The sequence below is a fragment of the Thunnus thynnus genome, chromosome 16 (assembly GCF_963924715.1).
Source record: "Thunnus thynnus chromosome 16, fThuThy2.1, whole genome shotgun sequence".
Lineage (NCBI taxonomy): Eukaryota > Metazoa > Chordata > Actinopteri > Scombriformes > Scombridae > Thunnus > Thunnus thynnus.
In genome coordinates this window covers 1,113,876-1,185,108 of record NC_089532.1, presented here as the reverse complement: position 1 = coordinate 1,185,108, position 71,233 = coordinate 1,113,876, and the positions used below count along the sequence as shown (strand labels likewise).

At 39.1% G+C, this 71,233-nt stretch overlaps 6 protein-coding genes and 1 long non-coding RNA gene across 10 annotated transcripts in view; 4 read left to right on the top strand and 3 right to left on the bottom strand.

Moving 5' to 3' along the window:
- heatr5a (HEAT repeat containing 5a) overlaps positions 1–4,215 on the bottom strand; it is a 39,527-nt gene extending 35,312 nt beyond the window's left edge. For all 4 annotated transcript variants that reach the window (XM_067615196.1, XM_067615198.1, XM_067615197.1 and 1 more), the window contains exons 1-3: positions 4,058–4,215; positions 1,079–1,306; positions 775–986 (exon numbers count right to left, since the gene is read on the bottom strand). In XM_067615196.1, the coding sequence (XP_067471297.1) occupies positions 775–986; positions 1,079–1,204 (338 nt within the window). In that variant the 5' untranslated portion in view covers positions 1,205–1,306; positions 4,058–4,215. The remainder of the gene's footprint in view (positions 1–774; positions 987–1,078; positions 1,307–4,057) is intronic.
- A 3,604-nt stretch (positions 4,216–7,819) lies between these two features.
- hikeshi (heat shock protein nuclear import factor hikeshi) lies at positions 7,820–9,533 on the top strand. Its single transcript, XM_067613983.1, has one exon. It carries the CDS (start codon positions 8,074–8,076, stop codon positions 8,671–8,673), a length of 600 nt encoding a protein of 199 aa, XP_067470084.1. The 5' UTR covers positions 7,820–8,073; the 3' UTR covers positions 8,674–9,533.
- A 2,455-nt stretch (positions 9,534–11,988) lies between these two features.
- LOC137199618 (dehydrogenase/reductase SDR family member 13-like) lies at positions 11,989–21,959 on the top strand. The gene is made up of 5 exons (XM_067614025.1): positions 11,989–12,289; positions 15,129–15,247; positions 18,228–18,351; positions 19,334–19,660; positions 21,077–21,959. The coding sequence occupies exons 1-5, from the start codon at positions 12,166–12,168 to the stop codon at positions 21,337–21,339; spliced, it is 957 nt and encodes a 318-aa protein (XP_067470126.1). The 5' UTR covers positions 11,989–12,165; the 3' UTR covers positions 21,340–21,959.
- Positions 21,960–24,021: 2,062 nt separating this feature from the next.
- Positions 24,022–31,631, top strand: LOC137199619 (dehydrogenase/reductase SDR family member 13-like). The gene is made up of 6 exons (XM_067614026.1): positions 24,022–24,409; positions 26,602–26,720; positions 27,572–27,695; positions 28,786–28,958; positions 30,516–30,669; positions 31,251–31,631. The coding sequence occupies exons 1-6, from the start codon at positions 24,283–24,285 to the stop codon at positions 31,508–31,510; spliced, it is 957 nt and encodes a 318-aa protein (XP_067470127.1). The 5' UTR covers positions 24,022–24,282; the 3' UTR covers positions 31,511–31,631.
- A 43-nt stretch (positions 31,632–31,674) lies between these two features.
- LOC137199617 (E3 ubiquitin/ISG15 ligase TRIM25-like) lies at positions 31,675–41,996 on the bottom strand. Its single transcript, XM_067614024.1, has 6 exons — positions 40,157–41,996; positions 37,225–37,332; positions 35,948–36,277; positions 35,527–35,862; positions 33,999–34,193; positions 31,675–33,741 (listed from the first exon to the last, which is right to left on the bottom strand). Exons 1-6 carry the CDS (start codon positions 41,991–41,993, stop codon positions 33,644–33,646), a joined length of 2,904 nt encoding a protein of 967 aa, XP_067470125.1. The 5' UTR covers positions 41,994–41,996; the 3' UTR covers positions 31,675–33,643.
- A 14,657-nt stretch (positions 41,997–56,653) lies between these two features.
- On the top strand, positions 56,654–60,062 carry LOC137199693 (uncharacterized). The gene is made up of 2 exons (XR_010931831.1): positions 56,654–57,993; positions 59,561–60,062. It is a non-coding gene; the product is annotated as an uncharacterized lncRNA (long non-coding RNA).
- Positions 60,063–68,386: 8,324 nt separating this feature from the next.
- mdga2a (MAM domain containing glycosylphosphatidylinositol anchor 2a) overlaps positions 68,387–71,233 on the bottom strand; it is a 132,439-nt gene continuing 129,592 nt past the window's right edge. The window contains exons 14-17 of the mRNA XM_067614269.1: positions 70,973–71,146; positions 70,748–70,878; positions 69,709–69,808; positions 68,387–68,541 (exon numbers count right to left, since the gene is read on the bottom strand). Of these exons, the coding sequence (XP_067470370.1) occupies positions 68,453–68,541; positions 69,709–69,808; positions 70,748–70,878; positions 70,973–71,146 (494 nt within the window). The 3' untranslated portion in view covers positions 68,387–68,452. The remainder of the gene's footprint in view (positions 68,542–69,708; positions 69,809–70,747; positions 70,879–70,972; positions 71,147–71,233) is intronic.

Genomic DNA, 71,233 nt, shown 5'->3' with positions numbered 1-71,233 from the left:
TACATTTTCTTTTAATGGTTTTCGGCCTGTTTTTCGCGTGGATGTATAAAGAGAACTGGATACAGCGTCGGAGGCGGGGCCCTGTTCATTCCTATGAAAGTTGCTCAGTGGCGCATGAAGCAAAAAAAAAAAAAATCGACTTCCCGGTATGAAAGTATCCGGATCTTCCACACTGTGCGGTCCATAGAGCGAGCGCACCAGTGACTTTCGCTGGCCGAGTCAGCTACTTCCTGTTTAGCCCTCCGGCTAACTTGAACGGGGATAAAACAATTCAATCATGCGGCTCTTTGAGGCTTTTGAAATGTGATCGGACCGAACGGATTTAATCTGATAGTGAGACGAGTCATTTCACGGGGGTTGTGACGCTCAGAAAAATGTATCCACTGATTTACACACGTCTCTTTCACAGTGTAAGTCTATAGGAAAAAGTCTTTTTGGGTCAGTGTGCATCACGTGACGTTGTAGTTACACGGTTTGGCCGCTACGTCAAATTTGCAAAGTCCGGTGCTCTTCCTGTATCCAGTTCTCTTTATACAGCCATTTTTCACTAGCGAAAATTAGCATTAGCATTATTGCAGTCAACCATAGATATTAATGCACTGTGCTAACCAAGCTACTAGCTAGCGTTAGGGTTAGCTCCACCCTCTCGTCCACAAACCAGTGGGTGACATCACAGTGATGACGTCCATTATTTTTTATGGTAAAATATCACAGTAAAAAACATAATGAGGGTAATGAGAACGGTCAGGGTACCCTGAACGCAGCCTGACTTACAGTCGGGTCGGGAGACCTGACGGCGAGTCGTCTTTGCTTCGGATGATGTCATTACACCTATCCACCAATAGGCTGGAAGGGACGGGGTCTCCCAGGCGGTACAGCAGGGCCAAACAGTCGGCCAGCAGCCAGCGGGTCGGCGGGCCGGGGGAGCCAATCAGAACGCCTGACAGCTGTTCGACCAGACGCCGCTGGTTCTGTTTGATATCAGCCTGAAGAGAAGAGAAATACTGTCATTTGTTTGTTTTCTTCTCTAACTAATACAAGTAAAAGCATCTTTTTGATTGGTCAACGCAGCTCTCACCCTGTCGGAGGTGGCGAGGAGCTTCTTCAGGTGGGTCAGCCATTCGAAGATGAACTCGGCCTTCTGATGCTCGCCCAGCTGACTGCACGCCTCCTCGTTCAGCAGGAGACTACGAGCACGCTCCATCTCTCCTCCTCCTCCTCTTCCTCCTCCTCTTCCTCCTCTTCCTCCTCTTCTTCTGTCAGTGAGGGAGAAATCTTCTGCCTGGCTCTGCCATCCTCCCAAATCCTGTTAAACACAAGAGCAGCGAAGAATTAACGAGGCCGTCCAGAGACGTTTGGAAATCACAAAAAACAAATCAAAGTAGCAGAAACACTGGATCCTACATTTCCCATAATGCAACTCAACGGCATATTTTCATTAGACCAGTGACTCACAAACTTTATTATGTCAGCACCCACCATAACCACACACACACACACACACACACACACACACACACACACACACACACACACACACACACACACACACACACCCTTTCCAGTAAAGATGACAACGTGGACGTCTGTTATGATGTGATGTAAATATCTGACATATATAACTAACATTAATGTTTTATGACAACAGAAACACTCTTTGCTTTGAATAGTAATTTGTATCTGAAATGTTTTTCATTCATCAGCAACTGTTTTTAAAGCTAAAATGTTGAAGATTTGCAGCTTTTCTGTGTCATAAATGAATAAATGTGAACTGACAGTAAACCAGGAGCTCTGTGAAAAACTGCTGTTTTCACTATTTCCTGATATTTTATAGACACAACCATTGGTCAGTTAATCGATTAGTTGCCAACTATTAAATATTTTGATAATCGACTAATTGTTGTGAATCATTTTTTAAGAAAAAAAAAACTAAAAATCTCTGATTCCAGCTTCTTAAATGACAGTAAACTGAAGATCTTTGAATGTGGACAAAACAAAACATTTGAAGACATTTTATCAACCAAACAGCTGATCGATCAATCAAGAAAATAATCAACACATTAATCCATACTGATATTCATCGTTAGCTCTGGTATATGACAATAATTCCTGATGATATGAATTAAATTAAAGTGACATGGACCCAGATATATAGATGGAAGGATTAACTGATGAAAAATGATCAGTTACTGTAGCAGATCAGCTGCTTACAGCATGTTACTGTCTACAGCAGGAAAGAGACCATATTCAATATATAAAATACCTTTTTAAGACTTTTTAAGGAAACTGCATTCAGTGTTTTTAAGTCTTTTTAAGCCCTGCAGACACTCTGATCCTTCACTGTTGCTCTGTGGGAAAATCCCGACCTGGAAGACGAACCGATGGACACATTAAACCCGTCAGAGCTGCTGCTAAAGGAGCGTTTTGTGTTTTTTGGGGGGACAGAACTGTTCGGTCTTTGTTCCTCCTCTGAGAGCTAACGGAGCAGGAGGAGAAAGAAGAGACGCTGGCAGCTGAGCCGCCGGACGCTGGAGGAATATCTGAGAGACTCACAGAGAGAAGATCATGAATTATTCAACAGATTCTCGACTCACAGAGACGCAGGGAGACTAAAAATAACCTTCTGTCCCACAGAAAACTCACTCTGCTTCAAAGAGACACTTTACTGCAGAGTAGTTTAAGATGTCATGAAGGAGAAAACATCCTCAAACATCCCATAATAACCTGCTCATTATAACATGGAGACATTATCCTGCTTCCTGCTGGAGGAAACAGACGATGGAAACAGATCATTTCAGGCTTAGAGCTTGTAAAATCATTTAAATAAATAATAAACATCGTTGGTGATTAATTTTCTGCAGTTGAACTAATTGATAAAAGCAACTGTTGTGATTAATAATAAAAGAATATATCAGTACCATCAGTATCATTTTAGCTCATAATATTCTGCCAGCTGTTTAACTTCTTCTCTTTCTTATATATTTCACCATCGTTACTAATCTACAATCTTTATTTTCTATTCATAACTACACAGCCTGCATGGCCAAATGTATGTGGACAACAGAATTAAAGCTGCAACAGTCCGTCCGTTAAGCAATTAGTCAATTGTTTTAATAATTGATTGATCATTTTGAGTCATTTTGAGAAAAAAATATTGAAATTCTCTGATTGCAGCTTCTTAACTGTGAATATTTTCGGGTTTCTTTAGTCTCTGTGACAGTAAACTGAAGATCTTTGAGGACGTCATGTTGGACTTTGACACTTTTATGACATTTTATAGACCAAACAACTAATAACTTAATAAGGAAAATAATCAACAGATGAATTGATGGTGTGACAGCTGAATGTTTGATTGTTCATTAATCTGATGCTTTAAAAGCCTCCGCTCCACAATCACTAACCATTATTTTCAATCAATATCAATATCAATTAATCTGATGATTATGTTCTTGCTTAGTTGATTAGTCATTTGATCTTTAAAATGTCAGAAAATGGTGAGAAATGTGGATCAGTAACAAATGAATAAATATAAAATAAATGTAGTGGAGTAGAAAGTACAATATTTCCCTCTGAATGAGTATAAAATAAAGTACAAGTACCTCAAAATTGTACTTAAGTAAATGTTCTTAGGTACTTTCCAACACTGTGAATTACATATAAAATCCTTCCCTTTGTGTTTACTGAGCTTCAGTATCTCCTGATAACGTGGATTATGAAGCTTCAGCTCATGTTCACAGATACAAAATAAACCTCAAAGTCACCTTTAATTAACCACAATAACATAAACAGTCTCCTTAACACACAGAAAAAGACCCATAAAAGCGTCACTAATTAACACAACATTCACCAAAGTGCCAACAGCAGCTGATATAAACACACCAACATCTCTGTCGCCCCCCCAAAAAGCGATAAACCGTAAAAATGCGACTTTATTTCTGCTTAAAGGACCAAACTGCAGGCTAACACAGGCTCCGCTGCTAGCATTGGGTGGCTAACCTGTTTAGCTAACGAGCAAAAGTTTACACACACAAACCGGGAAAATAATGGGACTGTTTACCTGTTGGTGTCGGTTAAAAGTCGTTAATCCGTACAGGAAGGTGACGGTCCACAAACATACGAGCAGAAAGTTTATTTCAGTTTGTTTTGATGCTCTAAATGACTCCGTACAAACAGCTGAGCTGCCCGCGGCTCAACTGACTGAACTCCGCGAGCGTCAAGTCACCGGAAACGGAGGGAGACCACATCCGGTTACTGCCTTCAAAATAAAACACCACAGTGTCAGAGTTTACATATACTGTTTACACTGTTTATACTGAACATTTGCACATTCTCGGTCAATATCTTCCTTTACAGCTCTTTTCACTCAGAATATATTTTTACTGATTAATTTATTGTAAAATTTAATTTATATTATTTTTGATTAGGGCTGCAACTAACAATTATTTTCTTTATCAATTATTTGATTAGTTGTTTGGTCCATAAAATGTCAGAAAATGGTGAAAAATGTGGGTCAGTGTTTTCCAAAGATGACGTCCTGAAATGTTTTGTTTCGTCCACAACTCAAAGATCTTCAGTTTACTGTCATAAAGACTAAAGAAACCAGAAAATATTCACACTTAAGAAGCTGCAATCAGAGAATTTGGACTTCAAAAAAAAAAAAAAGTTACCCAAAACAATTAATCGAATATCAAAATAGTTGCTGATTAATTTATTTGTTGGCAAATAAATGCCTGATCGTTGCAGCTCACCTGACTTTTGTGGTAGTTGTATTTTCACTTACCTCCTATTTTCTGATTGTTATGCACCACAACACAAAGGCAGATTCCTTGTATGTGCAAACCTACTTGGCAATAAACATGTTTGTGATTTTGAATACAGACAGAAAACAAGTCAAGGTGGCCGATTAAACTGATGTTAATAATTCCAGTTGTAACCGTGCTGAAGGAACTTTACATCACACCTAACATAACATGATTTTAACAGTTATTACAGAATACAAGATATCCTAACAAACAAACAAACAGCTGCTGTTCAGTGCATGTTTTATTCATTTAAATATATCATAAAAAATAATCTGCAGACATAATTCAGCAGATAAATAAAAGATGAATTATTGTACATACAAACATACTTTCAAACGGAATAATACCAATAATCAACTATTTTGTTAGAATATTTACAGTATATTTACAATTAATAAATAAGTGGTTCTGGGGATTCAGCAAACAATTCTTCATGATACAGTAACTTTTGTTATTGTTTTCTGTTAAAATGAAAACAGAAATCATAAAAAAACACTTATAAATATTTCTATTTATTCATTAGAATTATAAGAATTATAAGTGCAAAAAGTTAGCAACACAATGCAGGATGTTATTGTTGTTAAAACCTTTCAGGATGCTGCTTTTAGCCACTATGGAACTCTGCCTTTAAATATTAGACTGACTGACTCAGTGGACAACCTACCTTATTAATACAGCCTATAACTAACAGCTGTCTGTTTTAATCTGTTATGATTTTCTCTCATTTCTTTTTAGTGACTGTGTAACTGCATTTCTTCCTTGTGTGTGTGTGTGTCTGCTTTTAAACTTGTGTTTCTGGTGTTTTTGCTGTTGAATCGTAAGTTGAGATGCATCCTGGTCATGAAAAGTGCTATATAAATAAAGCATGAATATTATAGCCATGCAAAACTTAGTTTTAGGGCTAATTATAAAGTAAATTAAGAACTTAATGACTTAAAATTAGCATTTGTAGTTTTTTTTTTAAGCCTATTTAGTTTCAGGTTTCCTGCACAAAAAACCACTGGATTTCTTTTTTTACTTAAAATACAAATTGTAATGTCTTATGCCAATCTTTTTTTTTTTTTTTAATCTAATTATGATTTCCACTTTTTTTTGTTTAAAGTGAAATTTTATTCCGAGTCTGAAGTTGTTTCAAGAATGTTTTGCTTTATTTTATTTTTTTAAAGCAAAGACGTCTCACTTCCGGTCATATTGACGCTTAATCCCGTTACTTTAACGGCTTTGTTGACTCTAACGAGCCGATTCACGAATCATCGAACTTCTCCACGACTACCTGTAATTTCTCTACCCTGAGTTTTGTCTCTCAGGCAGAGCATATATTTCTGTTCAAAGCTTCTTTCTACCATCTCAAAGACATCTGTAAACTCCTCGTCTCTCTCTCTAACGCTGTCAGATGTAGAGAAACTTCTCCTTCATCCCCTTCAGACTGGTCTACTGCACTGTGTTCTTCACTTGGATCCTAGCAGGAGCCTCCAGAAGCTCCAGTACATCCAGAACAGCGCTGCCACGATCCTGATGAGAGTGAAAACACCAACATATAACATCAATTCTGTTGTCATTGCACTGGCTCCCCCCTGAGTTCATCATATCAAGTGGATATCTGACACATTTACAGTCTTTTTTAGCATCAAATTCCCTCTTTGTGTTTCCTCGGACAGTGTTTCCCTGTTGAGCTGCAGGTGGAAGTATAGTAACAAAAAGAGGAACTTTGGCACTAAAAAGACTGTAACGTTGAAAGATATCTACTTGATTTGACTCATTTGGACGCTGAAGCTTCATATTAGCTTCAGATAAACTTTTAAAGACATATTTTGCACAGAAGGAGGACTGTGGATTTTGTCCTCCATCACTTCCATTGTAAGGTCATTATGAAGGGATCTTCTAATGGTCAGTATGAACAGGAGGAATGATTACAGCAAGAAAAACAGCTTTAATGTTCATTTGGGCTCCTGACTGTTGTTTTAAGACACACTAGAAACACTGTGAATTGTCCTTTAAGACTGGGGTTTAGACGTGTGTCAGTCCTCTGGAAAGGTCAACGACAACGAACCAAGTTTGCCTGTCAGACCAAACTGAGGGCATTAATATCCCCATTATTATCAATCCGTCAGGTGGATGGTCGAGCAGCAGATGGAGACTCCAGTCAGATGCATCTCGTTGGGATGACAGCAGTGACAAGAACAGACTTTAGATTTGAAGGTATCAGCAGTGTGACCTGCATCCCGCTCAGACCGGAAGCAGAGATGAAGGCGGTGGTCTGCAGGTGTGTGTGTGAGGCAAGAAGAATGACCAGATTCAGACAAGAGGTGAAGGAGGATAGTAATTCTGCGTGTTTGAGTTTTGAAGGGGGATTTGCTGGATAGACCTTGATTATATGAAATATGAAAGAGCTCCTCAGATGTTTCTGCTGTCAGGAATATAAACATGTTGCTGCAGTAAGAAGAGGAGTCAGAGGATGTGGAGATGTGTAAAGTAGAGAAGGAGAGAGCAGAGTGCCTGCACTGCCTGGGAAATCATCATACGGGGTCAGCACAGTGTCCAGAAAGACTGAAGGAGGGGAAAGTGAAGAAGAGGAGAGCAGAGGAGTACGCTGATGCTGCTGAGAGATGACGGCAGTGCAGAAAGAACCAGAGCAGGAAAGGAACTGATCACAATATCTGCAGGGACAAGAAAAGACTTTTGGCATCATTGCCGTGATCATAAATCAAGCTGCTGAAATACAAGTGAAGTCAGAAAGAATAAAGATGGCGCTGGACGCTGCCAGGAGATATTTATCTGGAGAAGATCAGATGTGACACTGAGGGAAGGATTTGCATCAACTCAAGCAGTTGGGTCTGAATTATAGAAAGGAAAATGTCGTGAACCGGATCACTTTGGTTGGACACTGTAAATAATTTGCACTGTGACGCTGTTACAGTCCAGCAGGTGGCGGTAATCTGACACTTATGGACGCCAACCGGCCGCCGTAGCACAAAACAAAACACAAGAAGAAGAAGATACAGAGGAGGGGGGGGGGTGTTGGGGGGCGATCTGACAGACTGAACTAGAACCTTCTACCAGCCCGCACAGCTGCGTTTATGTTCGCTGTCAGCGGCAGCGAGGTTCATTTTACCGGCTAAAGACGTCCCGCTGAGGGCTGCAGGGACCCGGCTGTCAGCGGAGAGGAGCCGCTAGCTCACAGGCTAAAAACAAAGCTAAAGCTAAAGCAGTTGTTTACAGTACAGGAGGCTAACTGACGGCTAACGGAGGCTAACGGCGGCTGTCAGCGGGGATGTTCGGCTGTTTGGTTGCTGGCAGGTTGGTGCAGACGGACGCGGTGCAGGTCTCCTCGGATAAGTTCGTGTTCAACCTGCCGGACTATGAGACGGTGAACCACGTGGTGGTGTTCATGCTGGGCACGGTGCCGTTCCCCGCGGACATGGGCGGCGCCGTCTACTTCTCCTTCCCGGACCCGGCAAGCGGCGGCCCGGTGTGGCAGCTGCTCGGCTTCATCACCAACGACAAGCCCAGCGCCATCTTCAAGATCTCCGGGCTGAAGGCCGGGGAGGGCGGCGCGCACCCCTTCGGCTCGATGGCCTCCTCCTCCTCCTCTTCCTCCATGGCTCAGGTCGGTGTGTCGGTGGAGCCGCTGCAGCAGCTGGTGCAGCAGATCCCGGTGTCCGGTGCCGCCGTGTCCACCGTGGACTCCTTCATGCAGTTCACGCAGAAGATGCTGGACAGTCTGTTCAACTTCGCCGCGTCGTTCGCCGTGTCGCAGCGGCAGATGACGCCGAACCCCGCGGAGACCTTCATCCCGTCCAGCTGCATCCTCAAGTGGTATGAAAACTTCCAGAGACGGATGTCCCAGAACCCGAACTTCTGGAAAAACTAAAGACTAAAGCAGAGGAAGTACCAAAGACTCGCTGAGGACAGTCTGCACAGTGCCTATAAGTTTAATAAGAGTTCATCAGATTTTATCAGACTGGCCCCGATCTGTTAAAAGTGTCTTTAAGAGTCATTTGGTCTCTTTTTTTCATTCAAATAACAACATAGTGACTCTGGAATCAGCAGCTCAACAAAAAAACCAACAAAAGTCCACAATGTTTGTTGTTTCTGAAGATTCAACCACATCCGGTGGTTATAAAATAAATAAAAAAGGTGAATTCCACTTTATTCTCAGTGAGGTTTTCCTTGATTGAGGAATTTTGTAGAAATGTCAAGTGTTCCTGAAGATTCTTTAACTGTTATTTATATTGGATTAAACACTCAGAGAGCACTTTATTAGGAACACCTGTGCAATCTAATGCAACCCAATACAACTTTATGTTTCTTATTGTGTTGTGTTCTTAATAGCATTATGTTGAAAAGTGTTTCTAGTATTTTGTCTAAAATATTAGGAACCACCAGCACCCACTACAACATCACTAATGAACAGAAAGTAGAATTATCAGCTTTCTGACAACGTCAACAAAAACTGAAAATGTAAAAACTTCATAAAAGTAGAATATAAGTGACAGGTGTTCCTAATAAAGTGCTCGCTGAGTTCATTAAATGATGTTAAAATGAAACTGTGAAGTTTCAGGATTCAACAAAGTACAAGCACCTTTGAATTCTTGTGCTGTTCACTCCTTAAAAAAACTAATTAACAATAAATTAAAAAAAAAAAAAAAGACTATCAAGGTCTGAGATGATGTTTTTTGCTCCTCTATTGAAGCAGTTTCAGTGATACTGGAAGAAGAGATTTCACATGAAGAAAACATAAAAACTGCAGCAGAGTGTAGCTTCATGTAATAAACAGATACAGTGGATTCACTCTTTGCACACTGTGTGTTATATATTTAATAATAAATAATAAAAAAAAATGCAATTTTTGCCCGTCAGTCAACACTCAACAGCTCATAATGACGTGAAAGTGAAAACATGTTTTTTTTCGTTTTTGTTTTTTGCGAATTTATTAAAAATCAAAAAGTGAAATCAGAAGTATTCATATTTATTATTTGTTGTGGTTCTCCTGCATCCTGTTTGCTTTTATTATCTTTGATATCATATGTCTACAACAGTCAGGACTGACCATTAGAAGATCCCCTCATAATGCTCTTATGGATCAGCCTTTAGTTATGCTGCTATAAGCATAGACTGCCGGGAGACTTCCCATGATGCACTGGGCTCCTCTCCATCTGTATGTATTCATTTACCATTAATGCAACTTGGCTTCTTCCTGGAGTTCTTTGTGCTTTCTCATCTCACAGGAAACCCCAGGGACCGGACTCTGGCCCTTGTGGGGATCCTTCTCCTGCCCCGTTGCCCCCCCCCCCCTTTCTTATCTCTTAACCCAACCGGTCAAAGCAGATGGCCGCCCACCAAGAGTCCGGTTCTGTTTGAGGTTTCTTCCTGTTAAAGGGGGGAATTGTTGTGTCTCTGTAAATTAAAGAGTTCAGTCTAGACCTGCTCTATGTGAAAAGTGCCCTGAGATGACTTCTGTTGTGATTTGGCGCCATATAAATAAAATTGAATTGAACTTATTATTACTATTGATGCCCTCAGTTTGGTCTGACAGGCAAACTTGTTCTGTTGTTGTTGACCTTTCCAGAGGACTGACACACGTCTAAACCCCAGTCTTAAAGGACAATTCACAGTGTTTCTAGTGTGTCTTAAAACAACAGTCAGAAGCCCAAATGAACATTAAAGCTGTTTTTCTTGCTGTAATCATTCCTCCTGTTCATACTGACCATTAGAAGATCCCTTCATAATGACCTTATAATGGAAGTGATGGAGGACAAAATCCACAGTCCTCCTTCTGTGCAAAAATATATTTCAAAGTTTATCTGAAGCTAATATGAAGCTTCAATTCATGTATAAAATGTAACACAAAGTGCTTCACATAAAAACAAAGAATCAAAACATTTACAATAAAACAGAAAAGGATATAATTATTTTGAGTTAAATAGAGTATTTCTACTTTTATTCAACAAGCTCAGAACTTCTTCCACCACTAAAGTTTGGCAGCAATCAGCCAGCAGGTGTCGCTGCAGCTGTGCATCAAAGCTCTGGATCTGTGAAAGAGTGTAAAACATCCTGCTGTCATTTACCTGAGAATGACTGACACGGTTCAAGTATTGATCAAGATCACTTTTATTGTCTTTCTAGAGGGAAATTCGAGGGAATTGCTGCTGCAACAACATCACAATAAAAATAAAAATAAAAACAATAAATAAGAAAACACATGCAGACACTGGCCTGAGATAAAAATACCAGTAAATTAGTATAAAAACCATTTACTTTATTAAAAAACTGCAGTTCTAATGCAAAGTACACACACGCATTAGTATATAAATTACAAACAGACACATCCATCCATACGTATCAGTAATCGATACCTTGAAGGTATCGACCGAAATAACTCAGTAACAAGTTTTATCGAAACTTCTCCAGTCAAATGATACCTGCATTTCATCCTCTTTATACCCAGATCTACAAAAAAAGACTATTTGTATGGTTTCGCTTGCAGCCAATCACGGCAAGCGTTCTTTGATTTAACGCGACGTGTGATTGGCTCGCTGCCGCAGCAGCTGCAACCCGAGCAGACTGTGGCGATAATACTTCATTGTACAGTTTTCAACACTTATTTAATAAATATGTCAATAATCTCAACACTTTGAAATTGTATTTGTGTAAAAAATCATTTGGATGAGGAGGAGTGGTTCCAGTCACGTGACTTTAAGGATACTGGTATTGGTACTGGTGTCATAAATTTGCCTTAGACACATCTCACTTTACATGCTTATAGACAAGACAAGTTTATTTGTGTAGCACATTTCAACAACAAGGTGATTCAAAGTGTTTTAATTGAGCATAAAAGGCATTAAAACAGAATATAAAAGCAACACAAGTAAAAAGACACATACAAACAATTAAAAAGTGTTAAATTTGGAAATAAAAAAGAAGCTAAAAAGGGAATAAAACAGATAAAACAAGAGAATAAAAGTAACAGTGCAGTGTAAAATATTAACCCTTAATGTGGTTTAATAAAAGGCGGCAAACAGAAAAGTCTTCAGCTGTGATTTAAAGAACTGAGAGTCGCAGCAGACCTGCAGGTTTCTGGGAATTTGTTCAGATATGTGGAGCATAAAAACTGAACGCTGCTTCTCCAGGTTTAGTTTTGACTCTGGGGACAGAAAGCAGACCTGATACAGACCTGATCCAGACCTGATCCAGATGAACTGGAACTTTGGCTTTGAGGGGGGAAAAGGCGTGGAGCTGCTCTTACAGCTGATAAACTCTAACAGCAAAGTCCACACATACGTTCACAGCTACTCACACGTGAAAAGCTGCATATTTCCTTCATTAAGTCTCTCTGCAGTTTGGTTTCTGGTTTCTGTGCAGGATGCTGCTGCTGCTGTTTGGAGCTCTGTTAGTCGGAGGTTATTTTCTTCTCCATATGACTTATCTCAAGCTGCCCAGATGTAAAAGCGCCGTGAAGTTACATGGAAAAACCGTCATCGTGACCGGTGAGTTCACAAACCTGCTAACTGAGCTAATTACACTTTGAAATCATCAGTAAGGAACTGTTGCATGCTGAAAACACCTGCTGAGTCTGACACAGAAAACACATTTCACATGTGGAAGGTCACGTATTCATTTGGATCATATTTTAGTGGCAAACATGGAGCCGGGAGTTTCATATACTTGGATTTAGGCCTTTTTGAGAACTATTCAAAGCCAAAAAAGATCTCATGACTGAATAAACCAGATTAAAATGGATTATCAACCAGACAAAGCAAGCACCTGTCCATTAGTTTGACTTGATTAACTGCAAGTTTGTCAAGGAATTTCAACCACTAGTAGAAGATAAATGCAGGAGGAGTCCTGCAGTTTTAGGCCAAACACCATTATTTCATTTTATACTGTGGTTACATGCTGCTGTGCTCGTACAGGGAATATTATTTCATCATAGGATTACAGCTGGTTTCTGGGCAGATAATGAAACTGCCGTGTGTAGATCTGGACTAGATCACTAGATCACTAAGTCAGTGTTCATTACAGCCACAATGTGAAAATATCTGACACAACAAACAACATCCTGATAATTCATTTATACTCAGAGTCTTACCGTCGGTGGAGCTAAAATGTAAAGTTTGTCCTGAAGGTGGCGCTAGAGGAAAGGCGCTAAAATCTAAAAAGAGTTGAACCTCTAGAGAGCAGGAATGTGATCAGGACATTTCATGAAATTCTGTTGAGTCTGTTTGGAGATATTTTAATAAGAATTTAAGAGTTGAACACATCAGTTTAAGGTTAATGTTTAACACTGCAGGGGGCAAAACATCAAATATACTTTAGGAATATTAGAGGGACTTTCCTCCCAGGAGAGAGGTCAGAATGAGTCATTTCATTAAGTGTCTTAAAACAATAGAGGTTTTACAATGTTTTTTTAACTGAATTAAGGATCTTTTAGGGTTTTCAGGGAGTTTTCATTACATCATTTCAGACAGAAATGTTCCAACAACTACAGTTCCCCCAAAGCTTTGAGAACCAAAACATTGTTGTTTTTGCTTGACAACATAACCTCAACTGAAAGGTTTTTCTCAGGTCATATTTTCATATATGACTATTTGTTATCATGTGTCTGAAGTTCAACACTCAGGTTACCTCATGAAACCTGAAAATCAGGAAAAGTTAATAAGTGTTTTTTTGTCACACATACAGAAGATGACCTCCATGCTGAAAAATGTTCAAATGACATTTTCCTTTAATTAATGTGACCTAAAATATGGACATGAGAGCCTCAGTATAATGTTACATTACATTCAAAAGAATAATTAGATTATATTAGATTCAACTTTATTGTCACTGAACAAGCACAAATACTTAATAATGAGATGCAGCTGACATCAAACCAGAAGTGTAATTTAGGCATAAAGTGCAGATGTACAGGATATAAATGACTTTACATGTAGATATACACGTGTGCAGTGATGCAGGATGTTATATAAAGTGATGGAGTGAGTCAATAGTTCAGTTTATTACAGTTCAGTCATAATAAATGATAATGAACACACTGGTCATTGAAACCTTCGGAGGCTGCATCAAAAGCTCGCTACCCAGCTAGATAAACACATTTAAGAGTGCACTGATGAACCATCTAAACCAGCTCACAACCAACTGCAACCATGTCACACGTGTTTTTTTACCTCAATGACAGCATGATTGTCTGATTGTGTATTTTAGAAAGTTCCATAAATTGTTGGGTGCGGTCCCTCATCCCCGAATAACAGCAATGGAAAAGAGGTTTCAAACTCTTGTTGTTAAAATAGAAAATGCACTTGTGCTCATCAGTGCGCCCATCAGTGCGTGTCAGTCTTAAAGTGAGGTGTGGTCAGGCGCATTGGTGGCACATCGCTATCTGGAGGCAGCAGAGAGCGATTGACCAACAAAATCCTGTCTAAAGTCAACAGCGCGATGTTTCTGTTATTTTAAGGAGAATTATCAAGAAACGCCCACACAACGCCCATCCACTCTGCCTGTTACACACACAAACATGCAAAAGGTAACAAATAAAAGGATTATAATGTGAAAGATTACTATTGTGTATATTAATATATTTTAAAAAATACATGTCATAATGTTTAGTCATAATATTGATCAGAATTAACTAATCGCAGTAATGACGGATTAAAGTGTTTAATTATTTGACCAAATCAACTTTCCTGCTGCATTAATACATGATGACATGAGGAAATAAATGAGGTGAAAACAATGATTCAACTAACGAAGGAAATAAATCTGCACAGTTTCCAGCTGCAGCAGGATCAGAAGAGAGCTGATCAAGTCCTGATAACTGTGTTAATGATTCTTTACATGATTAAAATGAATGATTTAATTATTGAACAATATTTAACAAATATTCTTTAACATTTTTGAGATTACAGTGATCAGGTTTCCAGACTTTCAGCAATTAAAACCCTGCTGATTTGACCTGTTACTCCATGACTGAACAAAACGATTTTAAAGAAACCAAAGCTGTGATTAAAAAAATAAACCTTTTCAAAAACCAAACAAAGATAAATTGGCAACAAATTAATGAACAGGACCTTAAACTGGTGGTCTGGGGCCACGGGAGGGTCCAGGAGCAGCAGTGTGCTCGTTATGGATCGCGCGCTTTCACTTTGCGCACAAGCAGATCCGTTTCCTCAGCAGAGAAGCGTTCATTCTTAGTACTTGGCAAATGCGCCGCCATAATAGCAAAACACACCCATGATTAATCAGGAGACTATGGACACCTTTGAACCGTGCGCTTTAGATCGTTAAAGTAGGGCCCTTATTCTCTATGATTCTGTCCGTCCTCCCCAGGAGCGAACACTGGCATTGGCAAGACCACAGCACTGGACCTGGCCAGGAGGGGGGCAAGGGTGATCCTGGCCTGCCGGGACAGGCGGCGAGCCGAGGCTGCTGTCCAGGAAATCATCCGGGTAAGGACGAAAGAAGAGTTGTTGTTTCTTAGTGTTTCTTAGGGGGAGAAGTTAGGAGGACTTGAGACACAGTTCTGGTTGAAAGAAACACAAATGAGGTTATGAGGAACAGACAACAACACTCACTCTTATTTATCTAACAGAACTCATCCTGTACTTTATAATAAGTCTGACAGTCTACAGTTACATCTGGTGTACCTCAAGGCTCCATCCTCGGCCCCCTTCTCTTATGTATATACTGTTTATTACCACTAGGTGACATAGTTTCCAGAAATGTGGTTCATTACATTATTATACTGATGACACACATGTCATTCTTGTCTATCTCGGCTAGGTTGCTCTCCTGGAATTCCTGAAAACAGAAGCCACTTCTGGCCAATTTTCCTAATTACTCTGGATTTAATAATGTCTTGAGTCAAAATCTTTTTAGCTTTCCATTCCTGTTGTGGATAATATTGGAAACAATAACATTGTTTTTTACTTTCTTCAGTACAAGTTCCTGGTCCATAAAGAATTTGAAGTCTAGGCCCCATAATAGCTGAAATTATTTCTCATCATATTCCTAATTCCCCATATGAATTTGAATAAACCTTTTTCCTATTGAGTGATGATTGTAGGAGGTGTAAGACTAGCATTCAGGTGAAAATTCTGCAAAAAATATGCAGGAGTTGTACCATATGTATAACCTGCTCTTGTTCTTTGAGCTAGGTGGCTAGCAGTGTCTCTAGCATAGCCTACATTTGCCCCTGTATAGAGGGAAAGCCATCGCATCATTACAAATGTTGTCACTTGATCAGTGGAATGAAAACGTTGTTTTACAAGATTAAGATCACCTGGAAGAAACCCATAGTCTAGAACTTTTTTGGTTTTTACACTCAATCTCTTTGTTACCTTTTTAAAAGCGTAAAGGTTGCATTCAATTTGTTGTCTCTTCTCACTTCCATAACATAGAGGATAAACCTGGAAATCTTTTGAACCAATTTCTGTAAAGGAAGTTGGATTAGATCACTTCCTTTTCCCCCCATGTGTTGTTGTAGTTGTTGTTGTTTTCTTGAACACAATTTTGCAAGTCATGCCAAATTAGATCAGTCATTTCCATGTGTGCAGCTCTCGCATCTGTCCAAGTCATGGGTGTGAGCCATAAAGGATAGAGATGACCATCAGCATGCCTAGATGTCTTTGATATGCATTGGTTTAACAGCCTGTCAACTTCCTCATGCTTCAGTCGGCATAAGCTGTCAGAGTTTCTGGTACCAGGTGAGGCCTTTCGGGTCATTATTCCATAATCTGCAACATCCCACCTTTCAACATGAGCTGGAAACCATAAGACTCCAAAGGTTCCCAATGCTCCTCTCTGAGGTATCTCTGTTTTGCTATAGCCTCTCCGTGGAGGGCTCTGGCTACCATATGTGACTTGCCTTTCCCTTGAGCCAGGACTAACAAACCTCTGAATGTATGAGCAGGGCCGTATTAATTTAGTCTTTCTTCCTAATTTGTGAAAAATGTACTGGACCAAATTTTTTAAGAACTTCTGTATTATTTGCTTTTACCTCTACTATGGTGTCTTCCCCTTCTGTTTTGGATTTAATTGCTTCCTTATTAGGATTTACTTCTTTTCTGCTCACCCAGACTTTATCACCAACCTGAAAAGCAAAAGGGCTTGGGTTAGGTGGACTGTCAGCTATTTTAAGCTATGGAGCCTGAATGAGTTCATGCAGAGGAAACTAACTTTCCAGGTGAATCCCAATCAGTTGGTGCATTTTTTTTATAATCCAATCTTGTGCAGCTCTAACAGCTCTTTCAGCTACACCATTTGTTTCAGGTTTACAAGGAAAAAAACAAATTTGAGTCGTGATACTTCAGAGTTTTTAAAATGTCTTCCATTATCCATTCTCAAAGTTTTGATGGTTGAATATTGAATCAACAGCTCTGCTAATCTGGCTGAAACTGTCTTTCCTGTTGCTACTCTCATGGGAAGAGTCGCCTCGCACTGGAACCGTTATCTGCACAGATTAGGAAATATTTATCACCCAATGTTGATCTGTATGAAAAGGCCCTGCCACATCTGCACTGAAATGAGTGTGTGGGGGTGATGCGGATGAGTTTCTGTCTTCTTAAACCCTCCTGCTCGTGCACACTCGGGACAACTTTTCCTAAAGTTGATCACTTTTTCCCTAGCTCCAGGTATATCCAGCCCTGAAGCTTTCAACCACATTACGACCCTGTCTCCTCCGACATGTCCCAACCCTTCGTGTATTTGCTTTAACACATTGAACTGGTCAGGGGGTGGTACTTTGGTTATTCCTGTGTTACCATCTTTCCACTCATTAGGTATGATTAATTGCAAAGGCCAACAAATCAACCTCCCTATTACCTGGAGACAGGTAGTCAGTGGCTCCAGTGTGGCTCTCTGCTATTTTACTCTCTTCTAGCCTCTGCAATGATGCCCCACTGCTCTGCATTCCCTCAGAGTCAAACTCCCTCTGTTCCCACAAATCCAACTCCTCTCTTTCCTCTAGCAATCTCTCTCCTGCTGCTTTTCTGATTTCTTTATCTTGATCATCATCTACTGGGCATTGTGGATGGACGGGAATAATCAACATTCCTGCATTGTCTACGGGAACATAAAAATAGCTCAAAGTAGGCTTAAATGGAGTTTGTCTCAGCCACATATAGTGGAACTTTCAACAGCATATTTCCTACAAAAAGATGCAGTACAATACAACAACAAAGACACATAAAAGAACTATGAACATTGAAACAACAGAAAGGATTAAAAAAGAGAAATTAGAAATTAATAAAATAATGTATAATAATGTAAGAATGAGTAATAATCCACCCATTTCTCTTATTATTGATGTTCAGTGCAGGAAAAACATCTGGAATGAAAGAAAATGTACTGATGTAAAGCTGAAAACAGCAGCAGGAAACTATCCTGTTAGCATGTAATGTTTTCCCAACTTCTCCTTGTCATCATCAGGAGTCGGGGAACAGTCAGGTGATCTTCATGCAGCTCAACCTGGCCAGTCTGAAGTCAGTTCGCTCCTTCGCAGAAAACTTCCTCCAGTCTGAATCCAGACTGGATCTGCTCATCAACAACGCTGGTCAGCCCTCCGTCCGTCCACCCTCTGTGTCTGCTGTTAGCCTTTTGACTGAAAGTGCAGTGAGTGATGATGCTGTGACAATATCTGCAAATAAATAACTTATTGTTGCTACGCCAACCAGTCTCTCTAATGTCACATGCAGTTGACTATAAGTGACAGATTTACTATCAAAATTATAATATCTTTTGAAACTAATTAGTGCTCTCAATTTAAACATTCCGTGCTTCACCCTCATGTCATTCTCTGGTCTGGTGTACACCCACACTGTGGATCGCTTAGATTTAATAAAGTTTTATTTTGATCTTGGACTAAGATACGTGGCTATACTTTAAGCACAACACCGTGTTATCTTGGAGATCCCTTATAATACATATATATTAGTGCTGCTAAAATTAACACATTCGTTTTTTTAAATTCATTTGAAGTAGTTAATGCTTCAAAAGAATTATCTGTCTTTCTGTCTTTCCAAGGCTGTAGTGGGTAGAGTGCAGATATTGGTATCATATGAAACTAGACAACTTCAGGCATCCATTGGTACCAACCTAGTTTGTCAGGAAAGAGGTTAAATAAAGCTCCAAAAGGCTAAATCTTGGCGAAGGAAGTCTTTTTGCTTCTTCTTCTTTCATATTTTTATGGACTACTGTGGACCTTGTTGAAATTCAACTGGCGCTTGAACATGGAACACATTTATTGTTGTTAATTATCATTTATATTAGTGCACATAAGAAAAATGTCTTTCAATCTGACAGTCAATGGCCCTCGATGATTGTCAGCTAAAGTTAGAGCTACAGAGTGGTCTAATTCTAGATGACGACCGTTGATTTTTTTGAAATGACAACTGTAGCTGTCAGATTTTTATCAGGTTCAGCTAGCTAGCTAATTGGCTTAATGTGATTGTTCATATGAGCACCTGACTGTTGTTTTAGGACTAATTGTATTCTGGTGTCAGTAAGTTTATTGCCTCTGATGATTCTTACTTCAGGTTTGATGAATACCGGGAAGACGGAGGACGGCTTCGGGATGATCTTCGGCGTCAATCACCTGGGTCACTTCCTGTTGACGGTGTTGCTTCTGGACCGGCTGAAGGCGAGCGGGCCGAGCCGCGTGGTGACCGTTGCCTCCAAAGCCTTCGAGATGGGGAAGTTGGATTTCAACCGTCTGATGAGTCACAGAGATTTGGCTTCGGGCAGCAACAACTTTCAGCTCTTCAAGAAGTACAGCAGCAGCAAACTGTGCAACATCCTCTTCACCTACGAGCTCGCCAAGAGGCTGCAGGGCACCGACGTCACCTGCTACAGCCTCCATCCTGGTCAGTACACCTCAGCCTTCACCCTCCAGGAGTTATCCTGGTTTATAGTTATTTTATCTTATGCGTATGTTGCTTTTTATCACCTACAGTGTCCCCAGGAAAAAAAATGAATTGATTCAAAAAGTCAACATTTTTTTTACCCTTTAAGTCAAAATTCTGATGTAGTAAGCCTCTCATCTGAGAATAGCAGATACAAATCAGATAGTAAGTCAAAATTATAAGATAATAACTCAATCTTTTGACTTAAAATCTCATATTTTTGCTTTACTATCTAAAGATTTGACTTAATAAGTCACACTTTTGACAGTTGAAGTTTGTTCCGATGAAAATAAAAATGATAAGTCAGTAAAAGTTCAGTAAATTCTGACCTTACAAGTGAAAATTCGGAGATATAATTTTTTTTTTTACTTTTTACAATGGAATTATGAGATATTAATGATATGGTAAATCAAAATGAAATGGCTTTTTATTGATTTTTTTTGGCATTCCTTACATTTTTTTTTAAAATTCTAGCGTAAAAGAACATTTTTCATATATGAATTCTTTGGTATGTGGTATGGATCCATATACTTAATAAAAATAAAAAATATAGAACTAAATAAATATAATTATAACTTATTGTGTCTCGGTATGTTATATTTTTGTCTTATCCCTAATAATCTGACGTATCTGTTAATTTTGACAAGATCATGTTAGGAAGATTTTTTCGTCATCCGTTACCTTTCTTTTTATTCCGGCAACAATGGGGGTCGCTGGCGTCTTCACCATAGCAACGGTCGCTGAGGATCATGGGTAGGCTAATGTAGCCGCTTCCGCTATCGTACAAAACTGACAAAAATACTTGATTTCTAAACCAAAATTGTCTTTTGAATTTGGTTTTCTGGATTTTCGTTGGGAAACTAAAAAGGAATAGATCACGTGATTTCTTTTTTCGTTTTTGGTTTAAAATGAAAAAAGGAAAAAAAACCATGTGACTTCAGTTTTTGGTTTCAAACTCAAAAACGAATCGGACCTGCTGGATATTCAATCCAAAAAGGAATAACGATAAAACCAACAACGGGCCGGGTTTGATTGGTTTTTCATTATTTGTTGTATTATTGTATTGTATTGTATTACTGACCAAAAACGGTTTTCAGGTTTTTTGTTTTGAAACAAATAACAGATTTACCGTTTTTTGGTTTTTGAATTACAAATGAATTACGAATTATCTGATGATACCCGGACCAATGGGCCTCCATACATATAAATGAAAGACATTGTCATTGTCTCATAAATAAAAAAACTGTCTAATATTATATAATCATAACAGTTTTGACATAGTAGATATTCATTTTGAATTAACAAATGGGCTTCTCTGGCTTTAAAATAAATGTTCTGTCAGTTGAACTTTTTGGTTATTTTTTCTTGTCTATCAAGGAGTCATAAATACAGAGATCGGTCGTTATACCGGATTTTGGTGGAGGCTGTGCCAGGCACCCATCAGCTTCCTCTTCTTTGTGGATGCTGAATCTGGAGCTCAGACCACGCTCCACTGTGCCCTGGAGCAAGGCATCGAGCATCTCAGCGGCCACTACTTCACCCACTGCGCGCCGCTGCTGAACATCGAGGTGAAGGCGAGAGACGACGCTGCTGCCAAGAAGCTGTGGGAGCTCAGTGAGAGTTTCTGCGGTCTGTCCTAAAAACCAAACCTGTCAAACTGAAAATCCAAGCTTTGTTTTAATCCCCAAGTGATTATATATATACACGAGTCCCCCAATGAGTGTCCCTGAATGCATCACCATGGAGTTTAAAACAGTTTCAGCTCTCAACTGTATTAATACCACATGAAGATAATGACATTTTGACAATACAGTGAAAGTGAATGAATGTTTACAGTATGTGATTTGAGTTAAAGCTGCAAGCAGCGTTGGTCGGGACCTCGCACTCTGGCCTGTCGGGATCAGATCATTTTGCTTTTTAAAAATCATGGATATTTCTTACAAGTGTGGTGTGCTTTTATTTTGAAAGTTTGATTGACATGTGTACTGTCAGGTGTGTAGAGACAATAAGTAACTGCAGCTGGACACAGAAAAATACTCATTTATTTGAATGGAGAGTGTGAGTGAACCCACACCTTTTTGAACATTTACTGCTTCCACATAGTTTTAGATACAAACTTCATTTGAACTTTAAATGAGTCATGAGACTTTGACCTACAAATCTTGAATTTACATGTTTTTTCTATCTTTTACTGTTTTTGAGATATTAGAGTGTGAGTTTTAAAGTCTTTTCTTGCTCCTCCTGTGATTTTATAATGAGTGTGTATTGCGGAATGTTTCACAGCACTGAGGGAGTGACATCACCAGGAGCAGTTGGAGAGGAGGATTTTAGAGTACGCTTCTGGTGAAATTTCTTCATAAATCCCATGACTCTGGCCAAATCTTACATTAAAAACCATATTTTAGTAGGAAATTTCGTTGTGAATCCATTGATACAGGTTTGAAAGTGGTCAGACTTATAGTTTAGACATCAGCAGCCTCTGTTTGACACAAAGTCCATGCCCATAGATTGCCTCCCCATTGGTTTACATTGTAAGGTGAAATGTGGCGCTGCAACTTTCAGGACTCATAAAATCTAAACCATTGGAGTTATTACAAAGTTTTTAACAAGTTTTTTTTTTGCCACAATGTCATAAGTCATGTACCAAAGTTTGAAGCCGATACCATTAACGCCCTCAGAGGAGATAGCGTTTGTTCGGAGTCCAAAATTGGGGCAAAGTCTTATTTTGAAAGTGAGATTGTGGACTTCCTGTTGGATTTAGGTCAGGGGTGTCAGTGTATGATTTGTAGGTCTTGATGAGATGAATAATTAAGTATTGATTTGATTGCTCTACGACATTCCTACTGTTTTACAGTAGTCCTCTGCCTTTTGGGTTCGGTCCTTAATTAACTATTCCAAGTGCGAGAGTTTCTGCAGTCTGTCCTAAAAACCGAACCTGCCAAAACTGAAAATCTGAGCTTTGTTTTATTCCATAAATGATTCTACAAACTATGTTTCATATAATTGTGTAAGTCATAATTGCGAGAATTTTTTTTTTCTTTAGTGAATGCAATGTGCTCCCTTACATCTGTCTGGCACTTCAGATTAGAGGCCACATCAATGCTTCCCAGAGTTCAAGCAGCAGACACATCTCAACATCTGCTGTTCGGAGGAGACTGCGTGAATCAGGCCCTCATGGTCGAACTGCTGCGGAGAAACACTGCTGAGGAAGACCAGTAAGAAGCAGAGAAACACCAGTAATAGACATTAGACCAGTGGAGAGATCTGTACTTTGATCTGATGAATGAATGAAAGGTATCTGCATGTGTGGTTCCTCACCGTGAAGCCTGGGGGAGAAGGTGTGATGGTGTCACTGTTAGCAACTCAACCAGTATGGCTACCACAACATCCTGCAGTGACGCTCCATCCCATCTGGTTTTACTTAGTGGGACCATCATTTGTTATTTAACAGGACAATGAGTTGGACCACAGAGTGAAGGAAAAATGTTGGAACTCCTTCAACCATCCAGGTGACGACATCATGAAGCTGGTTCACATGTGTGTCATCAAAGAAAACAGTGGTTACTTAGGTTACTCTCAAATATGAAACATATTTTGGTTTGTTTAACACTTTTTTTGTTCACTACATGATTCCATATGTGTTATTTCATAGTTTTTGATGTCTTCAGTGTTGTTCCAAAATGTAGAAAATAGTGAAAATAAAGAAAAACCCTCGAATGAGAAGGTATGTGTCTATCTATCTATCTATCTATCTATCTATCTATCTATCTATCTATCTATCTACTAGGGGTGTGACTGAATACAAATACATTATTTGGCAAAGCACAAATAGTGGGTTTTATATGAATATTTGTTTCATACAAATATTTTAAAAATTATTTGTTGGGGGTGTTCCCTACTGTCACAAGCAAAGAGCTCTTAAAGACTCTCCATGAACTGTTGTTCCTCTTCTCCTTCCCACAAGGAGGTTGTAAAAAATAGACAATAAATGAAAAATGCAAAGTAATAATCGCCTTTGAAGTTCCTCCCTACACGTTACACGGTGTTATGGGTCTACAAATAGGCTGCGATGAGGCGATGAGTAAAGTTTTAGCTCAGTAATCATATTAATTTTCTAAAATTAAGAGTGTAATAAAAACAAAAACAGGATTTTTAAGCCTCTTTCCACTTTTATTTGAACACAAAAACAGATACAAATAATTTTTGCTGCCTCAACAAATACAGATACAAATACAAATACTGGGATCTATCTATCTTTCTATCTATCTTTCTATCTATCTAAATATAGAAATAGAAGTTTCATCTTTTTCCTCCATTAATATTAAACTACATGCGTGGTATTTAAACTGAGTCTCAGCTTGCAGGGCTCCTCCTCGGGGTTCAGGGTAGATCAGTGGGTAAAGAGTCAGACAGCAGCAGGAATTTTGATGAGCGACGTCAGCAGAACCAGTCGGACCGGATCGAGCCGTGACACGCCTGCCCGCCTCAGAGACAGGTAGAGCCGGTCCGACACACAGGTGAGTCCCAAGCAGGTGTATAAATCAGTCCTCCGCAGTCAGACAGTCGTTCCCAACACAGTCAAGATGTTTGTGCTGCTGCTGCTGGCCGGAGCGCTGCTGGGAGGATACATCGTCCTCACACAGACTCTCTTCAAAAGATCCAAATGTAAAGGAAACGCAGGGATGGCGGGAAAGACCGTCATCATCACAGGTGAGACTTTCTGACTGCGGAGGCGTCTTACTGCTGCTTTACAGGTAAAGAAATAAAGGTTAAAAAAAAGATTATTCACAGGTAAACTCTCTGATTTTTGTTATAGAGTGAGTCTGTAAATGCACAAAATACCATCAAAATTCCCCGAATATGTCTTAACGTTTATTATCCGTCTATAAACAGTTAATAAATGGTTTATAATACATTATAATGTAGTTGTTAGCAGGTAGGCTATATGTGTTTATTAATGTAAACTATTAGTGTTTGCTGCTGTACAAACAGATGATGAATGACACAGTTGTAATAATATAAAATATGTCTTAGAATAGTTAGAATTTATTAACATAATAATTATAAACTTAATATGTCATTACATGTCCATCTTAGTATTATGAGCTTGATGTAGTTAAAGTATTGCAGTAAAAGTACATAAGTATTATAAGCTTGATGTAGTTGAAGTATTGCAGTAAAAGTACATAAGTATTATGAGCTTGATGTAGTTAAAGTATTGCAGTAAAAGTACATAAGTATTATGAGCTTGATGTAGTTAAAGTATTGCAGTAAAAGTAGTGGTCTGGTCCCTCTGACTGATATATTATTATATATGACATCATTAGATTATTAATAGTGAAGCATCAGTGTTAGAGCAGCATGTTACTGTTGTAGCTGCTGGAGGTGGAGCTAGTTTACACTACTTTATATACAGTTAGCTAGTTTAGTCCAGTGGTTCCCAACCTAGGGGTCGGGCCCCTCCAAAGGGTCAGCAGATAAATCTGAGGGGTGGTGAGATGATTAATGGGAGAGGAAAGAAGAAAAAACAAAGTTCTGATACACAAATCTGTTTTCAGTTTTTGGACTTTTTCTCTAATCTTTGATTTTTGCTGAAATATTGGATCATTTGAACATTTATTGAAATGAAAGCATGTGAGAAGTTTAGAGGGAAAAATCACTATTTGGTGGAGCTGTTAACAACTCATAGACATGTGAAATGTGACCCCGACTACACACTGCTTTTTGTAAGACGTCAAAAGACAAAAAGGTTGGAAACCACTGGTTTCATCTTTAACAATGTGTTGTATTTTAAAAGCTTGTTATATTATCCATTGTGTCAAATCTTCATCTGAAAAGTAACTAAAGCTGTCAAATAAATGTAGTGGAGTAGAAAGTACAATATTTCCCTCTGAAATGTAGAAAGTAGCATCACATGGAAATACTCAAGTAAAGTACAAGTACCTCAAATACTGTACTTAAATAGTTGAGTAAATGTACTTAGTTACTTTCATCACTGCACATAAAGAACCACTGATCATTGTTCTCATTTATTACCACTAACATGTATTTCCATACAAACATTAGTTCATACTGTATTTATACTTACGTACATAACCACAAAATGGACATAAACTGTTTCCAGCTTTACGATGAAACCTTCATTTACTGACCATCACCTGAGAGCTGAACTGACAACTAGAGCTGCAACAATTAGTTGATGAATCAATGAGTTGATTGACAGATATTTTAATAAACAAATATTAATTCTCAGATTAGATGATTTAAGGCTTTTCTTTGTCATATATGACAGTAAAATATCTTTGGGTTTTGGATTTGAAGACCTTTGACTCTGGGAAATTATAACATTTTTCACTATTTTTTGAGATTTTATAGACAAAACGATGAATTGAGAAAATAATTAATCGATGATGATTTTGTTTTTCTTTGTTTGTAACTGAACCTTTAATAATTTTTAAATTTTTTTGTTGATGTTTAGAATTTTATCAATCTGAAAACAGAGACTTTTGAATGATTGAAGGTATTTTTGTTTTACATAAAAGTGCTTTTTTTTGCACCATTAATCTCCCCATAAAACCAGAAACTATCTGCATGTCGAGGTGCCGCTAGAAGTCATAATTTGGGCGAACTGACCCTTTAAAACAAATATTTTAATGAACACAAATCAGTGATTCGTTGGCTTTTCTGACACATTATATGGATCAAATTAAACAAATCCAATTTTTTTTTAATATATTGTTTTAGTATTCCATAATTATGATTTCCCATGTAAGAATTTGACTTGCATCACAAACTTTGATGTAGTGTCTCTTAGTTTTTCTAAGAGATGAGTTCAGGTGTCCGTCTTCCGCCTCACCGTGTTTCCTTCAGTGTTTCACGTCGGCGTGTTTTTCCCGCTGCAGGAGGGAACACCGGCATCGGTAAAGCCACGGCTCTGCACTTGGCCAGGAAGGGAGCCAGAGTGATCCTGGCCTGCCGAAACCGGGACAAAGCCGAGGCCGCCATCGCAGACATACAACAGGTAAGAGAGAAGAAGATCAGGAAATCTACTCCTCGTTATGCTGGTTGAATTTCCTCAAAACTAAAGTATGGACATGTTCTGTCCAGTGAATTCACTGTGATGCCCTCCGAGGAGAACAAACCTTCATTCCTTCTGCTATTAGGCTGCTAAACGATCACCTGAGGGTGCCAGAGTGTTGCTGAAGGCTTCATTCCTTTAAACTTATGCAAATTACTTTTGTTTTGTTTGCTTTTCGTCTGGTTCCTCGTGTAAACCTGCATTTACGGGGCGACCTGATGGTGCCAGAGTGTGTTTGCTGCTGGTGATCCTTGCAGCCGTGAGCTCTGTCGGCTCTGACATGTTGCTGCTCGCCTGTGAGTTTCTCTCGTGTGTATCTGGTCAGACTGTAGAACCGATTCATCCTTCTGGGATTAATTAAGTCGTCTGAATCTGAATATTCTTCACAGCTTCAGTCTATGAAACGATTAGGCTGATAATTAGACTGACTTGTTATTTCATGAACTAACAAAATCAGATTAAATTACAGATTTTCACAGTAAACGCAGCTAAACATTTGATATATTTCATGTTTTGCTTTGTCTTCCTTTGAAATCTAGACATTAGGAGCCTGTTTTCTTGAAATTACAAATAAAAGAATAAAACATGAAAGTAATAATATTCTCTCCATCCCTCTGAATGAAATACACCTGAAAATGTTTTTAATAAAGAGTAAAAGAAGCTCTCAACAACCTTTCTGCTCTCTCTGTTGAATTTATTTTTATGATTTGTTTTACTTTAATATTTGCGTTATATTCTATCTCTGTTGAATAATTCTGGTTAAATATCCAACGTTTTCTCCACCTGACTTCCAGGAGACAGGAAGTACTGACGTGCTCTACATGCAGTTGGACCTGGCCAGTCTGAAGTCCGTCCGCTGCTTCGCCGAAACTTTCCTAAAAACTGAGTCCAGACTGGATCTGCTCATCAACAACGCTGGTACACAAACACACAAACACACAAACACACAAACACACATGACAGCGTTCAGAGAAGTTGATTCAAACCTGAACCTGAACACGGAGACTTAGTTAAAGAGAAGATCCAACACTGATTCTACTGTCAGTTTGAAGAGCTGCAGCTGCTGTCAGACAGGTGAACTGACATCACTTTCAGGTGTGACGGTGAGTTATGACGCTGAGCTGACAGGTGCAATAATATGAACACCTGATACGCAGCTATGAGTTCATGTCATGATGAGTTTGACAAACGTTCACAGTAACAAAGATTCACAGATACGAACAGATGCTGATGAGATCTGCTGCTGATTATCACTGAATTACTTTCAGTATTTTCAGTATTTTTTAAAACAGAAATTGTATTTATAGTCCTCATTAGATGAACAAATCAAACACAGTTTTAGCAGGTGAGATCTATTCATTTATTCAATTTTTCAAACTTATTGTACATATTCACTTATATTTGAGTAAATAAGTACACTTTTTCACTTATTTTATACATTTATTTAATAATTTTCAATATTTTTAACTTTCAAGCACATTATATGTAATATCTAATACTTTTTAAAGTATTGCGTACATTTAATTTTTTGATTAAGATGTTAGTTTTTGCATGTTTTTTATTTAATTTAAAAAAGTATTTTTAATAGTATCTTTATTGTTGACAGAACAGCAAAGCAAGTATCTCCCTGAGCCAGGTAGTGCAAAATATAAGATAGAAGTGTTAATAAAATAGAATAAAATAGATATTAAGGAGACGGCCAACACTTATTTACACAGTAAAATAGAATAAAATGGTTATGAGGAATAAAATAAATATAAAAAATAGTCAGCACGTATTTACACACAGTTATCAGTAATAGTTTCCATCATGCTGGAGGTCTTTGCTCAGATACACCTGTATGTTCTTCCTGAGGGCAGGAGGTCAGTGATTGGTCCCTGGTGATGCTGTGAGATCGGTGTGTCTGCTTCGCCTTCATGCAACTGTATTTTACATATTAATATTCTTACATGTCATTGCATGCAGCCTGCTGTGTCAGTCTGAACTTACCTTGAGCTCCGTCCTGCAGGTCTGGTGGCTGACGGACGGACGGAGGACGGTTTCGGTATCCAGTTCGGGGTGAACCACCTGGGTCACTTCCTGTTGACCTGCCAGCTGCTGGACAGGCTGAAGGAGGCGGGCGGAGGACGAGTGATCACCCTGTCCTCCATGGCTCATCGCTGGGGACACATCGACTTCGAGGTGACAAACACAAGCACACGACATCAGTTTTATTATCAGGTTTATTAATCATTCTCTCTTAAAACCAGAAAATTTCAGCTCTTTGCTTCTCTGACCGGCTGTGATTTTTAATTTTCAACACAGCTGTTAATTAGGAGCAGCTAAACACACGTCCTCAGTCTCAGTCTGTCCAGGTGTGATGTGTTTGCCATTTCTCTCAACCACAAATCATACGTGGGTACTAGAGGTGTGCCCAAATACAAATACATTATTCGGCAAAGCACAAATAGTGTTTTTTTTTTTTTTTTTCATACAAATATTTTAAAAATGATTTGTTTTCGGGAAGAAAAAAAAAAACATGTTAAACACCAGCACACAGGTCGGTTACATCACTACCTCAGTGTCTCTCCTCTGCTCCGCTGTGACGTCTATCAGCAGGGCTCAACGAGAGGAGTCACATCCACCCGTTACATGACGCACATTTCTTAATTTGGACATCACTCCCGGAGTTGGGGGTGTTCCCCAGAGATAAAGCTGAGCTCCCAAGGGAACACTTCATGAACACTTATTGTAGCATTTTAATTTTCTAAAATTAAAAGCGTAACAAAAACAGGATTTTTAAACCTCTTTCCACTTTGAATTCGAATACAAATACTACTATACTAAATAATTTTGCTGCCTCAACAAATACAGATACAAATACAAATACTGGACTCTCTGCACAACCCTAGTGGGAACAGATTCCATTTTCAACACTCACAAGATTAACTCTTTTTTTTTTTGCAATCACCATTCCAATCAAAACAGCCATTTTTTCATAGTTACTGACCAAACATAAGCAGCTTGTTGCTCCAGGAATGAACGGATCAGGTTCCCGACGCTTCCCAAAAGCCTCCCAGAAAACAATGAAAGATGCTTATGTGTAAAGTTTACGTGTTCTGTTCAGTTTGAGTGTATTTATTATTCTCTCACTTCAGTTATCAATCAATCAATCAATCAATTTTCATTTATATAGCGCCAAATCACAACAAAAGTCATCTCAAGGCACTTTCCACATAGAGCAGGTCAAGACCGTACTCTTTAATTTACAGAGACCCAACAATTCCCCCATGAGCAGCACTTGGCGACAGCGGTAAGAAAAACCCCCTTTTAACGGGTAGAAACCTCAAGCAGAACCCGGCTCTTGGTGGGAGGCCACAGTTACTGCTGTATACCGCTGTATCATCAGCATACTTTATCCAAAATCTGTTGGAATGCTGACTGATACAGTTGTTGGTGTATAAAATAAATAAAGTGGAGACAGAACACAGCCTTAAAGGAGAGTCCACACAGCTTACTATCAGATCTTTCACTTGTTGTGTCCTGGATTACTGAACAGACTGAGGAACATTCTGCCTGTCAGCATCACAGCTGCCTCTGTGATGCTTCGGGCTCTAGGTGTGACATGATGTCGTATTAACGCTGTTGCACAAAGACATTCCTTCGTACCTGCGTGCTCTCCGCGTTGAACATTCCTCACTCACATGCCCGTCACGTCACCTGTCTCAGGTGTTGATGAAGCTGTCTATGTGTGTTCAGGCTCTGATGGTGAACAAACACCTGGGGACCGGCAGCTACAGCTGGCAGTTCTTTCAGGCTTACTGCAGCAGCAAACTGTGCAACGTGCTCTTCACCCACGAGCTCGCCAAGAGGCTGAAAGGAACCAACGTCACCTGCTACAGTGTCCACCCAGGTAACACACTTACCTGTCCCTTAAAGGGGAACTCAGTATGTTTACAGGTGTTCTTTGTGAATAAAAAGTAGTGTTTATATATATATATATATATATATATAATCTGACAGGTTGCCACAAATAATGTCACTTCTTGGTGGTCAGGTTGCATTGTGGGTAATGTAGGCGCCAGATTTTGGCAAGGAAGAAGAATGTGTGGAATAAAAAAGACGATATCTTTGGTTCTGCAGCAGACTTTGATTTGATTTGATTGTAATTCAGACAACAGCCAAGAAAACACAACTAATGTTATAGGAGTTCAATGCTAAATCTGTACTTTGAGTACTTCTTAATGCACCATGTTGCTCGTCTTTATTTGTTTGAGTCCTTTATTTACACATCACATAATTTACATTTCTGTTTTTTATTTTCCTAATCCTCCATCAGTTTCAGGTGCAGGTATCTCACACCATCATATTGTATCTTATTGTGTCATATCTTGTCATATCAGTTGCTCTTTAAACTGTGATGTTGTTTTCTGCAGCTCTCAGTATATTTTTCGTTGTTTTGAACATGTGTATCCTCGCCGTTTCCCCCTGCAGGCATCGTGAAGACCGAGCTGTCCAGACACGTCAGCCTGTGGCAGATGCTCTTCATCGAGCCCGTTGCCCGGCTGCTGTTCCTAGACACAGAGGCTGGTGCTCAGACCACGCTGCACTGCGCCCTGCAGGAGGGAATCGAACCTCTGAGCGGGCGTTACTTCACCTGCTGCGCCGCACAGGAAGTGTCTGCCCGAGCCCGAGACGACGCCGTGGCCAGAAAACTGTGGGAGATCAGCGAGAGGTTCAGCGGACTCTCTTAAGGCGGACTGACCATGAAAGACTTTAAGATATTTACTTTATATACTTTAAAAGGATTATTGTCCATAAGCAAAGAACTCCCTTTGTGAAAACTGTCACTCAGGTGTTAAAGTGTGATTTTTATGTCCTTTATTTTAATGTAATAATAATAATAATAATACTTTGTGGATGTCTTCTATTAAAGTGTCACATTATTTGAAAGTAACACCACAGGTTGGTTTTATTGGTGAGACCAGAGTGAAGCAACACTAATCCTCCTTTACGTAGATAAAACAAGGTCGTATAACAACACTCCTGTTCTTCTTCAAAGACCCTTCTAATAGTCTGGATAAAAGAAATATTCTGTCCTCTGCACAACTCCTCCAGTGCACTGAGCCGGTCATGGTGCAGTGTCCAGGCAGAGTGTTTTCCACGCTGATGGAGTAAGGCTCTGATGAAGTCAGTTAAAATGCTGAACAAAGTCTGTCTGAGCATTAAAATATTGGATTAAACAGTCGATTTTTTTATTATAAAAGTATTTGTTTTTCAGGGTAAACAAACATAAAACAAATAACAAATACTCAGAGTTACTTTGCACCAACTGGAAGCTTCACATACAACTGATTTCACTGATACATCACAGTACATTAAATTAAAATATATCACATATTAACTGACATCAATATTACGTTAAATAATACAGGTCTATTCCCAAACAGCAGGTCTAGACTATGGTGCTGATTAATATTGAACTTTAACACACAATATGTCATTTCTGCCACTCAATCAAAACAATAACAAGAGACAGAGTTTGATGATGTCGTGAAGTAGCGTGGGATCATGGGAGTTGTTAGGATTATTTCATCGTTCATCGTTCAGGATGTTGTTACCGGGAGATGAATTATCCTCAGAGGTCTCCTCCTCTCCAGAACAAACGGACGGTAATAAAACCGGTATAAAGACTGAATAAAGCAGTTTCACGTTAAAAATCAGTGTTTCCCCGACACTGTTTGGCGGACACAGGATGTCCAGAGGGGCTGTTAGCCGAGCTACTGCTAATGTTTACTCAGCTTGTTTCTCTGATAACTTAAAATCCAGATGTCCGATGACTTAAATCCTTCATCTAGTTAAAAGATACAGTCAAAAACAACCAAGATCTAAAAGGTTTATCATAAAAAATGTGGCTTAAAACTGAATAAAAGTCAATTCATGACAGTTTCTGGCGGGCAACCACAACGCCGATGTATTATCTTGTGCGTGTATACTCTGTGCAACGTCATTGTGGTGGACAACCACAACGCCAACGCTAGCACAAAAGATGATGATCATCTTGTGCGCGTATACTCTTTGGTAGAGAGATATGACGCCATTGACAGGCGACCAATGAAACAGACCGTTACCTTGATTAAAATGATTTTTCTGGGTTTGAAAATTATTGGAAACATTTGGGATAATGTAAGTAAACAACTCAACAAAATATATAACACAGGTCTAGTTGTTTTATGGCGGAATAGTTACATATTATAGCTTTAAAGTAAACAATTTATATATGTGAGTATGATAATTGGTTGAATGTTTTTCTTTTACTTTCTTCATCTCTCAATTTATCCGACTGGACAAAAAATGGAACGGACTGGAAAAAATGCTAATGACGGTGTTTTTCTGCTTTGAGTTGAATTTTTTTCAACTCGAGGCTTTCAGGTCGCTCCAGCAAAAAAAAAAAAAACATGTTCAGAAATACAAAGATATGAGCAAAAAGCTTCACTGCGATTGAAAACAATTACAAAAAGCTGCCTGGTTGGAGTGGAGTCACCTGTGGTTACTGGTGATACTGGTTTGGTCAGTGTGAACAGTGATTCAGTGAAACCAGCTCAGTTTACAGATTTGTACTCAACACCTCTAATCTGATTTTCATTAAGGTTCAGTCGTCTCAGCATGTCTTTGACCTGTGTTACAGTGACAAATATTTTCATGCTGTGAACCTGGAAAACTCACAAGTGGCAAAGTGTGTAGCATCACTATGACAACCAGCAACCGTGCACTGTCATCCCATTAGCTGCAGCATAACTGCATATTTATCAGGGTTTTTAAAAGGATGACCCATTAATGACCTGAGGCTTTACCACCACCGAGCGAGTCCAATCAAACAGTGAACACTACACTGGATCAGTGGAGCCGGCTAACAACAGCACAATTCCAGCGTCATCTGTTTCTTCTTGGTCCTGTTTTGTTTTAGTTCTTGTCTGTCTTCTCTCTGCAAATAGGACACATACAACAGTCAGTGACAGCGTGGAGTCCTCCAGAACACAACCAAAGGCAAACAAACACAACCTAAAACTCTTTTCAGACATGGAATATGTAACATTACTAGCTTCACCTGTTAAAGTGATGATAGACAACGTTTATGTTCCTTACAGCTTCATTAAGACATGACAGGACGGAGACACAATACTTGATGGTATTTAGCACCTGATGAGACATATTAATGATATGACCATTAATTATTATTACCTTCATCTTTGTGTGGCTGGTAAAACTCATCCTGTTTGATAGGCTGTTTCTGGTCATTTTGGTACCTGTGGCCCATCTTAGGTTTGAGGTCATGAGGACTGCACTCAGCTGTTTCGTCCTCAGGCATGTTGGCTGGGATTTGATAGTCAAGCTTTTCAGCAGACTTCTCCCTCGGAGCTTGGAGCAGCTTGGAGACTGAGGACAACAAACCACAACATCAATGGTAAAAACAGCAGTGGTCGCAGTAATATGGAGGCAGGAGGATTGGTCGACACCAACCAGTTCCTCCATGGTTCTGCAATTGCAATAATTCACACTAATTCAAGAAATATCCGAGAGCCTGCAATATTGCTAAATTGCTGCACTTTTTCCTAACCCTAACCCTAACCCTTACCCTAACCCCCTAACCCTAACCCTAACCCTACCCTAACCCTGCCCTAAACACTAACCCTTACCCTAACCCTACCCTAAACACTAACCCTTACCCTAACCCTACCCTAAACCCTAACCCTTACCCTTACCCTAACCCCCTAACCCTAACCCTAACCCAAACCCCCTAGCCCTAACCCTAACCCTACCCTAACCCTAACCTAAACACTAACCCTAACCCTAACCCTAACCTAACCCTGCCCTAACCCCTAACCCTAACCCCCTAACCCTAACCCTAACCCCCTAACTCTAACCCTAACCCCTAACCCCTAACCCTTGCCCTAACCCTACCCTAGCCTTAACCCCCTAACCCTAACCCTTACCCTAACCCTACCCTAAACACTAACCCTTACCCTAACCCTTACCCTTACCCTAACCCTACCCTAAACACTAACCCTTACCCTAACCCTACCCTAAACCCTAACCCTAACCCTTACCCTAACCCTACCCTAAACACTAACCCTTACCCTAACCCTACCCTAAACCCTAACCCTAACCCTTACCCTAACCCCCTAACCCTAACCCTAACCCAAACCCCCTAGCCCTAACCCTAACCCTACCCTAACCCTAACCTAAACACTAACCCTAACCCTAACCCTAACCCTACCCTAACCCTGCCCTAACCCCTAACCCTCACCCCCTAACCCTAACCCTAACCCCCTAGCTCTAACCCTAACCCCTAACCCCTAACCCTTGCCCTAACCCTACCCTAGCCTTAACCCCCTAACCCTAACCCTTACCCTAACCCCCTAACCCTAACCCTAACCCCAACCCCCTAACCCTACCCTAACCCTACCCTAGCCGTAACCCTAACCATCTGCAATTAATAAACAACACAGGCAAATCACTGTGACTGAAGTGGCTGCATCAAGGTCTGTGAAGAAACTGAACTGTGGTTTCATACATGAGTTGTATATACCCTTATAGGTGTGAGTGGTCGCTTTGTTTTTCATTTAACCTGCGCTATACCTGAATGTCGCAAATTGTATCGCAATTTTTGAGAAAAGCTTCTGCAAAATCAAACATTTTTTGCTGCAATAATCACAGAATAACTCCTGGAGGGACTGAGTAACCTCTGAGCTGTCTCTATAGTACGGACCTTGGACGCGGTACAGCACAACCTTCCGTGTCAGGATGACTCCGTCCATGCAGGCACTGCAGATGTATGTCCCTCTGTCACTGTACCCAGAGTTATGCACAGTCACACTGAGGTCTTTGGATTGCAGTGGGTCCTTGTTCATTTCTGTGCGACCTCTGTAATACTTGTCTTGCTTGTCAGGTTGCTCTTCGCCATTTTCATACACACAGACCGTCATGGCTTTGAGGTCAGAGCGCTTCCACTCCACTGTGACGTCGTCAGGCAGCTGAGCTGTAGTTTTGAAAGGTAGTGTGACGGATTCGGCCCATTCCCCGACCTTCACCTCCTCCTGGACGGCTGAGAAACAACAAACCACAACATCAACCGTACAGACAGCAGCAGCAGTGATACTGATGGTAGGAGTATCACCTACAGTACTGACCTTTGACCCGAAGTTGCACTACTTTCTGTTCTTGGATATCTTTGTCCTTGTGGATGGTGCAGATGTAGGTGCCATTGTCCCCATAGCAAGGCTTTCTCAGGGTCAGACTGAGGTCCCCAGTTTTCAGTGGTTTTTCATTCATGTTTGTGCGACCGCAGTAAAACTGGTCCTGTTTGTCAGGATGGTCACTGGCATTATGAAAAACATGGACCTTCATGAGTTGCAGGCCACAGTGGCTCCACTCCACTGTGACGTCCTCATGCAGCTGAACTGTGGTTTTGTTAGGAAGCGTAACAAACTCCACCCCCTCTTCTACCTCCACCTGTGGGACTGAGACGACAACAAAACACAATAGCAGATGTGCAAACAGATACACTGTATTAGAGGTCTACATAGGTCCTCTTGGTACCTAGTAACTGAGACCTGACCCTGGATCTGAGTCCCAAGTCCAAAGTCTGCAGGACAGGTGCAGGACAAAAAGCAGCAACAAAAGAAAAGAGAGGGCGCCACACACTGAAATTCATAAACTCCCAAGTTTTCATTAATGCAGCATTTCAGCCTGCAAGGTCTTCATCAGGTTTGCAACTTGGGAGCAAATGTTAATGTGCGGCAGCTTCTCCTTTTCCTTTGCAACCAAATCAACTGACCTTAAAGGAAGTACAGGAAATCTCCCTGACGCCATGTCTACACAGAAAGTCTTTCAACTGTGTATTTCAGTCATTTGCCTCACGAGTGTCTGAAGGAACAGATACGATTCTATTTTAATCAATACAGCTTATGTTTCACTCACGCTGTTTGTATGAAAATGCGACTCAAAGCATGTTTTTAGACTTCTAGATTATTTTCTTCTGTTTGAGTGTAACCACAGTGATGTGCTGAGTAACGAGCACGTCACTGACATGTCGATCTGAAAGCAGCCTAATGCTATTCTATTGCATAAAAATGAAGAAAATGCTATTCTTCTGGCCCACAAAAATCTACACAGCTGATCAGGAAAGGCCCGGAGTAAAGATACATTTCATTTGCATTACGCTATGTCTACAGAGGATGCGTTCAGGCACAGTATTGAGTGCAGCTCACCCACATTTTGGCAGCACTCTGAGCCCAACACACAATCACTGTAAAGTGTGAGTGAAATACGAGCCAGATAGACAGCTGTGCTGAATAAAATAGAAGCGTCTGTGTTTTCTCAGACACACTTGTTGCTGAAATGCTTTCTGTGTAGACAGAATAGTGAAGCCATCAGCCTTCTAATCAATCACACACACACAACATACCTGTAATAATCTTGTTCCAGAAATAAACCCAAATACCCAACAGACCCAAAGCGCCAACAAGAACGACAGCCAGGAGACAGCCAGCCTCCGCTGGGAAAGTATACTGTTCTGTGGGGAACAAACACAACAACATGAGGTTAACTAACATGTTGTCCTATCCTTATCAATTAAAGTCCCTGAGAACTTATTTTCTAAATCAGCGTCTTACTATGAACAATTTGATCCTAAACAAACACACAACATTTTCTGCCAAACACTTATTTTACATGAGAGATTTCTGTATTTGTCTTTTTGTAATTTCTTTACTCACCGATCATAAGTGGGGGCCTCATTTATTTCTGTACGTGAATCAGAGGTTAATGACATTTGAATCAAAATGTGATGACAGTTGTCGGGCCACATCGACACAGTCCTGAAGAAGCAGATTAATGATATGATGAATGAAATTATATATTATAAATGAACCTAAGGATATCTGTAATATCACACTGTGTCAGTTTGTTGACAGAAGTCACATCCTGTAACACTGACGCTGCATTCAGGGCACATAGGAAAGATGGGAGAGAAGAGTTTCCAGTCTGCAAATATTATTCACATCAGCTTTCAGGTTGTAAACAGAACTTGTGAAAGTGAGATTTGATGCTGCAGGCTGTGATTTCTCTGACTTCTGTGACCAGATGTGAATAATTATATGTTCAGTTTATAGTTTAATCATATTATGACTGGACTTGATGGAGTCCACACATGTTTAATTTAGTGTTGATGTTAAAATATGAGTTTTTTAGTAAAAACTGTAACACTGTAAACTTCAGCAAACATCTATTATGGTGTCTTCACGGCTTCAAACTGGAGTCAACATGTTGTTTCCTTCTGATTTAAAGCAGTTCAATAAACTAAAATGAGAGTTTATTGAGGCAGTTTTTGGGTGTCGGGTCCATCCATATCTCTGATTTGTTATTCCTTCATGTGATCAATCATGTGATTAGTTGAGTGAAAGTGACTTTTCCATGTTGCTGTGAGTACGTCACTTGATAAAAGTGTCTTATTGTTCACACTCAGCCAGAAACTCTTTCACTCTGAACTTTGTACTTGAGAGTTTTCTTAAGTGTCGTTCAGAGTTTGATGAAGACGAGTTTGTAAAGTTTAAATCCAGACTTGATTAAAACTTCTTGTGACTGATTTTGTTGCTGTGCTGAAGAGTTTTTGTCATTTATATTAATCAGCAACAAAGAAATGCATCTAAAACAGTGGTGATTAGTTTCCTGACAGCTGTGATGGATTTATTGAACCATCACAGGTAACGTTACTCCACCTTTTCTACTGCAGAAGTCATTCAGGAATCATTTGATCAAAACTCTGCACATATGAGACGCTGAGCTCAGTTCAATCGTAATAACATTTGAATGGAGAGTGTGAGCAAACCGCTGGGTGCTCAGGCCCTAACAAAGGAAAAACTCCCTTCCCCTCATAGGTCATCCCCACTACTGAATTATAAATATAAGACCTATAATTATTGTAAAATAAATGATAATAACACCAAACTTCATTCAAAGTTTGTATATAATGTACTGTATGTATGTAGGCCTTTCTGCTGTATCCTACAAAAATGAGCTGCATTCAACCCCCACACCAGTGACAACTGGTGACTAAAAAATTGGGGAGGAAAGGAGGAAAACCAACATACTGCATCAAACTATATCATTGTCCCCCACCTGATGAAATTGGAGGGGTGGGGGGCAATTTTATATGCCAATAAAACAATTTGCTTTTAAAAACAAAAACCCCTGAGTGGTGTAAAGGCTGTGTTTTTAAAGACATTTAGCATATACATATTGTCTCTAAACAAAGAAGAGCTCATTTTAGCCATGGACTGGTTCAGATGTGTGATTTTACCAACAAAGTGAAATTTAAATTTATAGTATTGTTCTATTGTGACAACAGATTTATGTTCTCATCAAAAACAGACAAGATATCACATGATTTACACGTGTTTCCTGTATTTTCTTGGTATACAGAAATATATAAAGTACCACAAAGCTTATAATGTGATACAGGAACAGATCAGTGCTGAATACTAGAAAGACTGAACACTAAAAACATTCACAGATCTAAAAGTGTAGGTTCACATCAGAAAGTATTAATGCATGCATCAAATACATGACTTACACACTCTTATCTATGTGCATGACATACAAAATATAGTCTACAAAGCTGACATGTTAACACTAGGGGTGCAACGGATCACAAAACTCATGGTTCAGATTGTATCACAGATTTGAGTCATGGATCAGATCATTTTTAGGATCACCAAAAAAAAAGGGGAGACAAATAAAACTTTGTTTTCTATTTATTCTGTAACACACTTACAGCCAGAAACAGCAATGAACTTTTGCCCATGGTCTTAAATGAGAACATTCAAGACAAACAACATTTAAGATGTCCAATGTTTAAATAAAATAAAATAAAATATATAAAATATTCAATGCTCAATTATTGCAATATGAGGCATGATACCTTCCTCTTTTAAACATGGTAGTAAATGAAACAGCCTCTGTCCACATCATCAAAACTTGATGATAACTTAGAAACATGAACACACTTCTTGTCCTGCAGCGTGTTGAACGAGCCACCAAACAAACATTCACCACTAACGTCAGTTAGCAGCTAGATGCTAATTAGCTGCTCAGCTGCAGCATATCAAACAGCTTGTAAACATACCTACAGATGTCACTTCGGACCCTTTAGATGCTGGTTTGATTGTTACCCTTCAAAATAAAGTCTGAAATGACTCCTGTCTATTTGAGTTTACACAACTCAGCTGTGTCTTCAACAAAACAAAGACAAAGTCCAGCATAGAGAGGCTGACTGAATGTGGTCTGGACTCTGTGGAGGAGAGTCATGGTTTCAGAGACGCTGTAGAAGGACAGAATACCTGCTCTGTGATCCAGGTACACTCCTACTCTGGAGGACACAGGACCCCAGACAGGAGTTGAGATATGGTTGAACCAAAATGTAGAACTGTCAGTGTCACGAGAAAACATCCAAGATTTGCAACAATCTAACATCCAAGATTTGTCATTGAGTCCAAATACACAGTCAAGTCCGTCTCTGCTGATATTCTTGTATGAGACTGCCACACGAACTCCTCCCCCTCTCCACTCCACCTCCCAGTAACAACGTCCAGTCAGACTCTCTCTACTCAGAACCTGCAAACTTTCAGTGAACCTGTCTGGGTGACTAGGATATGAGTGTATTTGACTCGTTCGTTCTGCTTTTCTGTCCCCATCAGATAATAACAGCTGTGTGCTTGCTGTGTTTGGATCCAGAGTGATTTCACGTGAATATCTTAAGAACTCAGCTCTGGTCTTGGGTTCTGGTTCTGGCAGTAAAAAGTCCACGTCAGTCCCTGTCAGTGAGATGTTTGTCCATTTCTCCCTCAGGATGTCCTGTAGTTGATCTCTGAGCTCTGACACAGCTGCTGTCACATCCTCAAAGTATCTCAGAGGACGGATATTGATGCTGGATGAGTCTGTAGATGCACTGAGTTGTGACAGTGAGGGGTAGTTGAGTAGAAACTGGTTGTGATCCTCTGTGTGTGAGAGCTGCTTCAGTTCAGTGTCTTTCCTCTTCAGCTCAGTGATCTCCTGCTTCAGCTTCTCCTGAAGCTCTTTGACTCGACTCACTTCAGTTTCCTGCTGGGATCTGATCTGCTGCTTCACATCAGAGCTTCTTTTCTGGATGAGACTGATCAGCTCAGTGAAGATCTTCCCACTGTTCTTCACTGCTTTATTAGCAGAGCGGTTGACGGCCTCCACCTCCTGTTGAAGCAGCTTCACATCTTTCTCTCTGTCCTGGATTCTCTGCTGGATGTTTTGTCGACTCACCTCGAGCTCTCTCTGCCTCTCAGTCCTTTCTGCTGCAGCTGAGACTGTGTCGTGGCCTTTATGTTCATCCACAGAGCAGATAGAACAGATACTCTGCTGATCAGTACGGCAGAACATCTTCATCACCTCATCATGACGAGAGCAGATGTTCTCCTGGAGCTTCTCCGAGGGGTCGACCAGCTTGTGTTTCTTTAACGGAGCTGCATCATAATGAGGCTGGAGGTGATTCTCACAGTAAGAGGCCGAACAAGTCAAGCAGGACTTGAGGGCTTTCAGCTTCCTCCCAGTGCAGACATCACAGGCCACATCTTCAGGTCCAGCATAGCAGTGATCAGCAGGAGCAGCTTGGAGTCCAGTCTTCTTCAGCTGCTCCACTAAATCTGCTAACATGGTGTTTTTCACCAGGACAGGCCTCGGTGTGAAGGCCTGTCTGCACTGAGGGCAGCTGTAGATCTTCCTCTGATCCTCTCCATCCCAGAAGCTTTTAATACAGCTCATGCAGTAGCTGTGTCCACAGGGAATAGTCACCGGATCCTTCAGTAGATCCAGACAGATCGAACAGCTGATTGTTTCTCGGTCCAGCTGAACTCCTTTCTGCTCCATTTCAGCTCTCAGTAGCAACGACTGTCTGAGTTTCACATCCGGGAAGTGAAACAAGTCTGAGCTCTGATCTGAACAACATGTGTCTCTGCAGTGAATGCAGCCTGACATGTTGGTTAGACCCATCCTCAAACTGTAGATCTGAAGGGGAGGGAACCAGGAAGTATGAGCACAGAGTGGAGCTTGTTGTGTTTGAAAGAGCAGGGAGGGTTTATCAGGACGAGGAGCAGCACTGTGAATTAAAACTGATTTACAGTGAAGTCTCAGTTGAAACCTGCTCACCATGAAAACATTTTTACATTTAGCTGTAAAATACTTGTTGGTGTGTCAGGGTTTGGTGATGCTTCCACACTGCAACAGATTTCACATGTTTTTATCATGTTGTTTCTCTGCAGCAGTGCTGTGTTTGAAATAAAAGCAGGTAAAACCAGAGAGTTCATCTTATCCAGCAACACTCTGCTGATAAATGTCGACCTTTGACAATCACATGATCCTCTGTAGAAACTGTCAGCAGCAGCGCAGGAAGAAATATTCAGATCCTTTACTGCAGTAAAAGTACCAATACAGCAAAGTAAAAATACTCCATTACAAGTAAAAGTCCTGCATGAAAAATCCTACGACAGTAAAAGTACATAAGTATTATGAGCTTGATGTAGTTAAAGTATTGCAGTAAAAGTACATAAGTATTATGAGCTTGATGTAGTTAAAGTATTGCAGTAAAAGTAGTGGTTTGGTCCCTCTGACTGATATATTATTATATATGACATCATTAGATTATTAATAGTGAAGCATCAGTGTTAGAGCAGCATGTTACTGTTGTAGCTGCTGGAGGTGGAGCTAGTTTACACTACTTTATATACAGTTAGCTAGTTTAGTCCAGTGGTTCCCAACCTAGGGGTCGGGCCCCTCCAAAGGGTCAGCAGATAAATCTGAGGGGTGGTGAGATGATTAATGGGAGAGGAAAGAAGAAAAAACAAAGTTCTGATACACAAATCTGTTTTCAGTTTTCCGACTTTTTCTCTAATCTTTGATTTTTGCTGAAATATTGGATCATTTGAACATTTATTGAAATGAAAGCATGTGAGAAGTTTAGAGGGAAAAATCACTATTTGGTGGAGCTGTTAACAACTCATAGACATGTGAAATGTGACCCCGACTACACACTGCTTTTTGTAAGACGTCAAAAGACAAAAAGGTTGGAAACCACTGGTTTCATCTTTAACAATGTGTTGTATTTTAAAAGCTTGTTATATTATCCATTGTGTCAAATCTTCATCTGAAAAGTAACTAAAGCTGTCAAATAAATGTAGTGGAGTAGAAAGTACACTATTTCCCTCTGAAATGTAGAAAGTAGCATCACATGGAAATACTCAAGTAAAGTACAAGTACCTCAACATTGTACTTAAACACAGTACTTAAGTAAATGTACTTAGTTACTTTCCACTGCTGCCTTTGACCTCTGACCTGTATTTACAGAAGGAGGGTTAGAGTTTGTTCCTGACCTGTGACCAGCAGCTCTACATCTGTCCGCATTACTTCATATCCGCTGCTGTGGATGCTGCAAGTGTAGTTTCCGCTGTCACAGAGGCGGGGTTTCCTCAGAGTGAGGCTCAGGTCTCCAGTTTCTACAGCATCAGCTGACATCAGCGTCCGGCCGCTGTAACGCTGGTTCTGACCATCAAGCTTATCACCATCCTCCTCGTGCTGGTGGACAGTCGTGGGATTAAGATCGAGACGGCTCCACACCACTATGGAGTCCTCAGGTAATAAAGTAGAGAACAGGCAGGGCAGCAGGACAGACTCCGCCCCTTCATACACCTCAACACCCGAGGCATGCTGGGAAACTGGGAGGACATACACAGACATATAGGGTTAACCTCATTTGCCTTCTTCAGGCGTGACCTGGATATTGCTGTGGTTTGCCAGCATCAAGGATGTCCCACCTCCCTTATTCCTGTTTGAATAATACTCAGCAATGATGTGGGTCAGACCTGCATCTGTGATGTATCTAAATGGGTCAGTGTGGCTGTATATGTCGTGTCCTTCGCCTTGTTTAGTGTTTGTTAATTGAAAAAGAACGGGCGATCAAGGGTGAGTGAGCATATACAGAGAAATGTGATACTAAAACTTTAAAGTTTAGTTCCAGTCGTAAACCTGTTTTTCTTGTTCTTCTTTTACTGTGCAGAGTTTCTCTGAGCTCACCTTAGATCTCAGTTTAATACCTGGACATACCTGCAGGATTTATGACATCACCACCATCCAGTATGCAAATTATACAAGTGTGATGTGGAAACTTGAAACCTCCAGAGCACAAACACAGTGAAGGAGGAGACAGCTGGTGTCCAATTTAGAAACCAACAATATTTACAGACTCACAGATTCTGGATTTTTTAATGAGAGAAAGAGATGTTAAGAATTTTTATCTAGATAATTGAACTTTGCTGAAAAACCATTTCAGACACAAATTATTATTCAAAGTGGGGGTATTTTCTTATATCTTAAAATATATCTGGAGGAGATTTTTAACTTTTATCTGGTAATAATTGGATGTAATTCGTGGTTTATTTGAACTTGATGTTCACTGAACTGTGAAATCATTACAGGTCATCAGCTGCACTCTGTTTATTTAACAAGTCATTTACAGTTTGTGTTTAGTTGCATTTACCTTCATATTAAAGTCAAACAGCTGCATCAACACTACCTGCCGCACTTCTCTCTCCTCACAGCTTGTCCTGGCTGATGTTGTACATCTTATTACATTTGAAAACATCATGAGTTTTGTTTTGTCAGCATTTAAAACAAGTTTTAAATCACACAGAGCACATTGTGTCAGTTGTAGCTGACAAAGAGCCCTGTTTGGTGTAGACGCAGAGCAGTATATCACAGTATCATCAGCATAAAAGAGGAAATTTGCTGTTGATATATATATTATATATATACAATAGTAGTGGTCCCAGGGCCGATCCCTGGAGCACGCCCTTGGATACACGAAGGGAGCTGGAAGTGACACCTTCTGCCTGCACACACTGAGATCTGCCTGACAGATAATTTTCAAACAGTCCTGTACTGATAAATCTTTGCTTCAATATCACATGATCCACAGTTTCAAATGCTTCAGATAAGTCAATAAAAAGGGCTGCCCAATGTTGCTTGTTGTCTAGAGATTTGATAAAATCATTTATTATGTTTATGGTGGCTGTAGTTGTAATGTTTTTTTACTAAAAACTGATTCAAAATCAGATAAGAACTCTTTCAGTTGTTCACTCACTACGTACTGTATATCACAAGATATTCCAGTGGTAATATGTTTTTTGTCTTGTTTTTTTCCTTAATAATCTTTCATCTGGGTGAGTTTTGTTTATTCCAAGAAAATATAATCACAGAGCCGTTAAACAGAGATTAAGACAATAAAGATTAGAGAAAGATGAAGTAATTAAGAGTTTGAATGTTTCAGGCAGTGGCTGCTGCTTGGTCTGTGTGCAGATTGTCCTCCTGGTCTAGAAAACCTTATGACTCTTATTTTAACTGCTGTGTGTGTCTGCAGATAAATGAGGCTGTATTCAACTTGTCTTCATTTGGAAAGCAGCAGGGATCATGAGAACAGAATGAGGAAGGTTTTCTTACCATGCACATGGATCACAAACATCACAAACACCTTCATCTTCATCGTCCTGGAAAAACAACAAACAAACAATCCAGAATCCTGATTTTATTGTCTTCTTCCAAACCACGATTCTGTCACTTCTCTCCTCCCAATAAACTAATGGCAACGAAAAGTTTACTTTCAGTTGCAGGAATGTCGAATATCAGGTTGAGGCAAGGCAAGTTCATTTGTATAGCACCTTCCAACGAGGCAATTTAAGGCAATACATAAAACATCAAGACAAGATGTAAAAAAAACAACAACAACACAACAAACAACAAACACAAAACAATATAAAAAGATGGTATAAAAAGACATAAATAGGATTTAAAGAGAATTTAAAAAAAGCTAAAATAGGATTTTTAAAAAAAATGAACTGGAGAATAAAAGTTATGCAGTGCAAGATATGAACAAATAGTCCCAAATTCAATTTATTAAAAAGGCCTGGATAGGATATTAGCCTGTAATTGTTCATTAATGAGATGTCTGGACGTTCTTTTAAAGACTAGATTGATGACTGCTGTTGTTTTCAGAGCATGTGGGAAGCAGCAGAAGACAGGTGTTGACTATTTACAGGTAATCTGATACAAAATGGTGACTTGAATTGGTTTTAAGTGGACACAATGACAGCTTGGCCAAAAGAATCCCGTCATCCTTTGCTCTCATTGTTTTTGTCTTCACTTGTAAAGGAAGGTGTGTTCAGAGGAGGGAATGCTGTAGTTAAACTGAAGGAAAAGTTCAGTTCAGATTCCAAACTGCAGTTTAAACACTGACTTCACATTCAGGTGGAACAGAGAACACAAACCTCACTGAACTCACTGAGTTCAAATGTCCACAGTGACTCTGACTCTTTGGGTTTCTGTGACTCACTTTGGTGTCTGAGAGACATTTCACCCTCAATTCTCTCCACAAAGACTAATATTCACTGACTTGCTCTGTGGTGAATTGCTTCCATCAGGACAGGTAAGTAAACACCTGAGATATTTCTGACACTTCACTCCCTGTGTGTGTTTCTTGAGGTCTTCCAGACCTGTTTGAAAAGAGTTTACACTAGTTTTTCATTTAGACACAATTTCACCTTGAAATCATTTAAATCAGCCTGTTAGAGAACTATTATAGGTCGAAAAGTTAAATATGTCCCTCCTGTTTAAAGTATTTTTGTATTTTATTATTGCAGGTGTATTTTATCTTTATGTCAGATTACAATGAAAATATCACACACACATATCCAAACATCAGCTCAGAGCTCAGGGCCAGATTTTGTTAAATCTCCCTGGAACGAGGTCCAGAACACATCTGGATCATTTCTGAGGAAACAGGAGGAGCTCAAACCAAACTGTGTGTGTATGTTTCACACCTGTTGATTCAGTTTTCAGATTCATATTAACTGCTGTTACTCCTTATGATTTACTGCTGTGAATAAGCAATTGTTTTGCTTATTCTTCCCTTCACTGAGTCCAGCTGTGAAATGGGGCAGTGCGGTGTCGTACGTCATTTTTCTCCTTCAGGGAACAGAAGTTGTAATCATAACATTTTGTTCCCTTTCATTCAGTTCACTCCAAAGTATATAGTACGTGTATCCATGCTCTGCAGATCAGCCACTGAACTGGAGGAAAACATCTATTACCCTTTTGCATCATAGATCCAGGAGGAAGGACAGAGTAAGCCACTGAAGGGGCTGTTACAACCAAACCAAACAAAAACCAAATGTGCGGTGAAGACCAACTGGCCGCAGCACAGATATCACCCACAGATACCCCTTTAAACTATGCCTGAATGACGCCCACGCACTTTGGATTGTTGCCACAAGATTTGGGGGCAGACTCTTAGCTATTATTTTGGACCTCTCAACAGGTAAACATGCAGATCCACAGTTTCGTCGGTCACTGAGGGGCCACCAGGATCAGGGAAAGACCCTGCTGATACACCCTCTTCAGGGTAGGCAGTATCAGTTAGACTGGGGGAAATGCATACAGCAGTGTGTTGGGCCATGAGTGCACTTGTGCGTCATCTGTTATGGAAAAGAAAAGGGGGCAGTGGGTATTCTCCCTGGAGGCAAAGAGATCCACTACTGCCCTGCTGAAATGATCACCAAGAGTGTAACTATAGGGGTTTCAAATCAGGCTATATTAAAGATGTTCACACCAAACGCTGAGACCAGAGAGATGAGCAGACAACCAACGGGAGTTTATTTCATTACACATGAACATACAGAACTCAGAAGATCACCAATGCAGCTCTCCTTCAACTTCACACACAAACCTATTTATACCAAAAGCGGAGGTGACTTCCTGCCTATGTTTTTTGGCACTTTCATGAGCCAAATGATCACTTCGACTTTGACCAATGGGTGTAGATGTCTCTGCACCATTTGGACATTTCTTAATTTCTGTTGTGTTTGTGTGGTGTACTTTGCTCCCCCCTTTCCTAATATTTCCAGATGTCTCCTGTTTGTCTGGTGGCCTAACGCTTTTTGGATGGGTCGATGCCGATCCGGTAAAAGTTTCCATTGGTGTTGTGCAACAATTAATGTTTTGTGTATTACTAAGTACAATTCCACACGCTCATCATATTTTCGCTCCAAGATAACCTCCACTCTTTTTCAGAGGGCCCCCCCACCTGGAGCGAAGGTCCAGGGGGAAGCATATTTCCATTCCCAGTAAATTATCTACAGTCGTCCCTTCCAAACATCTGTAATGCGTAGGAGGGACGACTGTAGGGCTGGCCACACCTTGGTGTTGTGATAAATCTTCAGATGGGCCAATAAATCTTCAGGTCACACACAACTTAGTATTAAACTCAAACTCAACTCAAACATTTCGGTAATAATCCAAACCTGACTCATCTCAGAAAACAATGTTGTCTCACACCTCTCTAACAGATATCAGTTGTACTTGGTATCTTCCGCATTTCTCCCAGTACACATTGCTTAGCGGCCTTCGCTCATCACACACGGAAAATTAAAATATGACATTGCTGATTCTGCCCTTTCATATTCCCTATCTAGATGTAAATGTTTTCTTAGCACAATTACTGGCCTATTCATGGAGGGACAGTTTTCCACCACCTTGGTTATAGGAAGGTGCCAAAAAAGCTGCCAAAGATGGCTCCATAGTGCCAGATTGACCAAATTCATCCAACTACTGCAGCATAGTGGTTTGGTACATATTGAAGTAAACTCTGGGATAAAGTCTTTAAACATAGGGAGGTGTTTTTTAACTGTTGTTGTGAAAAGTCCAGTGAACTGCAATGGCTTCTGAGCCGCACAGAGAGAAAAGGGTTGTGTCATCCTGTCTAAGTGATGCAGCAGCAGCAGCAGCAGCAGCAGCAGTGCTCATCTGGCTGTTTTAATTTAAGGTGAGCACAGAGAAACTTCCCCCCTTCAAGCTCTGCTCAGAGAACATCACAGTCAAGAAGAACAAGAAACCAAACACAAGCGGTGTTTGTGTAACTTTTCTCTCTAATTCTGTTGTCCTGCTGCTGTGCAAACAGACAGGAGGGATTTCAATGTGCAACTACACTGCCAGGCTGAAAATCCTGTGCTGCCATCTAGTGGTTGCTGCAAAACTTTACAATGAGTGGCTGAACAATTCTACAGAAGGTGGAAACACTGTTTCTGTCATCATCTTAATACCATCAGACTGCCTGTCTGTCCCTCTGGCATGTTTAATAAAAGTAGTTCTGACATTTAGACACAACTGAGCTCGGCTCCCATGTGTCATCTTCTCCACCACCTGCACTGATTATAGAGCAGTTTTCCAAAGCGCAGGAACTTCAGTACATTTACTCAAGTACTGTGTTTAAGTACAATGTTGAGGTACTTGTACTTTACTTGAGTATTTCCATGTGATGCTACTTTCTACATTTCAGAGGGAAATATTGTACTTTCTACTCCACTACATTTATTTGACAGCTTTAGTTACTTTTCAGATGAAGATTTGACACAATGGATAATATAACAAGCTTTTAAAATACAACACATTGTTAAAGATGAAACCAGTGGTTTCCAACCTTTTTGGCTTTTGACGTCTTACAAAAAGCAGTGTGTAGTCGGGGTCACATTTCACATGTCTATGAGTTGTTAACAGCTCCACCAAATAGTGGTTTTTCCCTCTAAACTTCTCACATGCTTTCATTTCAATAAATGTTCAAATGATCCAATATTTCAGCAAAAATCAAAGATTAGAGAAAAAGTCGGAAAACTGAAAACAGATTTGTGTATCAGAACTTTGTTTTTTCTTCTTTCCTCTCCCATTAATCATCTCACCACCCCTCAGATTTATCTGCTGACCCTTTGGAGGGGCCCGACCCCTAGGTTGGGAACCACTGGACTAAACTAGCTAACTGTATATAAAGTAGTGTAAACTAGCTCCACCTCCAGCAGCTACAACAGTAACATGCTGCTCTAACACTGATGCTTCACTATTAATAATCTAATGATGTCATATATAATAATATATCAGTCAGAGGGACCAAACCACTACTTTTACTGCAATACTTTAACTACATCAAGCTCATAATACTTATGTACTTTTACTGCAATACTTTAACTACATCAAGCTCATAATACTTATGTACTTTTACTGCAATACTTTAACTACATCAAGCTCATAATACTTATGTACTTTTACCGTCGTAGGATTTTTCATGCAGGACTTTTACTTGTAATGGAGTATTTTTACTTTGCTGTATTGGTACTTTTACTGCAGTAAAGGATCTGAATATTTCTTCCTGCGCTGCTGCTGGCAGTTTCTACAGAGGATCATGTGATTGTCAAAGGTCGACATTCATCAGCAGAGTGTTGCTGGATAAGATGAACTCTCTGGTTTTACCTGCTTTTATTTCAAACACAGCACTGCTGCAGAGAAACAACATGATAAAAACATGTGAAATCTGTTGCAGTGTGGAAGCATCACCAAACCCTGACACACCAACAAGTATTTTAGAGCTAAATGTAAAAAGTGAGCAGGTTTTAACTGTGTAACTTGTGTATCAGAATTTTGCCAAAAATAGTTCCCAACAAATCCACTATTTGCTGGTTTCAGTTTCTCAAGTATGATAATGTGATGCTTTTCTTTGTCATATATGATTATACACTGAATATCTTTTGGTTTTGGACTGTTGGTCAAACAAAAAACATCTGAAGACGTCACATTTGTCTCTGGAAAATTATAACAGCATTTTCATATTTTTAGGTCTACAAACTGCTGAGCAACAATCACAGAAGATCTGCACCAGTTTAATCAACCTACAGATTCTTTTCTCTATTCATTGATTAAATGTTTGGTCTGTAATGTCTTCAAATGTCTTGTTTTGTCTGATCAACAGTCCAAAAGCCAAAAATATTCTGTTAGATATATAGAAGACAAAGAAAACCTGAAAATATTCACCTTTAAAAAGCTGGAACCAAAGAATTTTTGCCATTAAAAAAAGAAAAAAAGATCAAAACAATGAAATTGATTATAAAATTGGTTTTCAGTTAATTTTCTGCTTACAGATCAATCAACTAATTGTTTCAGTTTTTTATCATCTATGATATTGTTTTGACTGAAACCTTTTTTAACCTTCATTTTCACAATTTTACACATCGTACAAATCATCAAATTTGATTATTTTTCTGCAGCCCAACTGAACACGTGATTAAATATTGTTGTAGTTGTTTAATTTTGATGTGTTTCAGTTTTCTAAATTTCTCTCAAAAGTCTGAAAACAAGAGAAAGATGATTGTTGAATCATCTTCAGTTTGATTTCTCTTGTAGATTACAATTATATATAACAATTATATATAATATGTTGTAGACATAAAGGTTTCAAATGTGTTCTGGATCTGATTTATATTACTATCAGGAGTCTTGTGAGTATATTTATATACATGAGACAATAATAAAAACATCATCAATAATTCATATTCATACAATCTGATCTGATATAAACCAGCGTAGATACTGAACATCATCAACCCACATGATATATCACCTGATATATCTTATTCCTCTGTGTCGTAGACCACCGTTGTTGTCCAGAAACTATTAAAAACATGAGTTTGATCAGATTAGTTTGTTTAGAAACGGCTCCAAAGACTAATAACAGCAATCATGTAGTAAATCTGTGTAACTGGATATTATTTATTTATATATTTATTGGATAACCAATACGTCTCTAGTCTCAAAGTGCAACACAGAACATATATCCACGTATCAGTCATTTTTAGACAGATGAGGATTAAAATAAACTCTCACTTACTAATTAGAAACATAACATCTGCTCTTTTATTTTTAAATTAATTAAAAAAAATAAACTAAATATATAAACCTGTATTTCCGCTGCGCAGGTTAACAACCACCCAATGAAGAAAATACCAGAACCTAATTGACTAACCTGTTAATTGATTTAACAGATATAAATAATAGAACTATTACTGGGGCATCAGTCAATAAGCCACTGATTCGGCCCGCTGTGTGTTTTTAATGCACGTCATTAAACACAGAGTAACACAGCGTGACAGCATGACAGGCTTTTACAGATTCCTGTCTCTGAATGACCTGAACACATAACTGTGATGGAAACAGAGAGAACAGGCACATTTCTCTATACAATATATCAACAAAATGATTCACTGATCATGAGAATAATTGTTAGTTTCAGCCCTATAAAACAGTAAAAAAAAAAAAAAACAAGTTGCAGTGATGAGTGATGTTTCACCTGTTGAGTGTGTCTTCATGTGTCCTCGAACAGCCGTCTTCCCCTCAGCATCTGCTGATCCTTCCTCCATTTATGAAGCACAGCTGGCTGCAGAAACATCCTGCCGTGTGTTTCCTGAAGGTGTCCAACTAAAACATCTGGATGTTCACAGCTTTGCAGATTTGACCACAGAACAAACACTCACAGTAACTGTTAATATAATGAACTAAATGGAGTCCAGCCTCAGAGTTGACTGTACGATTCCTCTGATACTTTCTGCAGCTGGAAAAAAGTGACTCCGCTGAAATAAACAGCTGCAGACATCTGGAGGTTCCTGACAGGCGTGTGATGGGCTGACTCTGCTGACAGTCAGGACACGACTGACTGAATGATACGAACATCCCCGACCTCCTGCGCTTAACATCACAGAGCATCTTACACATGAATAACACTTTATTGATCCCTAAGAGGAAATTAATGCAACATTCTCATGAGGAACCATTTCAGAAACCTCTTCTGTGTTTCAGCCGAAGGAACCAGGACTAAATTCAGTTCCTGGTCCCCAAAAAGGTCCCTGCTGCAGGAAGCAGAGCCGATATTGGGACGACGGTTGGACATTACTTGTCAACTTAACTGACATTTAAAATAAAGCTGTATGCAGTTTGACTTCCTTTACTTGTCTAAAGACTGAAATAAAGATCTTTTTGACCAAAAAGTTCTATGAACTAGGGAACCAGAGGAAATAAACTCATTGTAATTAAAGTTGTGTTGTGGAAGTTTTGACCTCTTCAAACTGAGAGAATGTCTTAATGAAGCCGGTTAAATTCTAAAATGCCACTTTCACGCTACTGCCACCATCTGCTCTGTCAGCGATATGACAGCGTTTCTACAAAGCTCCAAGCCGGCGTTTTCACATTTACACACTCTGGAGGACGGTTTGGAGAAGCTTTTGAAGAAATGTCATTTTAGTCTGGACAAAGGGCCAAAACTGAGAGAAAAAGATGTGTTTACTATTTAGCCGGCTCAGTGTGGACCTGGTCTGAGTGTGTTTTAAAAACTGTGTTGTTTAGTTCAACCATGAAACCATCAGTAAGTTAAGTTTTATTTTTCTCATTCACATCCACAACTCTCTCTTTAAAACAAGCTGTGAAGCCGACAGCAAAACTTTGTTTTAAACATTAATAAACAACAATAAATGTTCACCCCTTGTTCTAATGTTGATACCAGAGTCTCCCAGTAATTCCTTGTTTTCTGCAGCCTGAGGTTTGTTTTTGATAAATTACTGACGTCCAGCGCTCGACAGGAAATCAAGCGGCAGCCATTTTGCTAATCAAAATACTGATGGCTCCAGTTTTTCAAATGTGAGAAAGTGCTGCATTGCTTGCCTTTTTTTTTGGGTTTTGGACTGTTGGTCAGACAAAACAAGACATTTGATTATGTCACTTTGGGCTCTAGAAAATTGTGTTTTCTGATGCTTTAGTGACTGAATGATTGACAGAGAAAATGATCTGCAGATTAATTGACAAAGTAAATAATTGTTAGTTGCAGCTTTAATACTCACCTTTACTTCTGAAGTGCTCTCTCAGTCTTCCAGCAGACACCTCAGTACGAACAGAAACTGTCTGAGAAAAGCTCTTTGATGTCTGTGTAGCGACAGACGCTGTAAGCAGACGGTCAGTTTGACACCCAACACGCGTATCATGAGGTAAAACCTGGTTTGAAGCACTGCTGGGATTTGCTCTGAAAAGAAAAAACAGAACAACAGATGTTAAGTTCTCTGTAAAAGACAGAACCACAAGATGAGGTTATTAGGGCTGCAACAATGCTTATTGTTATTAATAATTAATCTGCCACTAAACTTGTCAATTAATTGTGTCCTAGAGTCCAAAGGGACGTCTTCAGGTGATTTGTTTTGTCCGACAGACAGTCCAAAACCTGAAAATATTCACTTTACTATTAGATGACAAAGAAAAGCATCAAATCCTCACATTTGAGAAGCTGTGATGTTTGGTATTTCCTGGGCTGGCTGCAACTAATGATTGTTTTTATTATCGATTAATCTATCAGTTCTTGATTGTTTAGTCTATTAAATGTTAAAAAATAGTGAAAAAATTGCATTCAATTTGCTTGTTTTGTCTGACTAACAGTCCAAAACCTGAAGATATTCAATTCTAATCTATTAATTGATAAAATAATTGACATATTAATCAATAATGATAATAATAATAATAATAATAATAATAATAATAATAATAATAATAAACTTTATTTATATATCACCTTTCATAACATAAAATGCAGCTCAAAGTGCTTTACAAAAAAGTTATTAAAAACAAACAAAAAACAGATATTTAAAAATAGGGAACATTTAAAATAACCAAGAAAAATGAAAAAAAAGAAAAAAACAATGAACGATAAAAAACTAAGAAGATAAAAAGAGGTAAAATCATCAGGCGATAAGAAAGATAATACAGGTAGTAAAAACAGCTGATAACAGTAAAGAGCAAATTAAAGGTTGAGTTAATTAAAAACAAGACCATAAAAGTAACTTTGAGCTGCTTCTTGAAATTATCGGCAGAGGATGTTTGTCTAATATGCGGCAGGACTTTGTTCCAGATCTTTTGGTGCGTAGCTGCAAAAAGCTGCCTCACCAAACTTTTTGCATTTTATTTGTGGCACATTTAACAAGCCAGCGTTAAGCGACCTAAGCGGACGGTTTGGAACATACTCTGACAAGCAATCTGAAAGATATGAAGGTGTTAGACCTTTCTGGGCTTTAAAAACAAGTAAAAGAATTTTAAACTCTATTCTCAGCGTTACAAGTAACCAGTACAATGACGCTAATACTGGTGTAATATGTTCCCTTTTCCTAGTTTTGGTTAAAATCTTGCTGCTGAGTTTTGAATGAGTTGCAGCCTTTCAATGGTTTTATTTGGTAAACCAGTATAAAGTGCATTACAATAATCTAAGCGTGAAAAAACCAAGGCATGAGTGAGTTTCTTAGCATATTCCAAAGTAAGGTAGGGTCTGACTCTTGAGATGTTTCTTACATGATTTGTAATGTACTTCTGGTTTAATCTGTAGAGCCAGATCCTGCTTGAAAGTTCTTCTCTCTGTGCATTTGTGCCAATTATAAGAACTTCTGTTTTGTCTTCACTTAATTTAAGCAGGTTATCACTCATCCACTGTGCAATGCTAGAGAGGCAATCTATCAAGGGATTTAGGGCCTCCTTATCATCTAGTGCTACAGATAAATATAACTGGGTGTCATCTGCGTAACAATGAAGATTTACACCATGGTTGTGAACTATTTCTCCAATCGGAGGCATATACAGGGAGAACAGTAGTGGACCAAGAATTGAACCCTGAGGAACACCAAAGAGAAAATCACGTTTGTCTGAGACATGTTCACGAAGGCTGACAAAATAGCTTCTGCCAGTGAGATAAGTGTTAAACCAGTTAAGCGCAGTTCCAGAGAGTCCAATCCAACTTTCAAGTCTGTCTAGTAGTATCTCATGGTTGCCTGTATCGAATGCAGCACTTAGATCAAGAAGAACTAGGACTGAAACGTTTTTATCGAAGATCATTTGTTACTTTTATAGGAGCTGTCTCGGTGCCATGTCCTCTTCTAAAACCAGACTGAAATTTCTCATGGATCTCGTTTTTTTGCAGGAATGCATCCAACCGTGGTAGCCCAGCAGAGTCAGATCGAGAAACCAGCCTCGTACTGGGCCCGCGTGACGAAGCAGTCCTCGATGAAGTGCGAGGAACAGAAATGGATGTTGGGGTTTTACTCCAGTGGCAGGTTGGTGTAGATGAACATGATCCACTGCTGTCAGACCGACTATTGAGGTACTTTTGTGTCTTTATTATGCAGTCAAACAGAATAGGTTTGCAATCAAAAAATAGATTTGAGAGCAAAACTATTGACACTGCAATCAAAAATGTTTTGTTTGTGAATCCAAAAGTTTTGTTTGCTGTTGAGCTGAATCTCGTAGGTCCCGGAGTCTCTATGCTACATCTAGCAACATCCACAGTTAGTAAACGAGAGGGAGTTTTGAAGTCCATGTAGAAGACAGAAAATCAATGCACAGGTATGTTTACACATAACTTCCGTCTTAGTAATAGCAAGAATGTTATGTTTCAACTGGTGCATGTAAATTGCTTTTGTTTAACAATCTGTGATGTTGTAATGGGTTAAAAAATACATATTGATTTGTCAACCTGTAGCTCAACTAATCATCACAGCTCTACACTCCAGATTGCTTTTGTGAAGATCTCTGTTCACACCTGAACCCCAGAAAAACTGTTATATGTCACATGTTACATTAATTAAGCCATTAATTAATGCTATAACCCTTTATAAAGGGTGCCTTATCAGAAACTATTAAGAGGAAAGTAGTTACAGGGAAAGCAGTTTGGATTATCCAGCGTAATAGTGACAATCTCTTGAATTTTCACAAACTAAATTGGGGTTGGAGGCAGAAATTGCAGAGACACGTCTCCAAACCTGGACAAATAAAACCAAAACGTGACTCTGGATGATGTGCTGATCAGAGCGTCAGTGCTGGTTAAGTTTGTCTGCTCAGAGTTAATATGAAGTCTGTTTGAAAAGCTGATCCGCACACCATCACGCCTTCTCTGTCGGGTTCAGTCAGGTTAACTGACAGATCAGAGAGCAGCTTTGTGTTCAGATGACAGCTGAACTGTGCCGCTGTAAAAGCTTTTCTGATGTGAACAAGACGACGGAGCCGCCCTCCGCCTCCACGAAACCGACTCCACCGGGAATTCAACCGAGAGATCTGTCGACGGCGCCAGGAGACGAGCCGCTGTTTGAACTCTCTATTCAAAGAAGAAAAATAAAAGAAACCACAGCTGATTGTTCCCACGTCAGAAACCTTCACCACAGAGTCGAGACTTTCTGTTCCACTGCGAGGCTGCATGAAAGCAACAGCAGCTGCACATGTTCACAGGAAGTGCATCAGTCCTGTTTCTTAATGTTGGTTATCTGCCCTGATCCAGGACTCGGACGTTTCAGTCACTCAGCAGCTCATAAGATTTGTAAGAATGTTAAAAACATCAAATCAACAAATGGTAGACTGATTTCTTAGTGATTTTTAATGTGGAAAAAAGGCATCAGGCAGTGTAAAATACCAAAAATAAATATATAAATAAATGATTCTTCTATTATATTCAATACAAAGCATTTAAAATCCTTGCTCACCAACTTGTGTATGGGTATGGGATGCTGTGAGCCGGCACTTTTGTTGTGTACCAAAGACTCGGATTAAAGCAGGAAATTCTCCCACACGCCTGTCTGTAAATGATCTCATGAGAAAATGACAACATCTATAGACATATATATATATATATATATATACATAGAGTGGTGGTAGGATCTGGGCTCTTCCCTCTGACCTAAACCAACATGAAAACTAAACCTAACAGACATAAAGCTGCTAAAATAGGCCTCCTACCAGACCCACCAAAAACCAAAAGAACTGACAAAGGGAAAACACTAAAACATGTCAGCTACATGTAACCAGGTGGTCAAATAATAATATTTATGGAAATAATATCCATGCTGAGGAACTTCTCCATTGTTTCTATCTATCAATCTAGCTGGGGATGCTCATGTTGGACAGCAGGGGGTGTGAGTTTACCACTTAGTGCAGCGATATGCCTGCTGAGTGGACAGGGAATGCTGGGAAAAATACAGGAAGTACAACATAATGCGCTACTTTCTGCTGAGAATAGCCACTGGTTCCAACGGTGAGAGTATTTATCAGGTATCTTATCTTGTTTTGAGATTATTATGCATGATCCTGTAAAATAGTGGTTTAATGATGTTAGATGCACTTGTATAAAAGCCACATGTTGTGCGATTGTTTTGGTAGGATTGCAGATGTTGGTGGATTGAAAGCCACACGTGCGGAGCACAGCTTGCTATCCGTGAATTTGGTATGAAACAGTTTATTTTGTTTTACTGTTTGTATTTGTTCATCAAATATATAAAGCAAAATGAACGTTGCTTTTTTTTGTGAACTGGAAAAACTGCTAAATTTGATGCATTAGCGCTGATATGTTACATGGCAATGCAGTGAATGTTTTTGTGTTCTTCTGTTCATAGAGGTGCCACTGCTGTATTTATGCCGTATTTATGCTGTTTATTTATTTGTTTATTTTTGCTAAATGTTTCTTTTGTAAAATTTCACAACCTGGCCTTTGGTGGAAGCCAAGAATTTTCTAAGTTGCTCTCCATAATTGGATAACAAAACAAGGAGAATAAAACCCCCAAAAATTTGCATTTGAAGTTGACTTTGTGTTGACTTTATCCCCGGCTTCATACAAAACAAAGAGAAAGAGAGGGAAAGAGAGCTAAAGTTCCTGCTGCCTCTTTATTGGTTCTCCCTCAATCAGGCTGGATCAGACAGAGCTGTTATAGAGCAGTTATCCAAGACTTTTATACATAAAAGGCTTGTTGGCTACTAAAACAGAAAATGTGCAGGCAACTTAAACATGCACCACAACCCCGAACAGTGCAAAAATAAAAGGACTAAACCACAGCTCCAACATACAGAAACAGATGAGAAGAAGAGAAATCTTTATCTTGAGAAGAATCTTAATATTTTCTTCCTGCATCAGAGATGAAGATTGAGATAATAAATGACTTACAGTGAAACATGTTCGACATTTTGCTGCTGTTGGTCTTTATGTTCAGCATTCAGTTCAGACTTGTGTCGTATTCAAAGTGTTACAGAAATGTTTCAGGACCCACTGATTAAAGCTGCTGTTGAGACTGTTTAACAACAAAAAGCAGGTGTTTATTCAGACATGAGACTGATGTTAAACCATCAGTTGAACAGTGAATTATATTTTATTTGCTGTAATCATTCCTCCTGTTCATACTGACCATTAGAAGATCCCTTCATAATGACCTTACAATGGAAGTGATGGGGGACAAAATCCACAGTCCTCCTTCTGTGCAAAAAATGTATTTAAAAGTTTATCTGAAGCTAATATGAAGCTTCAGCGTCCAAATGAGTCAAATCAAGTAGATATCTTTCAACGTTACAGTCTTCTTAGTGCCAAAGTCCCTCTTTTTGTTACTATACTTCCACCTGCAGCTCAACAGGGAAACACTGTCCGAGGAAACACAAAGAGGGAATTTGATGCTAAAAAGACTGTAAATGTGTCAGATATCCACTTGATATGACTAACTCAGACTGCTGAAGCTGAATAGAAGCTTCACACAGACTTTTGAATGCATTGAAAGCACCTTTGAAGGATGTTTTAATATCCAGTATGAACAGGAGGAATGATTACAGCGAGGAAAACCTCTTTCACTGTTACTATGGACACCTGACTGCTGGTTTAACACACTGGAAAATGTAAACTTCTTCTTTAAGTCTTTAAGTCTCCACCCACCACCACATAACTCCTGAACTCCCCAGGGCTTTAACAAACCCACTTAAATCCACTCCAGAAAATAGACCAGCCTGACTCTGATCTGCTTAACACACTGCAGCACTGCAATTGAAAATCAATTGAGGGATGATGAATGGGGGCCATTAGCTGCTGTGGCGCCGGGCTGGATCCAGTAAATAAAGGCTGGCGATAAACATGGCGGTCGACGCGGTCTGAGAAGCCGGCGGAGACGTTCGTTAGACCGGCAGCCAAGTGTCAGAGTTGATGAATGGTTCGACTCTGAGAAGACCCCTGAAGACTATAAATTATATTTCCAGTGTTAACTTAATGGAGAAACACAAATCATCCACAGCAGCAGCACACCGAGAGCAGAGGAACCTGAGAGTCCTGGACCAGAACCATGAAGAGTTCATCTCTAATAAAACTTTATTCATCATAGAAGAGTCTTTACTTAAAAGTTAAAACATCCTGAAAACCTCTGCAGATGCAGGGCACACCTCAGTCTCCATCACTCTGTATGTCAGGCTGAATTCTGTGTCCAAATTTAGGTTTAATTTTCTGCTGTCAGTCATTTTATCATTCAATAAAAACCACTGCAGGTCTGTTTGAAGTCGACTCTTGTAAAATCTATAATTTCCATCCAGACTGTGAAAGTTTCTCATTCAGCTCCTCCTCATCCTTCACAAACTCTCATTAGTTGGTTTCATTTTGTGCTGTCAATCATTCTATTCAAATCAGTCTTCTCTTTTCTTGAGCACTTTCTGTATTTCTTCTTGTCTAAAGTTGAGTTTCACAGCTCCGTCTTGACTTTGAAAACTTTTGACACGTTTTTGTTGTTTTGTGAGGACATTGTATTAACCGACTTTCATTTTATGTTATTGTTATTCTTGGAGACGGATACTATGTTTAACCAACTCTGTACCGTCAAATTTAATTAATAGTCATGTGGGGACCCGTTTGGAGGAGAGTTCCCACAATGTCACAAATACAAGTATCCACACACACACACTTGTTTGTATCCAGTTGACAGAATAAAATGTTGGTATGGTTTGTTTCTGCAAACCATGGATACGTCGAATCTCTACATTTAAATACATTTAATATGTAGCATATCGACATTTCTACTATATGTATCATAAGGAAAGTGACATAGTTGAGATGATCGCTTCTTGTTTCAACCGACAAAATTGGGTATTTTTAGCGAGACATTTATAGTTGTTCTTTTGGCAACAAATCCGGGTATTTTAACCCAAACCATGATCTTTTTCTAACCCTAACCAAGTGGTTTTTGTGCCTAAACCCAACCAGACCTTAACCACAGTGTTGTTGCAACTGATAATTGAATGCTTGACACGTGAAAAGCCTAAAATGCGATCAACTTTGAAACATAGTGATTGAAACATAGAAAATTCAACATATCTGTGGTTTTCAGAGACGTACAATGCCAACGTTTTTTTTTCTGGTGAGTGGGTTATTTTGTCACAGGACAACTTATTCCTTTATATTAATTCCTCGGAGGCCGACACTAACCCTAACACCAACTCCGAGTCTGTACCATAAAGGAGAGGAGTCCCCACAAGACACCTGACAGCTTTGTGTCCCCATAAGGTAAATACAAATAAACACACACACGATGCAGAATGAGGACACCATGACAGAACACCTTTAAAAAAGTTACGTTTGAAGTGTATTTATTAATATAATAATAATAATAATAATAATAATAATAATAATAATAATAACCAGAATGCAGTGTAACCTTCACTCAGTCCAACCTATCTTCTATTGCAGAGAATAATCACAGTTATAAAAATATCTTTCTTCACACGTCCGCAGAGTCGTGTTGGTGGATTTTTTTTAAAAAACTTTTATTTTATTGCCCCTCCCCTCAAAATCCAAATATAAAACAACACAGAGATTTGAGTCCCAGGGGAATGAATGGAGGATGTGTTTTTCCACTGCAGAGAAACTTTGACCAGCTGAACGTCACTCAGATGAGTTTGATCGTCTCTAAGAAACCTTTGAAATATTGAAGAAAAGAAGAACTGTGGTCTTACAAATCAAATGTCAAAGCATGAAATTTATTTGGATTCAGCTGTTTTAAATTATCAACTAGTGACCGATTCCAAGAGTTTTACTGTAAACAGTTTGAATAATATGTTTAATGTGACACAAGCCACAATTATTGAATAAAAAAATACAACCAAAGTTATTTTTTGGAAATAGAGCTGTTAAACAGCAGGGCCTCTGGGAAATGTAGTTGTGGCCGTCTCTGAGCTCACTTCCTCTTTATGATATAGTGTATTATACCATACTCACCAAATTCTCAGTGTGAAATGTATGCGCTATAGAGATCCATCCTGTCCAGCTACCGACTCAATAGAGTTGCAAAGTGGGAGGAGATATTTCTGGCAACCCCTGGTTCCAAAAGTAACAATCCTGTTCATTTTTCCCATAGATGATGTCAATCAGACTCTCAGTTCTCTCTTCTACAGTTTGAACATGAAACTCTCCTGGTTCAATCATCAGTACAACAGATAAATAACTGTGTTCAAAAATATCTGGTCCTTTCACAAAAGTTGAAAGTAAAAGACTGCGGACATAAAGATTTTGGGGTAGAAGTTAACCCTCTAAAACCTACATAGACGCACCTGGACATAGTTTTATATTTTTGTCAATTCTGAGCTCATTCTTCCAGTTAGTATCAAGTGAATATACATCCTATAATTCAGGGGAATCTGCTCTTTCTTTCTGGTGCAGTGTAATGTCACCATCATGCATTACTTTTGTGTAAGCAAACCATATTTGACAAAAAAAGAAAAATGGTGAAAAAAAACTTGTGTTTTGTTGAATAACTCCATAGTCAACCAGAGAATTTTTGTTTTTTCAACGTGAAAAGTTGTATTTAGGTGTTTTAGAGCTGCATGTAAAAGTTGGTGCAAATCCACCTTTTCCTCAGTGAGTTACAGCCACTTAATTGCATATTGTCCTGGGTGTTTTTTTTAGTAAACAATGTGACAATATATACATTTTGGTGGTGTCTTTATATTTTGGTCACCTGAGAGTAAATATCAAAGTGTTATATATCATTGGAAAATAGACAAGCTAATCTGTTGATATATGGAAGTGCACAGTGAGTGCGCACAGTGAAGCCAATGAAGCCCAGCAAACTTCTCTTTCTGCATCATGTGACGCACCGTAAATCGGCCCTGATGGTCATAAAGGCAACGTTCAAGGTGCCTCAGAAAGCCGAATCTCATGGTTCAGAAAAAAAAGCTTGTCAGTATCATAAATGGTTCTAAAGTTATTTAATGTTTTGTAGAACATGAGCTGTGTCTCAAATCACATACTTCTGTTAGTACACTTTCCTGTAGTACACTGTGTACACTATATATTACTGGCGCGAATTTTGACAGGGTAGTGTTGTCTCAAATCAAACCCAGCCGTTGTGCACTTACCGGAAATTAGCATTAGCTAGCGTTAGCATCCGTGTTATCGTTCTTGCTACCAAATCATTACAGACTGCTAAATTAACCCAAAAACATACTGATGGCTTATATCCGACAACAGCATAGTGGTGCTAAGTGCTAAGTGCACTGCATTTTTCTATACTTCACAGTGTGAACGCACTTATGCACTCAAAATGTTAAGTGTAAGTACAGAAGTATGCGATTTGAGACACAGCAATGGTCTAGTGTAGCATTGACACTACGCTCAGTTCCAGAGGGTTAACTACAACTCCCAAGGTGCATTTCACCAAGAAACAGCCAATCACCAAGCTTAAAATTGGGTCACATGTGCCACTAACGGCGAGCAGAAGCTAAAGATTACAATAATGAGAAAACTAATTTTACAATCTACAGAGTGGATCAGGGAATCACGCGTTTTGTTTACAACTTAGGCGACAAAGTCTTACACTCTGATTCGCTCCTCTGACTGGCTTCTTCTCCATGGCAACAGCAGCCGAGGCTCATGGGTATTGTATTAATTTTAGCCATCTGTCAAAATCGCAGACAAAATGTAATTTATCAGGAATGAAGTATAAATAATGTAAACTGATGTCAGAATATAAACCTTTAGGATCGTTACATTATCCAGGAGAATCCTAAGTTTCTATGTTCAGTAACATCGAGGCGATCAATTAAAGAAATATTTTAATTGGAAATAGAGAACGAGGAAAAACACCCATCACACTTCGCAACTCTACACATTGAAAGTTTGTTTTTCGACATGTTCCTGGGGTTTACTTTTCATATTCTAAGATAAATTAGTGCCTTAGAATATAGATAGACCTTTATAATAAAAGCTGAAATCTTAGTGATTTTAATTTCATATTGTAGTGTATTTAAATTTAATTTTGTTAGCATACAAAAAACTACAGCAGCTACCAACAGGCTGTAAATATCAGCAAAAAGTGAAGTGTTAGATAGATACTTACAGTAAATCCAAATTATGACAGCAAATCAAAAACATTTTAATTTTACTGTATTATCTTATAATTCTGATCTAATTTCAACCAATTAAGTCAATAGTTTGTATACTTTGTATCTCATAATTTTGACTTATTTATAGATTTTTTTATTTTTATCATTACAATGTATTCATCAATTTTTAATTTTTTTCCCAGGCTGTAATGGTCTTCCATACAATTTCTCTTCAAAGTGTTACAAAGGAAGATTTTTCTATCAGAGGAGATAAGAATCCTAAATTTAAGTATTACTTATTTTTGATTAAAACAGCTTATTTCTGTGACTAGACTGTAATCGCTAATGCACACTGCTTGAATTTGGACACTTTCCAAAACATTTGCAAAAATAAATGTATAAATAAGCCGGCTGGTGTTCGTCAGAGGCCTCCAATCGTCTCCAGTGACTTCAGAGTTAATGTGATAACGATGCAGTGGAGGATAAACTGATACCCAGAGGAGCTTGAATAAAAATCTGATTATCAACACAGCGAGCTGCAGTGGAAAAACACGCTGAGAGATGATAAGTGTCGCCAGAGGGAGGAGAAAAAAAAATCAACAAAACATTAAAAAGAAATGATATTTATCTGAGGGAATAAGTTATCTAATGGACCCCCTACTGCTGAATGACTGCTGATCAAAGTTTAATAACAGTGTGAGTAACAGTAGCGGAGATGAAAATTAGTTTTTTGTTGTTTTTTTTTAAAAGAAATGTTATGCAGCTGATATACAGTTAAAAATCATGTATCCCTAATGTATCTGCTCAGGAAAAACATCTTTAAAGACACAGTGAAAAAAAAAAAATACATTTTTCAAGTTTCATATCCTCGACTCTGTTAACTCCAAATCAACGTGGTCCTCCAGAAACTCTTTGCTAACGACATCAAGCTCGCTCTCAGTTAATCAAATCAAATCCCTGAACGATCCTCAAATGATACCCAACTCCCATATTCGAGACGCTCTAACTGCTGTTTCACTGTGTCTTTTAATGTATTTCAAAAAGGTAAAATTATTGTTTTCTCACAAAACCACGTGAATCAAAATGGCAGTTACGTGGGTTTTCTGTGACAGCATGTGTATGAGCTGAGATATGGAAGTTTATTTCTGCCAAGAGAAAGAAAAACATTTATGAAATGTTAGAAGTGACTTGACTTTTAAAGTCCTAATTATGAATTTGTAAATCAAAATTATGAGATACTTAGTCAGAAGTTTTACTTTTTGAGTCAAATTTTTAAAAAAAAACTTTAATGTTTTAAGTCAACTTTAAGGTACTAACCCATAATTATGAAAAAATGTTTACTTTTTAGATCAAAATTCTGATAGTATTTTTTTTTTACTTTTTGAGTCAAAATTTAAAAGAAATCTAAACTTTAACTAAGTAAATATTTAGATTATGAAAAATTAAGTCAAAATCTTTATACGTCAGAATTATAGATAGTAATTAAGATAGTCCATCTTTTAAAAAAAAAAAAAAAAAAAAAATTGTCAAAATTGTAAAAAATCTTAACTTTAACCACGTGAACATTAGGATACTAACTCATAATTATGAAAAATTAAGTCTCTTTCTAACTTTTTAACTTAAAATTGAGTCAAATTTTTATCTTTTGAGTCGAAATTAAAAAAAAAAAAAAATCAAAACTTTAACTTGTGTTAAAATTAAGATACTGACTCATAAATATAAAAAGTCAAGCAATTCAATTAAATTCTGCCTTTTTAAATTATTATGTCATAAAAATAAAAAAATCATAACTTTGACTCTATCTCACAATTTTGAATTAACATGGGTTTTGTTATTGGCGCCATCATGTTTGTTTCTGTTCTTGACAGAAATGGGTTTCCATACAACATATGATGTGGAGGTGAATGATCTGTAAATTTGTCCTGAATGTGTTTCCATACAGGTGTGTACAGATGTGTTGTTCATGTGTTGACTCTGTTCAACTAAATGCATTTTTGTCTTTTTGTGCTTTTTTTTAAATAATTCCTCTCTGTGGAGTTTTGTTTTAATAGAAATGTTTTATCAGCAGAACGTATATCAAATCTGTTTGCTTTGATACTCAAACCATCAACTCTCTAAAATTAAAAAGAAATTAGCTTCCAGATTTTTTATTTGTCAAATGTTTCTATTTGAGTTTTTCCCACAAATCTTGAAAAAAAAAACATAAAAGAAATAAAAGAAACCTGAACTTAAAATCCCACCCTTATTAAAACCAACAAAACTTAAGAGATGAGAAGAGTTGGAACGTGTAAAGATTCCCGTCTTTATAATATCATAGGAACAATATAAGATTTGATTTTACAATACATTTTTCTTCCTCCTTTTTCCAAAAGCTCCAGCTGTTTTGTAGTTTAAGGTAACTGATGGTCTCAGGTAGCGTCAAAGTCTCCGCCGCCGTCTGAAAACTCCTATTTGGAAATACTAAAATAGTTCTGAGACCAAATGCTCGAATCCCATTGGCTCAGGGCTGAGAAATATGTCCGGTCACACGTCCTCGGATTACGATTGCATTTTTGTTCTTTTAGTTGTAAAGTAAATCAGAGAACTTCCTGTCTGTATCAAGAGTCTGTTTTCTGTCTGTGGCTTTTTCATTGCTGCGTCCTCTTAACACCCATCCAACATGGCTTCCTTTTTCCCAGAATCCTCTTGTCATCATAAACATTTTCATCTCCAAAAAAAAAAAAAAATTTAGTATGAAACTGATTCTCTGCATATTCAGACCAGGAGATATTTTTGTTTATCTGTTATTTTCTCCTCAGTCATTAAGACAGAAAGATATCCAACTCATTTGTTTTTATTTGTTTTGTTTCCATGACGATGGTGGTCCTCGGGCCCGGTGATCTTTCCCCTCTGTGAGTCTGAAGGCACTTGATGTCATGGCAGAGGGCGAATTCTCCTCCTCGGTCCGCCGCAGACAGACAGACAAACAGACGTCAAAATAAAATCTAAAAGTTTGTTTTTTTTTAAAAATACCGCCCTGTTGGTCCGCCCACTGTAAAAAGTTACCCCGCCCCTCCCAAAAATAAAGAGACTGCTGTTTGTCTGTCCAGCTCGCAGTACAGTACTGTTGATCTGTGGAGGGGGGAGTAGGGGGGGGTGTATGGGTGGAGATGGAAGGGGGGGGGGTCAGGAAAGTTGACATTCCAGCTGTTATTTCCTCTGTTTTCTGTGCTTTGTGGCGCTGAGCTGAAACCAAAAGGTCAACGACACCGTCACTAGAGATGAGCCGGTAAACCGAAACATTCTGATTCTGATCAATACAACCAGTTCACCATGATTATTGTTGTTTTCAGAGGAGACTGAACACATGAATTTTCTAAATATGAACAGATGCACGCTGATACTGAGCTGTATCTAAAGTGATTTACAGTCAACAACATACTTTTGTTTACAGTTTAAACTGTTTTTGATTGATTGATTGATTTCTTATCAATACCTCCAGTAGTTTGCAGAGCTCTTCAGTGACGTCATCATCACTGCTTACATTTGCTTTTATCTTCAACTACTTTTACACCAAAAACTTTTTAGCAATTTTACTTTTTTCCCCCCAAATTTCAAGTGTTTCCACTCAGATTTTTTTTAAGTGGAAATTGAAAATGTGCCTAAAAACAAGTGATATTGATATTTGCTCTCACAGTGAAGACAGCCTGCACATCACATCTGTTGTATTTCTGATTCATATTTTGATAATCATATATACTGTTACCATTCTATTCTTTCTGTTCTATTTATTTTCTTCTTCTAGTTATTGTGTGTTAGTTGCATTCATTTCTTTTACCTTTTTACGTCTTTGTTTTTGTGTTCTGATTTGTGTCAAGTGGCTGCTGTGCATTTTAATTTCCCTTTGGGATTAATAAAGTGTCCGTCTGTCTGTCTGTCAGCGCTACATGGGGTTTAGTTTGTTTTAATATTTGTAAACATTTTTCATTATTAAAATCCCAACTTGTCTGAACGTTCTGGACAAATTGTGATTTTTCTCTTCACTGTGAAGAAATTTACTACTTTTTCAAAGGACAGTTCTTTGTTATTTGTTCTTATTCACCGTTTTCTTCCTCCTCTAGTGCAACTGGACAAACTAATAAAACTACTGAGCCTACTGCCCCCTCGTAGGGAGCTTCTCCCTGGACCGCTGACTATCATTTTAGCCGACAAGATGTTTTTTTTCTCTTTTAATAGAGCTAGGCTAGCAGTTTCCCCCTGCTTCCAGTCTTTGTGCTAAGCTACGCTAACCACAAGCTGGATCTCTCTCTGTGCTGGACGGGATGAATCTGATGTCCATCTACTTTAATGTCGGACTGCTCCTTTAATCCTTCTATAAATAGTTTCCTGCAACACCATCATGTGATCTTTTGACCTTTTGTGTCAGCCATCTTGGCAGGAAGTCTCTCTGTAGCTCTGACCGTATCTTTGGTAGTTGGGGGAAGTGGGGGGGGGGGGGGGGGGTAAATGTGGAGGGGGGTGAGGGGAGGCCGGGGGAGGAGAGGGGGGGTGAAGACTCAAAGGTGTTGGCATCCCGTAGAGAATGGGGGTCACCTCTGCCGGCCAATCACAGCCAGACTCAGAGTGACGCACAGCTGCCATATATGGGGCAATGAGGGCGGGGCGAGTGACCTTAGATCTGTGTGGGACAGAGAGAGAGAGAGAGAGAGAGAGAGTTTAATGAGTCAAGAGAAATTACTGCTGGTGTTTATTTCTAATTAAAGATTTAAAAACAACAATGTTTTATTTCCTGTAGTGGGGTGATGTCACAGCCTGAGATGTTCATTAATCCTTCATTAATTTTAAATGACATCTTCTGTTTCATAAAGTCAGACAGCACACAGAGACACTCATGTGATCTAAAACTGTGCTTCCAACCTGAGGTTTGGGGTCCCACAAGGGGTCGTGAGATGAATCAAACGGGTCACAAGATGATTACAAAAGAAAGAATTAATAAAAAAAACTAAATTCTGCTACACAAGCCTTTTGAGATCATATTCAAACAAAATGCTGAGTCGTCATCATTACCCTTACATTTTAGTTTAGTGCCGTCTGATCTTTAAGTTTGGAAAAGAGGTGATAGAACTTTTTGAAATAGGCCAACTTAAAGGAAGAGTTCACAATTTTTCAAGTTGATTTTAAACCAACAGTCAGTCATCAAATGAACATTAAAGCTGTTTTTCTTGCTGTAATCATTCCTCCTGTTCATACTGACCATTAGAAGATCCCTTCATAATGACCTTACAATGGAAGTGATGGAGGACAAAATCCACAGTCCTCCTTCTGTGCAAAAATGTATTTCAAAGTTTATCTGAAGCTAATATTAAGCTTCAGCGTCCAAATGAGTCAAATTAAGTAGATATCTTTCAACGTTACAGTCTTTTTAGTGCCAAAGTTCCTCTTTTGACTGCATCAGTGTAGCAGTAAGAAGTTCATTCAGCCTTTAAGTGAACCAAAATCCCAACTTTTATAACACCTTAAACTGATGATTAAATCACATTGAAATGAATGTGTAAATTAAGGCTGAAGTCATTTACCTCTTAGATCAGAAATGAAGATGTTCAGTTGCCTTCTCACATTAATGGACAAGTTAAAAGACATCTGTTCCCCAAACACACTGATTATAAGAATTTGTGCGAGTTTTTTAAGGTATTAGGTTTGTTTTCAGGGTTAAATTAAGGATTTATTTTTTATAGTGTAGGTTCATAATTTTAAGAAAGTTTAACACTATTAAAAGAGCTGTCACAGCATGTCTGCGGTCGCATTTCATTCAGCAGGTGTATTATCACAGTGTGAGAGGACTCACTGTTGGGTGGAGGGTCTTTACATTCCCCCTCCTCAATGGTGACATCATCGATGGCGATATCTCCCTCGATACCAGCGCCTCGGACTCCTTCCATCACCATCTAACACAGGCAGGAAGAAACAGAAAACTAAGAGACACAGAAAGCTGAAGGGGAGGCAAACTTTCCATCTCATTTCATTAAAACCATTTTCTGATATTAACAGCGGAGTTGATGTTCAGAGCTAAAGGACAGACTGAAAGATACAGACTCAGCAGGTGGCATCAGGAGAAGAAGAACCAAAAGTTAGCATATCGCTGGCTAACTACATTATGTTGTGGGGTAACAGGTGAAATTAGAAAATGTTCATGACAAACACATCCACTGTGTGAGAGCCTTTCTTGGATGATACTTGCTAACATTAGTTGAGGCTAACATTAGTCGAGGCTAACGTTAGTTGAGGCTAACGTTAGTTGAGGCTAATGTTATCAGCTCTGACCTCATTTTTACTAGAGTTGGGAAAGTTTTCCTGACATATCTTTGTCAAACTTGTCAGTTAATCCTCGTCCTCAAATAATTTTCTCTTGTAAAAGTGAAACATGTTTGTTTGAAAATACATCTAACCTCTATAAAAAATCACACATACCTGGATGTACAATCTAAACACTCAAATAACAGTCTGATATTATGTTTTTCCTTTCTGTACTATCATAAACTAACTGCCTACCTGTGGTCTGTACCTGTAGTACAGTGGGTGTGGTCTGTACCTGTAGTACAGTGGGTGTGGCCTGTACCTGTGGTAAAGTGGGTGTGGTCTGTACCTGTGGTAAAGTGGGTGTGGTCTGTACCTGTAGTACAGTGGGTGTGGCCTGTACCTGTGGTAAAGTGGGTGTGGTCTGTACCTGTGGTAAAGTGGGTGTGGTCTTACATGTAGTAAAGTGGGTGTGACCTGTACCTATAGTAAAGTGGGTGTGGTCTGTACCTGTGGTAAAGTGGGTGTGGCCTGTACCTGTAGTAAAGTGGGTGTGGTCTTACATGTAGTAAAGTGGGTGTGGTCTGTACCTGGAAGGCTGTGTTGGGGTGGATGTTGACCTTGGCTTGCCGCCAGCGGTCTCCTTGGTTACCGGCCAGACTCCAGACTGAGGTGTCCGTCACCGTCTGACCTTTCTGACGCAGGAACACGTTAAGAGCTCCTGCAGGACAAAAACAACAGGTATCAGGTATTTTATTAACACCAACCAATCATAGCCGGACCCTCAGACAGACGTCACCGTGCTGCAGTCTCACCTATGTGTTTCCCGTACATGTGGTAGTAGAAGGCGAAGCAGTAGGTGGGGTTGGTGGAGACGCTGCCGGAGGAGGAGGAGGAGCTCTTGGAGCCCATGTTGAAGGTGGGCGACAGCAGCCGGGCTTTGTCTCCCTCCAGCCTTGGCCTCGACGTCTCGATGTACATGTAGAAACCTGTGAGAGGTCAGATCAGAAGGTAATACATCAACAAATCATTATTGTGACATGTTCTTTTTATTTTCATTATAACTGAATCTTACT

Coding starts and splice junctions, on each gene's coding strand:
- LOC137199618 (XM_067614025.1), top strand. CDS start 12,166: ATGCTGCTGCTGCTGTTTGGAGCTCTGTTAGTCGGAGGTTATTTTCTT. Junction 12,290..15,128: donor AAAAACCGTCATCGTGACCG/GTGAGTTCACAA, acceptor CGTCCTCCCCAG/GAGCGAACACTGGCATTGGC. Junction 15,248..18,227: donor CTGTCCAGGAAATCATCCGG/GTAAGGACGAAA, acceptor TGTCATCATCAG/GAGTCGGGGAACAGTCAGGT.
- LOC137199619 (XM_067614026.1), top strand. CDS start 24,283: ATGTTTGTGCTGCTGCTGCTGGCCGGAGCGCTGCTGGGAGGATACATC. Junction 27,696..28,785: donor TCTGCTCATCAACAACGCTG/GTACACAAACAC, acceptor TCCGTCCTGCAG/GTCTGGTGGCTGACGGACGG. Junction 30,670..31,250: donor CTGCTACAGTGTCCACCCAG/GTAACACACTTA, acceptor TTCCCCCTGCAG/GCATCGTGAAGACCGAGCTG.
- hikeshi (XM_067613983.1), top strand. CDS start 8,074: ATGTTCGGCTGTTTGGTTGCTGGCAGGTTGGTGCAGACGGACGCGGTG.
- LOC137199617 (XM_067614024.1), bottom strand. CDS start 41,993: ATGGTGAGCAGGTTTCAACTGAGACTTCACTGTAAATCAGTTTTAATT. Junction 37,333..40,156: donor GTACCTGGATCACAGAGCAG/GTATTCTGTCCT, acceptor TGTTCCCCACAG/AACAGTATACTTTCCCAGCG. Junction 35,863..35,947: donor AGTGCAACTTCGGGTCAAAG/GTCAGTACTGTA, acceptor GTTGTTTCTCAG/CCGTCCAGGAGGAGGTGAAG.